Source organism: Macaca mulatta, chromosome 1, assembly GCF_049350105.2.
Source record: "Macaca mulatta isolate MMU2019108-1 chromosome 1, T2T-MMU8v2.0, whole genome shotgun sequence".
Classification (NCBI taxonomy): Eukaryota; Metazoa; Chordata; class Mammalia; order Primates; family Cercopithecidae; genus Macaca; species Macaca mulatta.
Genome location: NC_133406.1, coordinates 79,571,155 through 79,643,243, shown reverse-complemented (window position 1 = coordinate 79,643,243; position 72,089 = coordinate 79,571,155). Strand labels below are relative to the sequence as shown.

Genomic DNA, 72,089 nt, shown 5'->3' with positions numbered 1-72,089 from the left:
CCCAAGATTTCTTAGGGGCATGTGATCTATTCTTGCCCTACTTGACTCCCCAACAGAATATTTTTTTTCCCAAAGCTTAGTTCCAGGTACTAGTCCCTGAACACTTGAAGCCTCTTTTCTTTTACCTAAGTTACAGATTCATTAACCCAGACTTTTAGAAAATGTTATTATTAGAAGTTTAATCACCCATGTCCTCCTTTTAAGTTCTTTCTAAAATTACTTTCTGGCAATAATAATTATGTCAATCAGGGGCCAGCCGAATATAGCTGTGGCCCTTGGGCCAAATCAAGACGGGAGTTTCCAGCCATAATCTATTATTTAGCTCCAAATGGTTGTGCTAGTTTCCCCACCCCCACTCCCTCTCTGTCCTACCTACCATTCTTTTGGCATAAAGTGACAATCTAGCAGGTGAAGTCCTAAAGACCAGGATAGAATGTCAGAACTGGGGCTGTTTTACTATCTTTGCTACATTGGTGTCTGTGGCCAAATTTTGCAAGTTGTATCTTATAGGAATGCAAAGACAAAAATTAAATGGTAAGTCAAGGACAGAAGCCAAAATGGTGATGGTGTCTGTGGTGATGGGGAAGGGGAATGGTAATATTAGGGTTGGAAGAGAGAGAAGCCAGGGAAACCTAGAAATGAAGAGTAGCAGACAAAGTGCATGGATGGTAAGATTCTCATTTTGAAAGATGATCTCAGGCACAGCTGATTTTGATGTAATCCAGGAACGCTTTCATGAATGTACCAGATTCAGTGAAGGAAGCCACAACCAATAGATGCATTTCAGTAGTGGCTTTCCTATCTTTCAGCCTCCACAGCACTCCACATCCATTGTTGGGGTTCTATGACTTTCTCTATTGGCTCTGGGATCTGAAACCAGCTTGACCATAATCAAGAAGCATTTAATGACACCACTGAGCTCTGCTCAGTATGAAATCAATTGTTATTCCTTGGCTTCATTTATTCATTCAACAAACATGTACTGGATGCCTACTATTTTCCAGGCACTGTTCTGGGTGTTTGGAATAACCAAATGTCTATTCTTAGTGTTAAGGAACTAAGAGGCAACAGAAATATAGGCCAAAAATCTTACGTGAAGGAAACAACGTGCATAAAAACTCAGAGATCAAAGAAAGGACAGATTCCAGTATTTTGAAATGCCAGGCTTATGGAGAGTTAACTGAGCCATGCCTGGTGTTTACATGGGCTATAAGGAAGCAGCGGAGGGTCAACCAGTGGAATAAAGTGTTAAGATTTGGACTTTTGACAGCTCACTGGAGCAGCAGTGTACAGAAAGCCTTGCTTGGATTTGCCTGGCAATATCCAAGCAAAATTTCAAGGTGGCCTAGGCTAGATTGGTGGTAATAAGGATAGAGAGAAGAGGGTGGATTTGAGAGCTATGTAGGGGAGAATATCAACTAGGCTGGTGAATGATTAGTCAAGGCAGGTAAAGAGGAATACTCCTCCATATTTCTGGCTTGATGCCTTGGCGATGGAAGGCACCAACTCACGAGGAAGAGTAAACAAACAGAAGAAAGTATAGGAAGTAAGGTGATGAGTTCAGGTTGGTTAGAGACATCTCTGAAGTATTGAAATTGATATGTCAGTAGGAAATTGTGTGGATCAGTGTTTCCCAAAAGTACCTGCTCTGGACACTGTGATAAGAAACAGAGTGCTGCCAGAAGTTAAATTAATGCTGTGCTTCTTTCAAAGAGAAGAAGAAAATCAGTTGTTTACTTGCATTCCAACACAAGCTTCTTTGAATTTGAGCCAGAAACAAACAATCTGTAGTCCCGCACTGGCCCAAGGGACCCCGACTTTGAGAAGCTCAGGTCTAGGTTAGGAGTTCAGGAGAGTGGGGACTAGATATTCAGGTAGACCATCCACATATGATGCTGTCTTCACTCTCCATAGCTGGTCTTTTCTCCTTCTTCACCTCTTCAACTGCCCTTCTCTCCTCTCAACATATAGCTAAATGTTTATCCATATTTCCATTTCATCTCAGAAGCAAAGGTGCCTCCTCACTTTTGAAGGCTATCAAATGCCCCTGGCCGGGTGTGGTGGCTTATGCCTCTAATCCCAGCACTTTGAGAAGCCAAAGCAGGTGGATCACTTGAGATCAGGAGTTTGAGACCAGCCTGGCCAACACGGTGAAACCCATATCCACTGAAAATACACAATTAGCCAGGTATAGTGGCATGCACCTGTAATCCCAACTACTTGGGAGACTGAGGCAGGAGAATCACTTGAACCCGGGAGGCAAAGGTTGCAGTGAGCTGAGATTGAGTCACTGCACTCCAGCCTGGGTGACAGAGCAAGACTCCATCTCAAAAAAATAAAAATAAAAAATACAATAATTGCCCCCGATCCTGCTGACCTATTCATTCATTCTCCTTCATTCAGGACATGGTGCTGACAATGATCTCCCCCTTGTACTTTCCATGTATTGAAAGGAGTTCATTTCCATGAACTCCTCAACACAGTCTCCAATACACTTAAGTCCTCCATTCCGAAAAAAAATAAACAGGAAATCTCCTGGGTACCCCTGGCTACTGCGTCTAGCTCCTTAGCTCTCTCTTCTCCTTTATCACACACTGTCTTGAAAGAGGAGTTTTTGTCTGTCTGTCTCTACGTCCTCACCTCCACTGTCCCTCAGGGGACAACTCCCTCCCTCTCTGCAACCTGTTTTTGGTGAGATTCTCAGTTGTTATGGCCACGTCTTTTTCCATCTTCTACCTACTAAAATTCTCTACAATGTTAGTCAAACATCAGTTACTCTTCTTGAAACTTGCTCATTTCTAAGATCCTCATTCTCCCAGTTTTTCCCTCAATTCTCTGACCACTTGGCCACAAATTCTTCTCCTTCCACAAATGCCTAGCAGATATGACTAATTTCTGAAATAGTTTTCAAAACTACCAAAAATAGTTTTTGAAAGTAGTTCGAAAATAGTTTCTTTTGAAGAGTTTCTTTTCTGAAACTATTATTGAAAGTACATTCCTGCATAAGTTTCTTATGAACATAGAAACTTTTAATGAAAGTAAGTTCCTGGTATAGTTTCTTTTGAAAATAGTTTCTTTTCTGAAACTACTATTGAAAGTATGTTTCTGGGTAAGTCACTCCAACTTTGCCTTTTTTCTTCCACAAAATGAGCAGGGTTGTGTTGTGACACTTCCAAAGTCTATTCCAGGTATAGTTTGATTCAAGAAACACTTATTGCATGTTTTATATGTGCCAAGAATAGATTTAGAAAATATACTCAAGAAGTGTGAGTTACATCAGGAGTCAAAATTCACCTACAATCTGCCATGCAACAATAACCTAACCAGCTACTGAAAACACTTTGTAGAATGAGGCAGCATGTAAATAAAAAACTAAATATGGTTAGGGTGCTTCGTTGTTTTAGCCATCCAAAAACCATTCATTGAGCACCTACTCTCTGTGTCAGACATGATGCTAAGTACACAAATAGAATCATTATTTCTAATCCTCACAATACTCAGGTAGGCAGTGTTATTATTCCCATTTTACCAAAAAATAAACTGAGGCTCAGAAACAGTAAGGAATTTTTATACAAGAAAAAAGGTAAGTTGGGGTTGTGTTTTTTAATTACATATTTATTAATGTGCCTTCTGGTTTAATGTCTACTTTCTCTTTTAAACAGTAGGTTCTTTAAAGCAGAGAAAGTGTTCACTTTGTTCGTTACTGAATCGCTAGCACTTAAGAGGTAGGTACAGAGTAGGCTACTGAACAATCTAATCAATCAGTTGATCAAATTAAACTCCAGGGTCTCTTGATTCTAAAGCCCATGCCCTGTTTCCTAGGAGACTTGGTCCTTTATAAATGCAACGTTTGTGTCACAAATTTTTTTGGGAACACAAAGGAGAGCCCCATTAATGAATTTTTGAGAGATCTTTCATGTCATTTTTGGCTATATCTTGCTAGAAGGTGTATATCCTGTTAGATAGCATCCTAGATGGCCAAGTAGTGTTGGGAACAACCATGAAGGGGCCTAGAGGAGGAATGCAGAAATAAATAGTTCCACAGCAGCTCCAAGGAGCGGAGGAGATAGATTAAGAGATGGATCGAGTACCTGGTGAAAAGTGACCAAAGGAGCAGAGAAGTTACTCTCCCTCACAGTCTCTCCAAGTCCAGCTCTGTTGATCTAGAGGAGCACTATCCAAAAGAAATATAATGTAACCAGCAATTGCAAACAACATAAGTAATTTGAAATCTTCTAGTAACTACATGTTTAAACATAACAAGAAACAGGTGAAATAAATTTTAGTAATATGTTTTATTTAACCTAATATATCTAAAATGTTATTTCAGCATGTGATCAATAAAAAGTTATCAATGAAATATTTTGTTCATTTTTTTCCTACTGAATCTTGGAAATCTGGTATGCATTTTATACTTAGATTAGATCTTAATTCAGACAAGCCACAATTCAAGGACTCAAAGAGCCACATGTGGCTAGTGGCTACTATATTGGAGGGTGTGGATTTAGACAAGCATAGTGTGGTACGTGGTCCAGTTGCTTCAGAATTGATGGAAAGCATGCAAGGAAATGTAGAATTTCCAGTCCTATCCCAAATTGACTGAACCAAGCCCCCAGGGATCTGTGTGCCTTTAGAGTTGGAGCAATGCTGGTCTGGCTAACAGGCAGGGAGTTTTCAGTCTATTAGAAATGAGGGAGAATGACATGTAGAACCACATATTCACAGTCAAGCACTCTACATATCTCTGATAAAGAGCCAGGGAAACCAAAAACATAAGGCAGCTGCAAAAATGGCATGCATTTTTATCTCTGATTTGCTTTTGTGAACTGTGAACCCTTCTTGAGAAATCCACTCCTTAGGCTCTTAGCCGAGATTTTATAATTCAACTATATGTCAATTAACTTGGGAAAGCAGAAGTAACAAATAAATAACCTCAACAAGATGTCAACATTGATACTGAGATTTAAAATGGTTTTCTTAATACAGGCTATAAAATTGGGAAAGCAATCTATTCTTACTATGAAAACTCCTGACAGTCTCAAAATTCAGGATGTTTAGAAAAAGATTAAATATGCATTGAGAGAAAGTAAAAATATTCATATATTTCTTCCTTCAGGCTGAGTGGACACAAATCAGAGGCCCAGAAACTGTATCTTAGGTTTATTTTTATCATTCCAATCTCTAGATTTCTTTAGAATCCCAAAGCCAGAAATTTCAACTGGGATTTTCTATTTTTCCTTAATAAATTGTAGGGAGGAAATTTGTTTTTCTTTGGCATCAATAATTCTATCTTAGATCTATTAAGTGTATCCTCATCACCTTTTTAGGGTAGTTTTAAACTCATGGCAATTATGTTACTCAAAGATGAAGATGAACTCAATTCAGTACATTTTTAGTAATACAGGAAAGGATTGCAGGACACTTGGTACAATGCTCATCTTCTAGGCTATGCTTTGCTCTGTCCGCCAAAGAGGAAGAAGGGTGTATTAGGATTCTCTAGAGAAACAGAACCAATAGGATGTGTATGTGTATATATGGAGATTTATTCTAAGGAATTGGCTCATGCAATATGGAGGCTGGCAAGTTCAAAATCTGCAGAGTAGGCAAATGCACTGGTGAGCCAGGAAAGAACAAACGTTGCAGTTCAAGTCTGAAGGCCAACTGGCAGAATTCCCCTTGCTCAGGAGAAGTCAGTTGTTTGTTCCATTCAGGCCTTTCACTGACTAGATGAGGCCCACCCAAATTATGGAGGGTAATCTGCTTTACTCAAAGTCCACCCCTTTACATGTTAATCTCATTCAAAAACACCCTAACAGAAACAAACACCTTCACAGAAACAAGCAGAATAACACTTGACCACATATGCCATGATCCATTCAAGTTGGCCACAGAATCAACCATCAGAAAGGAAGACTGCACTAGCTTAAACATACAAAGGGAAAAGTTCTGCATCCACACAGTGAGAGGCACAAACTACTCCTCATACCATGAGACTTGCGGAACTTGTCTTTGAGGTTCTCCTGGGTTTAAAGAGAGGGGCCCCAGGTGTGTGCTTGACATCCCTCAACTGTACAAAAGCAGTTGGCTCCTGTCTAAGCTAGTGCAGCGTTCCTTAACATGCACCAAAAGGGACAGCCCTATTCGTTCTTTCTTATCCTGGGTGGTGGGGCCCAGTGTCTGCTGAAGTCAATCAGAATGAGTTTTAGTAATATCAATTTTTTTTTTTGCCAGCAAACATTCAACAACCCATCTGTAACCAGATCCTGTTCTATTTAATAGCTTGTGAAATTGTAAATTTCTGGAAATAGCAAAATTCCCTCTACTTGTCCACTCCTTGTCTTCTCTTTGCCCAGAGTCACCCTTCCCAATCCTGGAGTCAAAATACAAACTAAATTTTAAAACAAAAGCAAAAACAAAACAAAACAAAACAAAACAAAAAACCCAACCAGCCCACTGTTCTTTTTGCCTGCCTACCTTACTTCTTTCAGTCCTCCTTTAATATGCTGGGCAATCTTGATGAGTTAAAACGTCTAAGTCTTTAACTCCTCTAATCCATATTCGGGAGGACTCATGTATTACATGAAGATTAGGACTGTGTTGAAAAGGGAGTCCAAATCTATTGGCATTTCTATTCTGTAGATTATAGAAAAGACACTTCATTGGACTGTTTGCTATTATTAATCCAATTTAAGGTTTAGAATGGTGGTTCATAGAGTTACATCAGTTTTCCTAGTTACTGGGAATAGGAATTGCAAACTGAAGCATGAAGGGGGCTAAGAATCCTTGTAGTTATACATCTTAGTTTACTACTGTAGAAAAATGACAGTTTTTCTGTCACCGTACCTGTGATGGTGAGCGCTGGTAGATGAATGAAGCACAGTGCCAGCTCTCTGTTTAGCTACTTTCTGATCCAATCTATTTATCTTCCTTACATTCTAAATTTTTGTGAGCTGCAAGTTAATGGCAAAAATAACACTTCCTTCTTTTCTAACATTTCCAACTGAACTAAAATTTTAGCCAATTCCAATTTATTCAATTTTACCTGTTGAATAACTTGAATTGACTAGACCTGACCTGATTTGGATTAATTTGTCTGAGTGGTACTGTGGGCTCAGTACTTAGCATAGCATAGATGCTTACATTCACCCAAAAAGGACTTCATCCATCATGTTCATACATTCGTGGCCCTTGCTGGTCGTAAGTATAATTACAAAGTGTTTGCTTTATTTACCACGTAAACCAGGGAAAACACTGAACCCTCCTCTGGGTGGGAAATCCAGGTGGACCTGGGCCTGTTCACAGAGCATTAGAAACAGGACTTCTCGGGGTGCTGCTCCCCACCTAACCCAGAATCAATAGTGTCATTTCCTTTCAGAGCACATCCATGAGGAACACGAACTCATTGATGTCCAGGCTCAGGTCCTTGATTAAATGCCTTTCTGAAGAAAGCTATTTATTGGCATCAGTCACGTGCTAGAAAATAAACACTGGACAATCCATCTGTCAGGGAGATAAAACTGGGAAATGGAAAATGCATGCTTTTGAGAATTACAAGAAGGATGGTGTTGAATGAGAAAAGGAAGATACCATCATCTTGCTGAAATTCAGTGAACAAGAAGAGGAATTTTTTCTAAGCATTAAAGACAATTATAACTGCAAAGAGCACTGACCTAACAAAAATCAGGTATGGTATGGAGTATAATGAGAAGGATTATAACGAGAAAGATGTTGATATTTTCTAAATTCTATGGGGGAAAAATGGAGTTAAACTATAAAGAGGGAAATATGGTCACAACAAAACAAAACGAGTGATGTGTAATCAGTGTATCTCCCCAGAGATAGACACTTGGCTAATATCTGCATAAATTATTCAAAAGAGGATTGAATTTAGGGAGTTTGGAGGTTTCTAAGTTTCCAGCTATTACAGAAGGCCAAATCAGTAGCTGGAAAGCTATCATCAGATGGACCAGGGTATGCCTCTAGAAAAAAGAATAATTCAAAGATATGTTCGTGCTACAGCCTGAATATTTGTGTCCCCCCCGAATTCATATGTTGAAATCCTAAGGCCCAAGGTGATAATGGGGGCAGAACCCTTACAAATGGGATTTGTAAGAGGCCCTAGAGAGACCCCTCGCACCTTCCACCATGCAAGGACACAGCCAGAAGTTAATAGTCTGTAACCTGCAAGAGAGTCCTTACCAGAACCCGATCATGCTGGCACCTTGATCTTGGACTTTCAGCCTCCAAACTGTGAGAAATAAATTTCTGTTGTTTGTAAGCCATTCAGTTTGTGATATTTTGTTATAGCAGCCTGAATGGACAAAGACAGTATGTTTAAAAAACATTCTCAGTTCATTCATTCATTCAGTCACTCACTCACTGAACCGAAGCTTAATGAGTTCAAACTATGTGCTAGCTCCTGGGCCACCTGCTAGGGATGGGATGGCAAATAAGACATGGTTTTGCTAATAGAGGTGTCATAGACTCTTCCTTGAATTTACCAGTCCAATCTGCAGTAGCAACCATGCCTTTGACACGATTTAGGGCAATATTTGAGACTATTCTGGAAATAAAGTGCAGGTTTGGATCCATTTCCCAATGTGGAGGCTACAGTTGTAAGATTGAGATCACATGGAGATACACATCATAATGGACTGAGAAAAGTTTGGAAGAAAACAAAAGAAAAAAACAGCAAATTCTTATGAAGAGGCAATTAAAAATATACTGCAGTCTGGAGACTGAGGGGGACACGATAGAAACTTATAAAATCACAACAAGAGTGAATGAAACAACACACAATGGTTAAAAGCAGATGCTCTGGTGCCAGATTGTCTGGGTTTAAATGTTGACTCTGCTGCTTTCTAGTTTTGTGACCTTGGGCAAATTACTTACCCCATCTGTATTTCTGTTTTCTCATCTTTAAATTAAGCTAATAAAAATGTACTTACTTACAGATCGATGTGACTGTGAAGATTTAAGTGAGTTAATGCATGTAAACCACTTACAGCAATGCTTAGCACACAGCAAAACACTTAGTAAATGTTACCTATGATTATTTTTCCCCAAATTCTAGATCTTTAAAATCAGTTCAGTTAACATTCAATTATAAAGATAAAGTACATTATGATGCACTTTGTCATCTAAAGGAACTTCTTACATGTAGAAGTGGTACAGTGTGAACCTACTAGGAGATGCTGAGAACGTTAGATTAATTCCTTAGTGTTAGACCTGAAACAACTCTTGAGGGGGTTTAGGAATGCTTTGCGTGCATGTTTACCTTATAACTTTTCATCCCTCAGTAACACAGTCAGACCCAGCCTCCTGGGGTTGAGAAACTGGCGCTGACAGCATATCGTAATGATAAAACATGATGGCTCAGTTTAGTGAGGAGGAAAATGTTAACAGACTTTGATGTAGCAACACATAATAATAACAGGCCATCCGCCACTGAGGAGGGCATTGTTGGAGACCCAAGGCCAGTGAATGTTTTATGTGTGTTATAAAGAAAATAAGTTTACATCCATGGTCCACACACTTGGGCTGAGGCAGAATCCTCTTCTGAGAAAGAGCAGCAGATGTTTGTGGGGTTACAAATAGGGGACCAGTGAAGCGGAAGAGAAAACTGAAAGGGATCCACTTGCCTAAATGAAGATAGGGAGCATATTAATTCTCCTAACCAGCCAGTCACCTCTGTGTGATCAGTAGAGGCCAGGATGAACCTTGAAAAGGGGTCTGAGGTCACCCATGCTTTGGCCATGCCATCCAGTGAAATTACTTTACAAAAAAAAAAAAAGGAACAGGATTAAAAAACAAAACAGAGGATGGGCGTGGTGGTTCACGCCTATAATCCCAGCACTTTGGGAGGCTGAGGTGGAGGTGGGTGGATCATGGGGTCAGGAGTTTGAGACTAGCCTGACCAACATGGTGAAACCCCATCCCTACTAAAAGTACAAAAATTAGCCAGGCATGGTAGTGTGTGCCTGTAGTCCCAGCTACTCAGGAGGCTGAAGCAGGAGAATCGCTTGATCTTGGGAGGCGTGGGTTGCAGTGAGCCAAGACTGTGCCACTGCACTCCAGCCTGGGTGGCAGAGCAAGACTCCATCTCAAAAACAAAAAAACAAAAATCAAACAAACAAAAAAACCAGAACCACCACAACAAAAAAATCCCAACCAGGATCCTTCCTTTAACTGAAATTTTACTTCAGAACCCCACAAATAAGACATACATCTATCCATACCTATATCTACATCTGTCAAGTGTGGAGGTGTGGAGAACAAGATTGTGGTCACAGAGGCTCTATCAGTTCACCTCTGCCCCCATTTCTATTGCCCCCACTTGTATTTTAAGCTTATGGCACACCTCAATTCAGACTAGGCACACTTCGAGTGGCCAACACATGTGTCAAATGACCACCACACTGGAAAATACAGATATAGAGCCTTAAATGCCTCAGAGTCTTTTCCTGAGTCACAAACACACCTGCCCATGAATTTTGTAGGAAAGAACTGCAGGCCTCTTGTGTCCAAACATGTGGATAGTGGGACAAGCACATGGCCCTGCCTCTGTTTCCATCATTGCAGTAGCCACTGTCTTAGTCCAGTTGTGCTGCTATAACAAAATAGCTGAGACTGGGGAAGTTGTAAGGAACAGAAATTTATTGCTCACATGAGTTCTGGAGGCTGGGAAGTCCAAGATCAAGGTGCCACCTGCAGGTTCACTGCCTGGTGAGGGTCCAGTCTCTGCTTTCAAGATAGCACCTTGTTGCTGTGTCCTCCAGAGAGGATGAAAGTTGTGTCCCTACAGGGGAATGGAAGAAAACTCACTCACTCCCTGAAGCCCTTGTGTAATGGCCCTAATCCCTTCCATGAGGCCTCTGCCCTCACGAGTTAACCACCTCCTAAAGGCCTCACCTCTTAATACTGTCACACTGGCAATTAGGTTTCAACATATAATTTTCGGGGAACACATTCAAACCACAGAAGCTCCTTCCTTCAGGGACTCCTTTTAATCAGCCCTTCCCTAGGACTGGAGAGTATTGTTGGATGTTTTGCCAGACTGGCCTCAATGACCTCAAACACTTACCATGCCACTTTCCTATTCTTCAGCTTATTCCCTACTCCTTCTAGTATGATATCATCTTTAGCCTGGATTATTTTTTAAGTTTTCTCCAAGCCATTCTTTGCCTTAATTCTAGTACCTCCAGAAATCTACCTTGACCTTGAGGATTATTTTGAAGGCCACACCTTCTGTCATTACCCCACACACTTAACCATTTGAGTGCACAAAAAAGAAGTAATTTAATTAATACATTTGCTTAATACTATCCATATTATATCTTACATGTTGGCCTAAGTTATCTTCAGTTTTTGTCTTTAATACACAGCACTTTGCACTGAAACAGTCAATATTTTTCTTATGATGTTTGTGGGAACAAAGATATGACTCAATACAATCACGTTACAACATCCAAATTGAACGAAGATGCTTCACTGTTTCTTTGGGACTGAAACTAACATTAAGGCTCTGCTGCTGGTTATTGACATACAGATCAGGTTTGTAGCCATTGGCTGACTAGCATTATGAATTTAAGTCTCAGGGCAGTATATTTCGGTGTAGTATTTTCACATTTATGACTCAAAAACAGGAACAAAATCACCTCTTCTTGTCCAAAAGATGTTTTGAAGAGTAGTGAATGGAAAAAAATTCCATCTATAATCTGATTTTGTTCACCAGTCTTATGACTTGAATATAAGCTTAGAGAAGCCTAACTTAAAAAATAACTACAGCTTTGCTTATATTCACAATCTGTTAATTATTCCATGTTTCAGTAATTATTCATGTTTCAGGTGTGATACATGATAAGGAATTTTGCCATCTTTCCCAATGTTTCAGCCTGGATGGCTTAGATTCTTAGTCAACTAAATTATAATAATCTACTAGTTTGAAACTGTAATAAAACAATCATCTCATTACAAGAGTTGCCTTTCTTTTTGAAATTACTTTTCTTTTTAGGGCCTTGTGGGAAAAGCTGTTAAGAGCTCTTCTGCAATTATATAAATCTATACTTTGGGCTTAGATATCAAGGCAGTAGCAATTACTTCATCATTTATAGATTACACATACCTTTAAAGATAGGCACCTTATTTCCTAAAGCAAGTAAATTAATTTTTTTTTCCACTGAATACCTTTTATCAGCAAGGGATCTTTTTTCCCCCTAAGCACTTGAATGAGTTCCCTTTTTCTTCTAAGTTGGGGTATTACCATTTTATGGATAAATGAAGACAGAGACTGGATGAACAGATATAACAGATAGAGTCAGAATCAGAACGTAGAACTCTCAAACTCTGAGTTAATGAAAAATTTTCCAATAATTGTCTACGATTAGGGAAAGGTAAGCTTGCAGCCTTTCAGCTCCAGATATATCAAGGGTAGAACCTCTGGGAAGTTCTTTTCTGATTTGTATAGAAATTACCCAGCATCCAAGTTTCCTGACCATAACCTGTTGATCTTCAAACATTTAAGAACCAAATGGTGTGCCCTAAGCAATCTGCTGTTATCAGGAGCATGAATGGATGTGTGTGTTGGTGTGTGGATGAAGAGAGGTGTAAACCAAAAATAAAATTCTAAGCTCCTCACCCCCCTTCCCAGGCAACCATCTGAATGGACTAATTTCTGAACCAGGACTCTTGGAAAATTTATTCTGAAAGACTGGTCCAGGCCATGAGGGGAAGTGAGGGTGGGATGCGCCCCATTATATATCAACATGGACTTTAAGTCTGAAAGAAACATTTTACAACCTATTCTCTCTGAACCTGCTGCCTGGAGACTTCATCCGCATAATAAAACTTTGGTCCCCACAAGCTCTTATCTTAACCCAGTCATTCCTTTCTTTAATATCAAGTCTTTAGACAAACTCAACCAACTGTCAACCAGAAAATGTTTAAATTTACGTATAGCCAGAAAGCCCACCCCCTCCTTAGAGTTATCCAGCCTTTCTGGACCAAACCAATGTATTTCTTAAATGTATTTGATTGATGTCTCATACTTCCCTAAAATGTATAAAACCAAGCTGGACGCCAACCACCTTGAGCACGTTCTGAGGACCTCCTGAGGGCTGTGTCACAGGCCGTAGTTACTCATATTTGGCTCAGAATAAATCTCTTCAAATATTTTACAGAGTTTGACTCTTTCCATCGACAGATGTTACAGAAAATCCTCTCCTATATAAGACTATCAGATGTACGTGATGCCAGTTGTAACACTGGTGTGAAAAGCTGGACTGGGGGGGTATGTGCCTGCATGTAAGTGGAAGCGCCCAAAGATATTTCTCTTCACAGCTCATTGAGCATAGCTGACCTGCCAGCTAGGGTCTGACACCTGGTGATTTCAGATCTGCCCTGAAAACAATTACATGAATATGCCCCTGCTACTTAGTATACTATTAGGCCTGGAGTCTGAAGTAGACCTCCAAACCCCATTCAATCAAGTAAGGGAGAAAAATGATAGCCCAACATTCCCTAGTGCTCATAATGTATTATTCCATTATAATTATTTCACTTTTTATCTCTCCTCTCACAGATAAGAAAAGAAAAAGCTCTACTTCTTTAGGGTTCTTGGACGTAGACTCTCCACAGTTCATCTGGGGTTGTTCATCTCCACTTCTTTTTGTATCCCAAGGCAACTTTCCTGCAGTTTCCCTAACACGAATATTCTCCGGACTAGGCGCGGGGCGGCTTGCCCCGCCCCCCAGTCGTCTCCCGGGATGCGCGCTATGGCCAGCTACCTGGTGCCGGCCAAAGTTAGGGGAGCCAGGAGAGGCGGCGTCGCCTCCTCCACGCTCCTCCGGCCCCATTCAATCTAGCTATTTGCACTCGGCTCTGGCTCTTTTCCGCCCAGCTGCGGCTGTTCCAGAAGCGCCGGGCTGGCAGTCCTGGCCTCGGCAGGGGCCGTGAGGGACTGGGGGGGGGAGGGTCGGCCGAGGCATGTGGGGCGGGTGGGCTGCGCGCGGCTGGCACGGCGCGGGGACCCAGCGCGCCAGGTGGGAAAGGGGGAGGTGGCGGGGGGGACCAAGCCCCGGAGGGGCGGCGGGCGCGTAGCGGGCCCCAGGACGCCCGGCCAGGGGATTGGCCTCTGCACCGCTGCTCAGGGCGCGTCCCTTGCCTCTGGCGTCGACTCAGGCCTCTTCCTCCTAGCAGCCCTCAGTGGCGCCGCCTTAGTGCTCCGGGTCGAGCCCCGGGAGAGTTAGTCTGGGGACGACAGGGGCGTGACCAGGGCGCGGAAGTAGGTGAGCAGGAGGGCGGCGCGCGGCGGTCAGGCCGGGACAGCCGGAGGGGCAGCGACATCTGCGGGCCGGCGGGAGGCGGACGCTTCCCGGGCGGAGCAGGGCTGTCCGGAGGACGCGGGCCGCGTCGAGGCTGAAGGGCCTCCCTGTCCGGTACTGTCAGCTGCCAAGCTCTGGCCCCAAGCGCGTGGCCCCGGACCTCGGCTCGGAGCGGAAGCGTCGCCCCTGCCTGCGCGCTCACGTTGGTCCTAGCGCAGAAGACCCGGCGAGGTCCGCGAGTTTTGGCTTAGGGTTTGTCAAGTCACCTCGAGCGACGCGGAGAGAACCTGGCTTTCCCACTAGGGACGGTGATCGCAGTCTCTTTCCTTTAGAAAGTTACTCCGACACTTTTGATCATCCGTCCATATTAAGGAGGAAAAACAGCGTGGTTTGCCCCCGGGTGAGGGAGTGTTGGAGGATCCCGTCCAGTGGGAAGAGCCAGTTTTAGCGGAGCGGCGCGTCCAGTCCGCTGACGCTTCAGCCTGGTAAAGGGTTAACTGCATCCTGCCGGTTCGGTTTACAAGTAAATAGAGAGCAGCTGCTCAGCGCGGCCCCGGCTGGCTCTTTTTAAGTTTTTGATTGGTTGCCAATGACATCACCGCCCGTGTTATAACACCGAGGACCCAGAGCAGCGTCGGATAAACCCTCCTTAGAGAGATGAGGCCACGCCTTCTTCCCCGCCCCCTAGGCTGCCCATTGGTCGCGGGGCTTTGTGAGGTAGCGGTCGGCTTTGTCCGGATTCTTATTGGTCCAACGCGCCGTCGGTCGGTGACGAGTCCGCCCCCTCAGAACCTTACATTTACAGTGTAGCAAAAGAGAAAGTAACTATGTTGCTGCTGGAGATCAATGAAGCCAAGTGAATGGGGGTTGAATGTGAGAGTCCATAGCTGAAGCGGAGCGCCAGATGGTGGAGGACTACACTTATTTATGAAGTAAGTGGAAGTCACCGCGACTACTGAGAGCCCGGGACTGGAGGTGGAGGATTGTAAGGCGGTGCTTGCGTGAGTGTGAGTGTGTGTGTTTGTGTGTGTGTGTGTATGTGTGTGAGAAACAGAGACAGACAGAAAAAGAGAGATGCGATGCTGACGGAGGAGCTACAGCAGGTAGGGTTATAAGGTTCCGGCTGTTGGCTCCTGCTACCCTGTGCATTTACTCTCTCTGCAGTCTACTTGGATTTGGGGCGAAGAAAAAATGAGGTTTGTTGGGATGCTTTGCGGCAGTTTTAAATGCCCGGGGTTCATTAGTGCGCTGTGTGCCGAGGAGTGAAGGGGGGTGGCGGAGGGACGGGGGGATGTTAAGTGCTCCAGGAGTGGGGAAGAAGCATTCTCTAACCACTTAATTTTCTCTCCAGCTCTTGCCTAGTGGTGGAAGGAGAGGGGATAGCTCAGTATTTCTCCGGGAGATTTTCTGGGCCAGACTGAATGGTTTCACGGGCAGTATATACGCCCGACCCTCTACTGCAGGGATGCAGATCTCTCTATACACTCCGTGCGTGCGTGTGTGAGCCGCGCACTCTGTGTGGAGGTGTGGGTCCCAGCGTGTGTCTCTGTGAACACGCTTATGCGTCCCTCTCAAAATAAATGGTCTGTTGATCCTGGACGTGTCCTACCAGGTAACACCATAGCGAAGACTTTTTCAGCGCTTGGTCCAACCGGGAAACAGTTATAGCTTCTGGAATAGTACTCGCTCTTCAGAAAAAAATACTACGCAAGGGAAGGGGGTTGGCTTCTTCGCTCCCATCCAAAGGTGGGTGAGAGAAACCCGAGTCGTTGGAGATCTGCCGACGTGATGGGTGCATGCCCCCGTGTGCGCGCGTGAGTGTGGATTCCGCCTGTGACACTTTGGTTCTGTGTCAGAGAATGGTGACGGTCGTGTGTAGACGGATGAGAATGGTGACGGTCGTGTGTAGACGGATGATGATATTTTTCCAGACAGCTCTTAAAGTTCGTTTAGGTGAGCGACTCTTGGCGTGGGGTTTGGTGTCTTTGCTGTGTGCATGTCTAATAGAAGAAGAACAGTTAGCAAGCCTGGGTTGTAGAGTGTCCCTGTGCCTACAAGAGGAAGGAGCCGTCTTTTTGCAGACAATATTTGAAATCAGAGATAGATCCAGTGGGCAACAATTCACTGCCCCTTTCAGCGGGTACAGGCTAATTGGGAGGTCCTCTTTATGGAGTCGGTACTCTTGAAGGGGGGATATCTGTATGGGATTGGAACCTTATACAACGTGGCTGCCTCCCATTGAGAGAAGCTCTGGGATGCACAGTCTGTGCCAGCCAGGGAGATGAAGAGGGGAGGTGAGCTCAAGTTGTCCTTTCCAGGCAGGAATGAGGGTAGGGGTAGGTGGGAGAGCAAAGGGTGATGGATCTGCCAGGGTTGGGGTTTCCAGGTTTCCAGATCTGGCTCCATGGCTTGAGATTTCGTTTTAGGACACCAGTTAGTAGTGAAAAGGGGAAATGCAGATTAATTTATAAGAGGCCAAAAGACAACATGTGAGGTTTTAATATGACTATGTTGTGCGTTTCAAAGGACCCCAATAGGATGGAAGGCAAGAATAGCTCCAAGTTAAAGAGATTCACTTAAGGGGATTTGCAGAAAGTTGACATCCACTCTGATGTATATTTAGCTGCTGTACATTTCTGTGAACCATGCCAGTGCTCTTGGTTGCCCCTTTGCCTTTGCAGCGAGTGAGGGAATTAACTGGCAAGCATGCAAGGGTGGACAAATGGGTCTTTCTCAGATGTTTGCAGTGTACTTCTGCGCAAGAGCTGAGGTTCAGAATAGATGCCTCTTAAGAGCCTCCCTTCTGTCTTCAGCTTTTCTAATTATTTGTGCTTATACCTTTTCTACAGCTGAACTTTTATGTAGGTCCAGGAAATATTCATTAACATTTACAACTTTACATCCAAATTTAACCTTAGATTTAGCAACCAAATTGATTGGGGCCCTCAGGTTTGCATCCTCTTTGAATACATAAAAATGAGTTTCAAGTTTTGATTATGGTATGATAGAGGGCAATTAGGAAGACTGCTCAGAGGGATGCAAAGGCCTTTCCTAGGGATTGGATGAGACTGCCTTTTGTGTCACGTGACTTTATCCTTTCTTTCTCCCTTCCCGTTCTTTACAGACTGTCTTGAGTTCTTCTTGAATTGCCAGTTTTCAGCCTCCTCATGCCTCCATCTCCTTTAGACGACAGGGTAGTAGTGGCACTATCTAGGCCCGTCCGACCTCAGGATCTCAACCTTTGTTTAGACTCTAGCTACCTTGGTTCTGCCACCCCAGGCAGTAACAGCCACCCTTCTGTCATCGCCACCACCGTTGTGTCCCTCAAGGCTGCGAATCTGACGTATATGCCCTCATCCAGCGGCTCTGCCCGCTCCCTGAATTGTGGATGCAGCAGTGCCAGCTGCTGCACTGTGGCAACCTACGACAAGGACAATCAGGCCCAAACCCAAGCCATTGCTGCTGGCACCACCACCACTGCCATCGGAACCTCTACCACCTGCCCTGCTAACCAGATGGTCAACAATAATGAGAATACAGGCTCTTTAAGTCCATCAGGTGGGGTGGGCAGCCCTGTGTCAGGGACCCCCAAGCAGCTAGCCAGCATCAAAATAATCTACCCCAATGACTTGGCAAAGAAGATGACCAAATGCAACAAGAGTCACCTGCCGAGTCAGGGCCCTGTCATCATTGACTGCAGGCCCTTCATGGAGTACAACAAGAGTCACATCCAAGGAGCTGTCCACATTAACTGCGCCGATAAGATCAGCCGGCGGAGACTGCAGCAGGGCAAGATCACTGTCCTAGACTTGATTTCCTGTAGGGAAGGCAAGGACTCTTTCAAGAGGATCTTTTCCAAAGAAATTATAGTTTATGATGAGAATACCAATGAGCCAAGCCGAGTGATGCCCTCCCAGCCACTTCACATAGTCCTCGAGTCCCTGAAGAGAGAAGGCAAAGAACCTCTGGTGTTGAAAGGTAATGCCCCTGCTCCCTTCCCAAGCACAGTCCTGATTAGCCGGGTTCACTTTGGGTTTTCTCGTAGAAGTGACAGCATTCTCCTTACCCTGGCTACCAAAGACCAAAATAGACTTTATTCTTGTCTTCCCTTCTATGCTCTTTATTGTGTTGGTTTAGTAAGAAAAACCCAGCAGTACTGAACTGGAAGCCAGAAGATCTGGGTTCTACCCTTAATTCGGCTTCTAATTTGCATTGTGCAAGTCATTTCACCTCTCTGGGACTGTTTTCTCATCTTTCTAAAAAGGGGCTTTATATACACCAGATGGTATCTCAAGTCATGCCTGGTCTGCTAGCTCTATTCCAGTCAATCACTAGTTGGAAAGTTATTGTCTCTCAGACTTAACCAATGTTGATGGAACAGAGGAAGGAGCAACTATGGTGAACTACAAGTAAACCTACAGGTACCAGTTCTTTTTGTGGGAAATTCTTTCTCTTTTTCACCTTTCTGACCAGCTTGACTTTTATATGGTTTATAAAGTGACCTTGAAGAAGGGCAGAGCTTCTTATTCTAAGGTTCCATATAAGGTATAAGTTCACCAATTACATCCATTCCTCTGCCAAGGCTCCAAGGGAACAGAGACGTTTTTATGAAACACTCCCCAATCCATTGTTTTTTTCTGGCCTCACCTGACAACAGTTGGCATCATGGCTCCTACCAAGATGGAGTAGTGGGTCACTTGCCCCAGTATACTGAATGCAGAATAACTGAGATTAGTGGAACTAAGCTCCAGCAGAAGGAAGTATTCACCCAGTCTTCTTGGAGCACCGTCCATACCGTGTTGCCTAACCTTCCCAAGTAGCCTGCATCCTGTGTCCAGCCTAGTTGCACCTCTTTGCCCTCAGATACTGACTTTTGGGGCACCGTACATCACTCTCAATCGGCATCTTTTACCTGGTGGTGGTAGTGAGAGATAGTCATCTTCTTCTCTCCTTTTGTGTTGTGAGCCAAGGTACACAGTTTCTGGGTCACATCTCCAACCAGTCTCCTAAAGTGTGTTGACCAAAGGTGTTGCTGAGTTTGAACACATTGCATGTTTAAATTGCAATAGGCCATGTGGGTGAGCAAGTTAGTTATTTTGTCTCTACGGGACAGCTTTGCCATTCTCCTTCTTGTCTTCCCAGTGAGGCATTCTGCCTTTTGTTAAGCAGCGTTCTGGGAACTATAGTTCTGAATTCCATTGACACAATCTCCTTTTCCCAACCTCCACTCTCCTCAAACTTGTCCTCATGGGGCTCCCCTACCACAAAGGCACATCTGTCCTTAGAGCTGGTGGGCTTTGCTGGGAAGGAGAACATGATGGAATTGTATGTAGAGAGTTCCAGAAGCTTCTAGGCATTTCCTGGTGGTGGTGGTGGTTGTGGTGGTGGGTTTTCTTGAGGTCACAAATATGTTCAGATTTCCTCTGCGTAGCTCTGTATTTTATTGTTTCTGTATTCTTGTTTGGTTGACTTTGAGTGATTCCCAGGATATTTACCCTGCTATTGTCTTACTATAATCTTGGTGTGTCTGGCCTCTTACAAATGAGAAAATCCTACCTGGGAATTTCCCATTTGTAATAGTTTGTCTTGGGGAGCAAAGAGGAGGATAGCTAATGATCTTGATGATCTCCTCTTTGCTCATGCAGAGCAGGTGTTCACAATTAAAAGCAAGTCTTTTGTGTCTGCATGATTTGAGGAGAGGAAAAAACACGGATCAAGATGACCCTAGACCTCCTAATCATGACCCTAGACCTAGACCTAATCATGAGGATGATTAGAAGGAGTTGCAGACTCTACTCTCTATTTTGCAGCGGGTGAAGTTGTGGATAGGGGTGACCCATCAGTCACTGAAAAGTGAATCTCCTGGGTGCTACTGGTGGAAGTGGGGTGCCTCTCTCCCTTTCCTGTGGATGCAGCTGAGATTCCAGACAGCCTGGGCTTGTTCTTCAGTGTCAGAGAGTAAGATTGCCTCAATGGGGCGGGGCCGGACACACTGCTGACCTCACCACTGGGCGCCCTGGGCAGCCACTGCGAGGCCTCGTCATTTTTGAGTTGGTGAGACACCGCGTTGGTCGACTTGGAAGACGCTCTGGTGGTAGAGGTTAGATTATTTGTAGTTTTGGGGGCCTTTTCTTCAAATATCTGGGAATTTCATTGAAAATATGTAGTTCAGGAGTGAAGGGGTCTATATTCTACTTTATAATTATCATTGTCATTTTGATATCTTTTGGGAGAACGGCCTAAAATTGGGACCAAGATGGAAAAGAAGGGAAAGGAATGGGTCAGTATTAGAATGTCCTTCATAATCCTTTCAACTTGGTAAACCAGTGATTAATACCATAGCACCATTGTGGTGAAAGACGGGGTGGGCATTCCCCAAAGGCATGACCAGCAGACTTCTCCCAAATTCTTGAGTGGGTCAAGCAACAATTCTGGTCTGGCTTCTCCTCTCAGATTTATTTGAGTAATCCCCTCCCTTGGTGATAAGATTGTATTTCAGCAACAGGGGTAGTGGTACCATTTTGGAAAGAGTAATTTTTGTAGGGAAGCTGGTGGGAAGGGGGCATAGTTAGAACATAAGGAGGAAACTTCTAAGGGCCTGTTAATTTATTTTCAGAGATTTCAGTACAATCTTGGGTAATTTATGGCTGGCCCATCTGATGCTCTGGTTTATGTTTGTAAACATTGGTTGCTACCCTCCCTGTCCAAGCTCCTTGTCCCCCTGTCTCCATGCCATGCTCTCCATTTTTGGTGCTGTCTGTCAAGTAGAGCGGCTGCTAACTTGCCATTTTAGTAATGCTGTGTCAGGCTGGGAAGAAACCGATCAGAGGCATGGCAGCCCCTGGGATTAAGTTACTGTTCTAATTTACGGTGCCCTCCCTGTTGTGACCTATGTTAGAATCCATGTTTTAGTCTCATCTTCTGAAGAATAAATGGCATCAGACCTGTGCTTCCCTTCAACTTGGTGAAAATGATCCAAATGAATAAATATTTAGGGATTTGTGAGGTCTTTGAAAGAATTATATTCTGTTTTACTCAAAGCTGATTTTTAATCAACTAAAACTTGCTTTCTAGTCAAACTGAATAAGAAAGCTAAACTATTCTTAAAATTCTTTTAACAATTTTAAACAATTCTTAAAAATAAGAAAGCTAGACCATCCATAATGAGAGCTATCGTTTTTGCTATCAAGATTTTTGGGCTCCCTTTCTTTTTAGTAAAGCTGGATCCAGAGAAATAATTTGTCATTTACTTAGGTAGGAAAAAATAGTCTACTGCCCCTTTTTCTTAAAGACAATACATGCCTCCAAAAATGTTATTATAAACATTTTCAAGCATATAGAAAAGCAGAAAAGTGTGTAATGAACACCCATATACCTGTCAACCAGATTAAACAATTTTATTTTTCCTATTTGCTTTCTCTTTTCTGTTGAAATATTTAAAAATATAGATAACGTTTTAATGTATTTAAGTATGTTTAATGTTTAAACTTAATGTTTCCAATTCAAGAAAGCTAGAAATATAGTATACTAAGAACAACATTTTCACTCCTAAACACTTGAGTGTCATGTACCCATTTTTAAGTGCTTTTCAACCTAGAATCCCTCTGTGACTGATCGGCAGTCTGGTCTACAGAGGAGCTTCCATCCCTGGGAGTGGGAGGGCTCCAGGTGCCTCCTTGGGGTCTGTGTCTCCCCCTTCCTCCCCTGTTATGTCAGAGCCCATGCCTGTACTTGCTCTATGCTATTGTAAAACAAATAATGACCAACTGCTACAATCTTTATAGGACTGCTCTGTACCAAAGGCCTTTACTGGGGAATGAGAGAAGAAGAGGGAAATGGTTTAAGAGGATGATCCATGGGGTGGATTTGACCATGCAGTGAGTTAGGCCTTTATACTGTAAAATTTCACTTCTTAGAATTGAGCATCATAGATTGCACACTTTTCCCTAGTTGAAAAGGATTCTGAAATATACTCTTGTTAGCAATGTAGAGTTCTATGACAAAGTGGATGGCTAGGCTCAGAAATCAGAGACCCTGTGAAAAATATTCTGTTTCTGCCTTTTCTGGGGGATGGGGAAGGGAATAAAAGTCTCCCTTTGTCTCTCAGAGATGTTATAAGGATTCTTAAAAAGGTATCTGAAATAAAGACATATCTGCATTCACAAACGTGCTGCTGTTATTCTGTGCCTCTGGTTAACATCCAAGACTAAAATGTCAAACATTAGCTTTGTAGCAAATGATGGGGAAATCAAGGCAGAACTTTGGATCTAGTCAGTCTGAATGCTAGTCTTGGCTCCCCTCTTACTAGGTATGTGCCCTTGGGCAAGTTGCCGAATCCCTCAGTTCCTTAGTTACCTCATTAACAAAAAGAGATTATAACAATCGCTGTCTCAAAGTGTTAGTTTCTGAAATAAATGAATTAATGTGTGCAAAGTGTTCAGAACTTTACACACATACATGGTAAGCACTCCATAAATATGGTAAAATGTTGTTGATATTGATTGAAAGGAAATGATAGTGCCAGTAAAAAGGCAAATTTTGCTCCTAAGGAGTACAAACAACAAGCTAGGTATAGTAGAGTGTGTGTTGCTATGGCCTAAAAATAACTTAATGACTGTTAACTAATTTAAGTAGCATAGAGTTGGAGTGCCAAAGTAATTGCAAAAACATACTGGGCCAGGAGGCTGGAGTAATTTGGTATATCCCATAATTATTTGTTTTAGGAAAATTTGTAAAAACATAATCTGTCCAACTAAAGTCCCATAACAAAAGTATAAAACTTTCTAGCTTTGCTTTTTGTTACTTCTCATCATCTCATCAGGAAGATTTATTTTTGGAATAAGGATTGTGGACTGACTATAAAAGGGTAGATAGAAGGAGGGGTGAGCTGGTTCCTGAGCCTGGGGTTGTGAAGGGTTGGAATGTGAAGGAAAAAGGAGGGAAGGAGTTGAATGGCCTGCTCCTGTCTTTCAAGAAGTCCTGAAACCTCTTTCTGAACTGCTACACTGTTAGTTGGCTGTCCTCTCTCTGAGCTTTCAGGTACACTCTCCTGCTTCCTAATTTAAGTGTAGGTGAACAGATAATAGAAATGAACTCTCTCTCCCAGCCGTGTTCTTGCTTCATCTGTTCCTCATTCACGATGTGCTCAGCAGAGTGAAATTTTGCTCACTCACACCTGGGTTCAAATCTAGGCATTTCCATTGACCAACTGTATGCCTTTAGGCAAATCAGGGGATCTCTCAGGGGCCAAGTTTTCTTCATTGTAAAACAGGGACAGCTCCAGCATCCTAGGATGAAATGAGGTGACATAAAGTACCTGGCATTTGATGGCCCTCAATAAATCAAGCCTCTGGACCCTGCTCTCCTACTCTCATGCCCTAATGTAAGAACCGCTTACATTTCAGGGGCCGGGGGTGTTGGGGAGGATGGGCAAGTCATTCTAAGCACAGTACTGTGGGAGCATGTTAAGTATGAATACTCTTGCCCTTACCAATTCAGAACATTCAGCTTGTCATGGACAAGTTCAAGAAACTCTTCTCCTGGCAATAGTAGATATTATTTCAGATTAGAAAAAGCAAAGCAGGGGAAGGAAACTGAATAGGTAAAGCACTTTGCCTAATTCTGTTTTCAAAACGTGTGTATGGGAGAAAGCAGAAGGGAGAATGGTGAATATGTACACTTTCCTACTTGGTTCTTTGGGCAAACCCATCTGGAAGTCTGACAAAATTACAAGAGCAGAAAAACTTTCCGTCACATATTCCTGGTGCATACACCCTCAGGGACTAGGTGGGAGCTTTTGACCAGTAGCAAAATCTAGCTCCTTAAACCCAGCATTATCAGAAGCCAGAACCTCCAAGCCCCAGCATTGCTGAAGAGCAGTTTGGGCATGAATGTGTGATATATTGGAGTGCTTAGGCAATTTAATCCAAGTTGGTTGAAAAAGATAGACTACATACTAAGCAGAGAAATTCTAGTTCCAGGAGAGGTCATCTCACCTTTGCGGAATCAAAGAATCCCAGCTTTGAGAAGAGCAAGGAACTTTAGAGGGCCCCTAATCCAGTAGTTTTCACTGCAGGCTGTTCGTTGGTATCACCTGAAGGTGATTTATAACCTGTGATGCCCAGTTCCTGCATCCAGAAAGCCTGATTAAATTGGTCTGGGGTGCAGCCTGCACATCAAGATTTTTTTAAAGCTCCCGAAGTGATTCTAACAGGCAGCAAAGTTTGAGAACCATTGATCTAGTCCAGTATTCTCACTATGCCACTACAGGAAAGGGGCCTGGAGCAGTTTATGACCTGTCACATGCATGACCTTAATTTTGGAGATTTGGTCCTTAATGTTAAAGTAGGTCTTGCCAGGTTCAATAGATTCAACAGATATCAACAGATTGATGTATTTGTATGTATTATTATTTAATAACAGCATAATCTAATATATAGCATAAAATATAAGATAATTAACATTTTTTAGTACTGATGCCTTTTTTCTTGAATTTTGAGATTTCAATTCAGAACTAAAAAGACCGAAGTCTGAGGACTTTCAAAACCAGCAGTTCATGGTCTATATATTTACCTGGATATTATAATATGGACCAAATATTAATGTTGATTTAATCTCTTCATCTAGGGAACCTAGTGGTTTAAGCTGTTAATCTAGTGGTTTAAGCTGTTAACAGCTATCAAAACTGATTTCGAAACAGGTATCAAAGAAGCCCAACCATCTTAGGCTTCTAGGGACTTTTTGGTAGGTGGTCTCCACAGATGTACAAACTTGTGGGTAGAGGAGATTCATTTGTTTGTTCAATAAATATTGTTGAATGCCTTTGGTGTGCTAGGCACTAATCCGCAGGCTGGGGAATTTGCATCACAATGCTTATTCAAATACAAGAAAGACAACATATATGGATGGGACCAGGCTTCCAGATCCTTTCCGTCTTGAAAATCATGTTCATGTTTGTATTCTTCATCCTCTTCCATCACACAATCTTATTTAGGGAGTGTTCATCTTCAGGAAATTTTGTTCTGTGAGGCACATGTTTGTACTTTTTTTTTCCTTTTCCTTTTTTAAGAAATAGCCAGCTGGGCGTGGTGGCTCACGCCTGTAATCCCAGCACTTTGGGAGGTCAAGGCAGATGGATCACGAGGTCAAGAGATCGAGACCATCCTGGCCAACATGGTGAAACCCTGTCTGTACTAAAAATACAAAAATTATCTGGGTGTGGTAGTGCGTGCCTGTAGTCCCAGCTACTTGGGAGGCTGAGGCAGGAGAATTGCTTGAACCTGGGAGGTGGAGGTTGCAGTGAGCCGAGATTGTGCCACTGCACTCCAACCTGGCAACGGAGCGAGACTCCATATCAAAAAAAAAAAAAGAAAAAAAGAAATAGCCTGGCCTTTTCTAAATACGTAATGGGCCAATAGGATTTCTTTCCAATGTCTTGATCTGGAAAGAAATGATTTGCTGGTTTTTAATGAAAAAATAAATATATGTGCCCTCTCTGCCTCAAAAACTCAGGGCTGACAAGTCTCCTCTGTGTGGGAGGGTGAAACTTTGTAATTTTGACCCCCCATATTTTGTACATGTTGCTGATAGGAATAAGGGCTTTGTTTATTTTCACTACATACTCTCTATGGAAAGAGGATGTGCTAAGCAAACAAGCATTGTAAACAATATTTCAGAGGCAAGGTTTTGGCCTGCTTTAAAAAAAAAATGTTTACAAGTACAATTAAAAACCAGTATAAGGGACAGGGGTGGGATGAAAACATATCTCCAAGATTTCAAACCTGTGCTGTTTCCCCTAAATCCCCTTCGAGGAAGATTTGAATCCCTCTTCAACAAATTTTCATTGATTATGTTTCTATTATATATACTGTAGACTCTGTATTCACGAGTGTAATCATACTAATTCAGAAAAATATAGGAAGAGAAAATGAGTATGACCTGTAGCCTGAATTTCATTATAAAAGATTTTAAAATGTACATTTTATGTTAAAATTGATGTAATCTTTTAATTATGAAGTCTTCGATTCTTTAGATGTTTTCATCCATAACCCCAGAATGAGATCTTGGCATCAGTTTTTTCCAGGTTATGTGTACATCATCTATTATTACTTAAAAGTTGGAGTTACATGTACATATATAGAGAGATACAGATATATATAATTTTTATTCATTCCAGTCCCCCACCCAAGCAAGACCCATATTTTATGTAACTTAAAAGAAAACTTGAGCATCTGTTTTTGGATAAGGAAATGAGCTGTTCGGGCCTAGTGCTTTCATATAAGATAAAGGCTATTACCCTACGCTCTGCCTCTGGCAAAGTAGAGAATCACTTACAGAAAGAAAAGGATTTGTGGATGCATCAAATTACCTGCATTGCCCTTAATGTTTTATGTGTGGTAAAGGCCTACCCAGGCCACTGTCCCCAGCCCTGGATCCCTGACTTGAATTTCATGGAACGCAAAACAAAGCACAACTCTTCCTGAGTGCTTCCACAACGGGATTTTGCTTTCTTGCTTACCACTTCAGATAGGACCACCGTCAGGCATCTGTTGTCCATTGCACATATCAAGTAAACAGATTAAACTGCCTGAGCCAAGGGGTAGCATCAGGCCTGTCCTCCTTTTGAGGAGTTTAAACCTCTCGTGTTACAATGTGAACTCGACTGATCTTATTTTATGTGCTGAGGTAAGAAGGCAGTCACCATTTTGCATCAGAACATCACTATCTGGTTCCTTAATATCTTATATTTATTTTATGGAATAAATAATCTCACATTCTTTGTATCACAGCCCTAAGCTTCACTACCATTGAGCTAAATATTACCAGCTGTTGCTACTGGCAAGAGAGAAGCAAAACATGAAAGGAGAAAGAGGAGGAGTGGGGGAGTAGATAGAAAAGAATAACATGAGGGTAGAGGGTCTCAGGGTGACAGCAGCACGTCTTCTAGCTCCCAGACCTGAGTTCTGGGCTCCAGTATTGAAGACTGTGAGTCATTTTCTTCAATCATTACAGTATTTCTTCCTGGCTTACAATAATAAGACTAGACACAAACTTCTAAGAGGGCCTTCCTTGAAGAGACAGGGGACATTTTCAATTTTTTCTTTCAATTTACATTCTTATTGAAATGCTGTGTTTTTATGATAAGACTTTAAAGGAACGGATCTTATGGTTCTCATGAGGTGGTATTTTAATCTGCCAGCAGAACATCAGTTAATCACATAGAACTACTCTGGCTCTGACTAACCTATCATCCCTCAAATTAGAAAATTACTCTCCAGATAGTCTGGAAGAAAAAAAAGTTAAAAGCTCTTGCATGCTTTCTAGATGCTGAGCATTGGGCTGTCATATATATGTGTCTTATTTAGTTCTCAGAGAAGCTCTGTGAACGTCATTTTATATCCTGAGTTTTATAGGTTAAGGAATCTGAGGAACAGATTAAATATTTTCTCCCTTCTTATTACTAGCAAATGAGAGAATAAGAATTGAAATCCAGTTCTTATGATTTCAAAGCCCAAGTTCTTTTCGGGCTGGCCATATCTATTTGCAAGTCTCATTCCTTATGGTGGCTTTAATTGTGCTTTACCTCTGCAGTGCCTTAGTTATAATGCCATCTTTCTTTCCCCATTTTTCTTGTATATCCTCAAATAAAAATTCCAGTGCTAAGGTGAGTAGCCTATGCTGTGTCCTTAGAGTAGACTGGCTTCCCAGTAACCTTGCCTCAAATTATATCCCAGTTTTTGGATACTTTAAATTTTGGTGATGACAGTTTTTTAAGGAATAACAATTTGAGCAAAACAAACCTTTGAAAACTATGATAATTCTCTCTAACGTATGTGAAGTATTTCTTACATACCACACTCAGTGCTACAAGTGTTATGTCTCGTGATCACATTCCAATTTACATATGAGGGACTGAAACTCAGAGAGGTTCAGACACCTGTTCAGAGTCACTCAGCTGGTGCCTAGTGGATCCTGGGTGTAGCTCTGGTATACTTCTGCTCAGTGTGCTTTTGATGTCTGGAACCTTAGAATTCATTCTCCTAGTAGCCTGTGGATAGAAGGATGATATTTCCTGCTTTTGCACACATTAATAAACCCACTTTCTAGAGTAGGAAGTAGATGAGTGAATGTAAAGAAAAGTACAGGTACAAAGTTAGGTATAACGAGCAAGAAAGAATCTGTGATGAGTATGATGACTACATCCTAAAGATTCTAATGCCAAAGGTGTTTGATTGTTCATGCTTTATATTCATTATCTGTCCTATTAGTGTGGATGATAATGAAAACTATAGATTGTTTTCCCTCAAGTGTGTGAAGAAAGAATCTCTAGCAGGTTATGATTGCCCTTTGGGAAGGTTAATTCTCAGGGATAAGTGAACAGATCCTATCAAACCATTTACTGTTTAGTTTCTCTCCTCTCCTTTCCTAATCTTTCTTATCTCTGTTCTTCCCTTCTACAGTCTAAGCCTACAAATATAGCTCAGGTAATCTGGAGGTGTGGCAAGGACAGACTCTGGGAAAAATAATAATGAACACATTTAAGGGACAGCAGGATGGACCCCTTGGAATCCTGTATTGGGGCAGCATTCATGGAGGCAGAATCTGTCTTCTGACAGAGCACCCAGCTTCACACAGTGGAAGTATCTGCCTGTCCTCTCAGATATCAACTATAAAGTTTCGTCACTGTCTAAGTTCATTTTATGCTGCTAAAACAGAACACCTGAGATTAAGTAATTTATAAAGAACCAAAGTTTATTTGGCTTATGGTTCTGGAAGCTGTGAAGTACAAGAGCAGGGTGCCAACATCTGGCAAGGGTCAGCCCATGGTGGAAGGCATCACATGATGAGCAAGTGTGCAAGACAGTGAGAAAATGGAGGCTAAGAGTTCATCCTTTTTCTTAGGACCCACCCCTGTGATAACCCACTCCGTGGAATGGCCATGTGATTATGGCCTTAATCCACTCTTGAGAGTGAAGCCCTCATGACCTAATCACTTCTTAAAGGCCCCATCTTTTAATACTGCTACAGTGACAATTAAGTTTCCAATACATGACCTTTGGGGGACATATTCAAACCATAGCAATCAGGCCACCCCAAATGTTCAGGTCCTCCAGTGAGAGGGGAAGGGTGGGGGATATGGGTGATCAAGGTGATAGAATGAGTGAATGGAGAACAAAATTCTGAGCATTTTTTATTCTGAAATGTAAAAGTAATCAATTTTAAGAAAGCTTAAATTCAAGGAGATTGACTTCACTGATCATAAGTTCTCACATTTACATGGCAAGGTGAGTTTTCTGAACCACAACAACCCCAGGATGACTTTAGAAATGTTGAAAAAACCACAGAATTATAGTCCATTGCACAGCAAGCATTCACTTACTCGATGTTGAATTAAAAAAGAAAGGAAGGACATTTTTCAAGGAACATGGTGTTGCAGAATTGTGAGAGATGTTATCAAGCATTTGATCTAACCATTCCATTTTACAGACATGGAAACTGATTACTTATCCAAGAGAATTTAAGTAGCTAGTAGCAGTACTGGCATAGGATTCATGTTTCCTAACTCTCAGTTTAGAACGTTTAAAAGCCCACCCAGTATATAATTCTTTGGATTAGTATCTGAGTTGTTGTTAAATAAGCAAATCTTGTGGGTTCAAGTATTTAGCCAGGTCATTCCATAATTTTTCTCATTACCTTTCTTACGAGCGTATTTAGTGACTGATTGAATGAGCCGGCTGAGGCTCCCTTATATTTGTATTCAGCCTTCCTATAAGGAGTTTATGTATTTTCTAGTGAAGGGAGTATAGTTTGGAGGTTAAGAGCACAGATTCTGGAACCAGGCTGCTGAGTTTGAATTCTGATTTTGCCAATTATTATAATTTTGAACTTGGACAAATTCACTTTTCTGTGCCTCCGTTTGCTTTTCTATAAAAGGGGGAGGGTAATGGCTCTTTTCTCATGTGCTCAATTGAGAATTAGATAAGATATGTATAAGTGCTTCAGACAATAACTAATGCATACTAGCTAACATTTATTAAAAATTAGCCATAATATTGAATATCTACAATAATAATTCATAATCTGCTTATATTCAACTGACATATGAGTGGTATAGTTCAGTAAAATGCTTTGATGTCACCACTAATGCAGTACAAGTAGGAAATACTTTTCTGATGCATGGTAGATCTTTTTGTTTAAAAGTTTGGAAAAACCCAATGTTTCTTGTGGGGTGGATAGAGAACTACGTAGGTTTTTTTTTTTTTTCCCCCTGAAATAGTGCTGTGCTGAAAAATTATATACTATTTCTATGTAAGGAAATCTTATAAAAGTCTTAGCAGAAACACTTTATGTATACTTATTGTTAAGATATTAAGAACATTTTAGAAAGAAAAACATAATATTACTAATCCCGCCCTGACTGGCCTAGTTTCATTTTTATGTTTCTTTTTGTTCTTTACCCATATATGTGCATGTTTTGCAGGCTTTCTCATATAGAAACTGAAATTCATTTTCACTTTACATTGCATGTACTTCTGCTTCCTGTGTTGTCATCATAGATTTTCTTCTTTAATGCTGTAACCTGTCTTATTACCACATTTTACTTACTTGCCTATTAATATAAATTAAGATTGTTTCCAACGTTTTGATATGACAAGAGAAACCTCTTGCAGGAAACCCTTGTTTGGAATTTTCTCCACCTTCCCACCCAACTGCACTCCCCATTTAGAGAAATGGGTACTAGCTGCCATTTTGGATGCTAGTGCCGGTTTGAGTTTATTTTTCCTCCCAATTCTCTTTCACTTTTTAACTTCTGCTTTACTTTCTTGAATGTAAGATTCAACTACCTATCAAAGTTGTGAGTTTGTAGGGACATCTTTATCCTTGACTACAGGTCTTGATACTGATCCTGAATTTGTGTGTTTACCACATGTCCTGTAAGGCACATATTGCAGATCTTGGACCTCTTTGGTGGGCAGAGTGAGGGCATGTGGAGGCACTACTCAGCGCCATTAAAAATCAGAAGCTACTGTGGAAGTGAATGATCTGGCAAGACTAACAACGGCTCCTTGTTTCACAAATATGAGTCACTCCTAGTTTTACACTGTAGATAAAATACCCTTAAAGGGACAATAAAAACCGCAAGAGGTAGACTTAGTGAGATGTTGAGTAGATGTGTTTGTGTCTCCCTCCTTCCCAACTTTTCTAAATCCTGAGGTTTTTGTGTAGTGCTGAGGTCTTCTGGGGGCTTAAGCAAACACAGGCAGTAAAAACACATCAGAATGGAAAGATAGTCCCCATTAGTTCTTTTTGCCAAATTGAGGTAAAGTGCCCTTTAAATAGGAGATAATTCTTTGACAGATAATTAGCTTGTCTTCCGTGATAAAATACATGAATTAGTTGAGTTTATTATAATTAATTTTGCATATTATGTAAAAATCTATTCATGTACACTTATTAGGTGAATCTCTTCATTCCTACTTTGAGGGTGGCTAGAAAGCCCCATTTCTGCTCCAGTGATAATAGAAAGAACTGGATGAATGCTGTGGTGATGGCATGCATGAAGCCCTCTCTTACAAAGATTGGGAGGAGCTGAATGTGGGATATCACTATTAAAAGACACAGAGATTTCATATTAATGTATGCATTTATTAAAACAAACTTTGAGAATACTTTTAGGTCTGAGAATGAGATGCTACAAAGTTGCCTAAATAATTACCTTGAAATCAATCTCTTGCTAGTGACATTCTTCTGGCTTCCCAATGTGGAGCTTTTTCCAGGGAGTGGCGTGAGTGATTGGCTGGGTGCAGCTAGCTGTTGGCTGGGCAGTGGCTGTGGAGGTAGCCTGAGAGGGCATGGAACAATTGCTCAATGACTCAATGAGTCAAAGCTCCTCTCTGCAGTTTTTCTTTCCTCCACTCCTTAAGCCATTCTGAGTTTCTTCAGGCATCCCCATGTATCTACGCACTGCTTTTGGGGTGTCTTTTCTCATTCAAAGCTATTGTCATGGCTACTTGATTTGGCTCATATTAAAACATGTGCTGGGAGATGTGGGAGTGCTGAAATAAAAGAGCATGCTACGGTTAATCCATCAGAGAGCGTCTCTTCCCCAAGTTGAAGTGTTTCTTTTCCTGAAAAGAGTGGCTATTTGATGATGTTCCATGGGAACCGCATGACTTCTGGTGTAGTGTGGCTTATAGCACCTTAGGTTTTAGTCATTGGTCACTACCTCTCCACATGCATGCACACACATTCACATGCAAACAAATGCATATTTTAGTTAACATTTGTAGAATGGGAACAATTATGACACTGAGCATTAACTCATTTAATGGGGATAGCAATAGTATTATTAAATCTACCTGTAGTGTCCAATATAGTAGCCTTGCCGCAAGCCAAACGTGGCCATTGAGCACTTGAAATGGGACCAGTCCAAATGGAGATGTGCTGTAGATGTAAAATATATAGTAGATTTCAAGACTTTATATAGAAAATAATGTAAAATATTTCATTAGTAATTTTTTGATATTGACTCTTGAAATAATATTTGGACATGTTAAGAAAAATATGTTAGCAATATTTTACCTGTTTGTTTTTACTTTCTTGAATGCAGCTACTGGAAAAAAATTCTTGTTATTATAGTAGCCTGAATCACTTGTCTATCAAATGTTGCCAGTCTCAATGTGGTAATAACTGTTATTATCCCCACTTTTTAGATGAGGCAGTTGAGGCTGAGAGAGGTTAGGTAAGTTGCCCAAGGTCTCACAGCAGAATGCCAAATTCAGACCTGCCTGATTCCAGAGCCCACACTCTTCATCATTAAGAAACTGTTGTATAATAGAGAATTTGTCTGGCTGTTGTCCTCAGTTCCTGGGAAATAATTTCTAAACCTTTGGGACTCCCCGAATGTTAGGAGTGTCTTTGTTGTGCATGATGAGCCCCTTGGATCACACCTGTGTTTATGTTAATGAGATGACTCAGGACAAGAGTTTGTCATCAGAAAGACATCCACATGATTAGAAGGTCAGGGCTTTGTATTAGTTCATCTTCCTCAGCAGAGGAGAGTGGGACTGAAGATTGAGTTCAATCACAATGCCAATAATTTAATTAATTATGCCTAAGTAATGGAATCCCAGTAAAAACTCTGGACACCAAAGCTCAATTAAACTTCCTAGTTAGTGAACACATTGCTGTGTCAGCAGGGTAACGTGTCCTGATCCCACAGGGAGAGGGCCTAGAAGTCCCATATACAGGACCTTCCCAGATACTGCCCTGTATGTGTCTTCATCTGGTCTTCCTGATTTGTAGCTTTTATAATAAAGCTATCATAAGGATAGGGCTTGCGTTCTGTGAGTCATTCTAGTGAATTATCAAACCTGAAGCATTGTAGAAGCCACAGAATTTATAACCAGCTGGTTAGAAATGTAGGTGGCCTGGGAACCCCTGAACCTGTGGCTAGCGTCTGGAAGTGAGAGCATTCTTACTGAGACTGTGGCCTTAACTTGTGGAGTCTGCATTGACTCTGCTTAGTCAGTTTCAGAATTATATTGCAGTATTGCAAGAATAGACTGCCTTTTATTTGGATGTATGTATTAGGAAAACAGCAGCTGAAAGAGCTAAGTGCTGCAGCTTAACTTGCTTATCTCTGTAACACCATTTCCTTGGTGACAATGGCCATTTGCATTCTAGACTTGGAAAATGACTCAGTCTTTGAGCAACTGCTTTTGACCACTAGGATCAGTTGGGAGGCAGGCAGGCCTCTGAGACCTTCATACTCAAAACCCTTCAGGCTATAGTCTCTTGGGCCTCTCTATTTCATCTCCCAGTTAGCATCATGTTAGTGGTGGTAACAGAGATATGTGTTGGCCCCTCTTTGATACCAGGGATTTTTAAATGTTGGTTTTGGGATTGAGATCTTCATGGGAAGCTGACACAGGGTGATACTATGGGTAAGGAATATTTTGATTTTTTTGTTGTGTTTTTTAATCATTTGCCTTGTCTGGAATTACTCTTTTGTGGTATGTCCTATTACATTTCATAAACAAGGTATTTAATTCAATTGTTGCTTTTTCTTTTGGGGCTTTTGTTTGAATTTTTAAGCCAAGATCCATGTGTTTTATTTATTTTGGTTTAGTTCCTTCATTCCTGCTTAAAATAGACACTGCCTCTTGTCTGTGGTCCTGGTAACCACTACTCTTCTGTTTCCTGCTCAGGTCCGGCCCATGTTCTGCAAGGCCCTCTTAGGTCACCAGCTCCTAGAAAGTTGACTCCTATGAGTACCTCTTGGGGCCACCTTAGAATGCAGATTTCTAGGAAAAGTCCAACATGAACTCTGCAGTTATTGGGAGGAAAGTTTCCTTCACCAGTGAAAACCAGGAATAAAACAAGATTTTGGAATGTATAAAACAGGCCTCTTTCGAAAAGAAATCCATATGACTTGTTTTTTCTAACACGGGCCAGCCCTGGGCACTTTTCATCTGCCACCACACCAGACCTGCTCTTCAGAGGTGTTCAGCTTTGAGACTATGAACAGTTCACACCAGATAACTATGAGGCAGTGTTCTCTGCCACTGAATGACTGTGGAAGTCTCAGTCCCAGTTTCTGACAGGGGGAGAGCAAATTCATCAGGACCAACTGAAGAGGGACAGAACATGAGGCATTCACTTCTCACACAGTCCCTGAGCATCTCACCTTCCAGAAGACCAGAGGCTTCAAGGCCCTTTTTCTACCTTTCAAGAGCATTATAGTGTGCTATTGCTCTTGGAGAGATCTAGGGCTGTAACAGCCCTTATTTTTAGAAAAGAGAGAACTAACTCCTGTGTTTGAAGAAATAGCTCTTATGATATGATCGTGTGGTTTCACATGGTCTTAAGGTCAAGTAACTTGCCCAAAGGTGCACAGTTAGTAAGAGGGATAAGAGGAACCCCAAATTACTGATTTCAGATCCAGAGTTGTATCCCTTCAAAAGGAGATAGAAGAAACAGGGCCACCCGGGGGTGGTGAAGAAAGATACTGTCAGAATCATCTGTTACTGCTTACCACATCTAAGTGAGAGGGCCAGCAAGCTCTTGGGAGGGCCCACCTAGATCTTAGCTTGTGTATACCCTATACTGAGTACTGTGCCCCCATTTCATATTTAGTGCTTAATAAATGCACATTAAACTGAATTGATGGCCCTTCCTACTGCCTAGTGACATCCCTCAGGGTGAGTTTCCCTCCTGAGTCGTCTTCTCTCTTTCGTGACTACCTTCCATCCATCTCCACCATTCATCACTCATATAGAATGTCCAAGGAGTAGGGGCGAGGAGAGACGAGAAGGGGTAAGAGGCCACCAAGTGTGATTTGCCTTGGATCTGAGCCCTCCCTGGAAAGTGCCCATTTATCACATTTAAGGGAGGCCCAGCACCCCTGTAAATTGCCTCTTCCTCATAACCCTAGTCAGCCCTCCTTCCCAGCCTTGGAATGCCAGGATTTATAAATCCTTGTGCTGAATTCACCCGGCCAGTCCTGCACCTGCCTGTGTGAGTTACAGCTGGATGGCATTGTTCAGATCAATCTTCAGTGTGTTCTGAAAATGTTTCTTCTGCCAGTCCTGTCACTGAATTTCCCTAATGTTCTTTCCTCTTTTCCCTCATTAGATTTATCTTTGGGGGTAATTTTTTCAATCAAATCTTGCAAATACATAGCATAGTGCTGAACAGCATATAACAGATGCTTTACAATAAATTGGTCCTCTCTCATCTCATTCCAATGTTCACTGAATCTAAAAATATTTAATGAGCACTTACTATATACAATTCAGATGCTAAACAGTGAATACTTAGAATTTCTATTAATAACTACAATGTAGTAGCTGATTTAATTCTTGCAATAACTATTGTTGCCTGTTAGTACTATTATTAGCTCCATTTCAGGGTACAAAGAGGTTAAACAGCTTTGTCAAGATCATACTGGAAAGTTGTGGAGACAGTCTGGCCCTAGTGCACCAAACCATTATACTCTATTTCCTCTAAGACAAAGAACATCTTGATTTTCTTGGGGTCGACATTTTAATAAGAACAATAAACAGGGAAGAAATAAATAGGTAACTTCAGATAGTGATAAGTGTTCTGAAGACAATGAAACTCTTAAAAACTTCATGATATGAAAAAAGAGATTTGGGCCGGGCGCGGTGGCTCGCGCTTGTAATCCCAGCACTTTGGGAGGCCAAGGTGGGCAGATCACAAGGTCAGGAGATCGAGACCACGGTGAAACCCCATCTCTACTAAAAACACAAAAAATTAGCCGGGCGCGGTGGCAGGCGCCTGTAGTCTCAGCTACTCAGGAGGCTGAGGCAGGAGAATGGCGTGAACCCGTGAACCCGGGAGGCGAAGCTTGCAGTGAGCCCAGGTGGCGCCGCACTCCAGCCTGGGGAACAGAGTAAGACTCCGTCTCCAAAAAAAACCAAAAAACAAACAAACAAAAAAAAACAGTGCCTAAAAAATGTGGTCAATGAAAAAAGAGATTCGGAAGGGTGGCTGTAAATTGAATGTCAGGGAAGACTTTTCTGAGAACACATCTGGTCTGAGGTCTGAATCACCTATGTGAGTCTAAAGAAAAATAAATTTTTCTCCTACCATACTTTCAGAACACCTCTGTGGATTTTTCCCCCCTACACACAGAGCAGTTCTCTAGCAGACACCAGCAGAATGTCTTACAACTTAATTTTGACTCTACCTGGTGTTAGCCTCAGACCCCACAGGTTGAGGGCTCAGTCCTACAAGATTACCCCACCTTTCCAACACTGGTTATAAGTCAGTATTTCTGCAGCTCCCTCCCTGGGTCCCATTAATTTTCTAGGACAGTTCACAGAACTCAGGGAAATGTGTTTACACATTTATTATAAAAGATATTACAAAGAATATAGATGGATAGTCAGATGAAGAAGATGGATGGGGTTTATGGAGGCTTCATTACATAGGCAAGATTAATTACGTCATTGGTCATTGGTGATCAACCCAACCTTCAGTCCCTGTTTCCTCCCTGGAGGTTTGGGGGATGGGGCTGAATGTCCCAACCCTTTAATTACACTGTTTTCTTTCTGGTGACCAGCTCCCTTCCTGGAGCCATTTAGGGACCCCCAGCCACTAGTCATCTCATTGGCATTCAAAAAACACTCATAACTTCAGAGATTCCAAGAGTTTTAGAAGCTATGCTACAGGAACCAGGGGCAGAGATCAAATATATATTTTTTCATATCACACTGTCACAGTGAGGATCTACAGGAAGGGAGTTCCCAGAAGAGGGAACAGCAAATGCAAAGGCCTGGAAGTGGGAAGCAGAGCACCCAGACTTTATACACCCTCTGACAGCTGATTTTGTTCTTGCCATTGTTCATTCATGTCATATCATACCATATCATATCATATATATCATATATCATATGCTTTATCAAGGCTATACTGAAGTTATAGAACACCAGAGTTGGGAAAAACTTAAAGATTACCCTAAGTCCTGATTGTATAGGGGTGGCAAAAGAGGTCATAGAGCTAGAACCCAGTGTCTCTTTAGTGTGGAAGGAAGGGCTGCCCTCTGAGTCCTTGCAGTCAGGGCTTCTGTTACCTTGCGCAAAGTTAGACATGGCTTCAGGAAAAATGGTCGAAAGTCTGATGGTGCCAGATATGGGGTGCATCCCAGGTCAGCGCTTCATTCCACATGCCCCAGGTTGAACTGACCATTACTTGGCTGGTCCTCCACTTAGCCTCAAGTCCACATTGACAATATGTAATTCCAGCCCACCTCCTCAGAGACAAGCAGTGTTTTTAATTGTTTTGTTTTGCCCCTAATCTCAGAAGGTAGTCACCCAGGCAAGGACATGCTAGTCTTTTTTTTTTTTTTTTTTTTTTTAACCCAATGTAACTTTGTATGTCTCTTAGTGCATGGAGACCTCACCTTCCTTCGGGTGGACCTGTCGAAGCTCAGCCCTCATGGTATGGTGTGATCATTGGACATGGCTGAATCCATGTTTAAGGACAGCCCATGCCTTTTCTTTCTGGAAGTTGATCCTTTAGTACTCAACCTTGCTCATTATATTCACCAAATATAGAATCCAGCTCAGTGACTTGAGGAAGTTGTTGCTATGTCTTTTGTGAAGTGGAAACATGGGTTCAGGAAAACAATTCAAATTTCGATACTGACATTTGATCCTTTCCCCTACCACTTCCTGAATTCCCTAAGCCACAACTCCTTGACCTCCAGATCCTACTGAAATACACAGTTATAAATGCCGTTTGTTGGACATGGGGGTTTCATTCAAAGCAAACTCAGATGCAGCATTTTTGGCTGGGCACTTCCATACATGATTTTAGCAATGGAACCCTATCCAGGCTTCACTTGTGTAACTTTGCTAGCTTCCTGCTTTCCCCCACCCCTCCTGTCACGGATGTATCTAGAGGACCTTTTGTGAATGCAACTTCCAATGGGAATGTTTCACAGTAGAAATATGCTCTCCCGTGAGGCTCGTGCGTGACATTTCTGAAGATTTATTTAATTGGACTTTACTTAAATCCCATTGGGAAACATACTTTTGCTGTGAAGCTGTGATGTGTTTAATTTGGGGTCTAGGATAAATGTTGGTCCTCGGGGTGGATGGTTGAGCAACAGTTTTCCTTTTGTACAGTGGGCTTGTTTAATGAATAGCTTTACTAGGCTTTCCTCTGTTTGTTTGTTTAGCAGTGCTCCATTATTTAAACTTCTGCACTGAAAGGCAAGAATGTTTTCTCTCTCTTTAGAGAATTAAACAATAATGCAGAATATCTGGTTGAGCTCTTGGGAGAAATATGGTTTTGTGTTTTATAGCACTCTCCTCCTGTTAACATTCCTCTCTCTGCAGCCTCCCAGGATGATCTCATGGATTTTTCCCCCTCCTTTAATCCGTCTTGATGGATTAACCAGTATTAAGTTTGAGACCAGTGAGCAAAAAAGGTGGAGCCCTAACATGGTATAGAGTAGCCTCCGCAGTACGCAGAATGTCTCCAGCTAAAATATTCTTCTGCCCGGAAGGATGCCACATGGATGTCATGTGCCAGTGCTGATCTGAAAGGGGGTATATCTAATGAGGAGGGAAGTGTCTTTGGGAGCAGAGTGGGCTTCTGTGCATGCATGCAGCTGGTTCATGGAACTAAGGTTCTGCAAGGCTTACTGGGCTTGCCTTTTATAGGCATGCTGGTCCTTTCAGCACACCCCCACCCCCTGCAGCCCCCGCCCCCACCACCCTGCCAGCCCCATTCTGACCTTGGACCATTTCTGGCTTGGCTTTAGGGTATGATACCAAGTTGGGCTGGCTCTCAGGGGCTTTGTTCTCAGGCAGCCCACAAGTTTTGGTGTGGCTCTTCAAAAGTAAGTATTATACGTTATATTTCTAAAAGTAAGCTACACTGGGAATTACAAGTGGAACTATATTCATTTGGGCTGCTTTAACCAAATGCCATAGACTGGATGGCTTAAACAACAGAAAGTTATTTTCTTACAGTTCTAGAGGCTGCAAGTTCAAGATTGGGGTGCCAGCATGGTTGGGTTCTGGTGAAGGCTTCCTTCTTGGCGTGCAGACAGCTGTCTTCTTGCTGTGCCCTCACAAGGCAGAGAGAGAGACAGCAAGCTCTGTGTTGTCTCTTATAAAGGCACTACTGCCATCACAGGAGCCCTCCACTCATGACCCCACACTGGGGATTAGGGCTTCAGCATACGAATTTGTGTGTGTGTTTGAATGTGGGGAAGAGAGATACAATCAGTCCATAGCGGCCACAAAAAATGCATTCAGAAAAGGAAAGGGTATGAATTTTGCCCAGGATTTGGAGTGTAGGTAAGTTGCACCATTTGGTAAATCAGTGCGTTCTCTCTCTCTCTGTTTCTTTTCCCCTCCCCCCTCCCTTTTCTTTTCAAACACATATTGATCACCTGTTGTGGACTTTGGAACACTCACGAGCTTCCCACTGAACTCAGAATAAAACCTGCCTAGGATGCCCCGTGAGGAGGGTCCCTGCCTCCCTACCTCCCCGTCTCCTAGACCTTCCCCCCGCCCACCTCTTGCCCAGTCATTGTGCCTCCCCACATTTGGCTCCCTTGAGTCACTCAGAGACCCCCTGAGTTCTCTGCCTTTCCCAGTGTGGTGTTCCCTCTCCCTCTGTTCTCCTGGATTCTGTCTCCTCTCATACCTCAGAAGGGCTGTCCATGAACCCCAATCTAATTAGTCCCCTCTCATAGCACCCAGGAACTGGAGAGCAGCTTCCATTATGACTTACCCTAATTTGTGACTGCCTTCTGGAATCTGTGTTTATGATTTTCATCTGTCTCCTCCTGAGGGAGTGGGGAGGGGCGGGGAAGGGGCCTCTGCAGCATGTCACTTACCTCCTCAACTCCCAGAATGTTTGGGGAGGGTTTGATCTTAAATACAAGAGATTATAACAGTGAAAAATGTGTTAATGTAACTGGCATGTCTGTTAACAAATCCCAGACTTGATATGAGTGTTTATGGTGTGCCTTTCTCCCTGGGAACTGGTTGGTCTGTGCTAACATAGGTAAAGTTTAGACATGTACAGTTAGAGAAACCAGAAAAAAAAAATGAACTTGCAAGTTTTCAGGAACATGGGGGCTGGAACTTGGCTGTCTTTCTGTCAGCCCCTGACCCCTCACCCCCAGACTGGATCTTGGTAGGTACCCTTCTTAGCCATTCACTTGATTGAAGCCCAAAACCCTTTCCTGGAAAGCAAAAATGCTTACTCTTATTTTCTTTAGTTGGCATTTTTGTCAGTGAGAATGGAGCTCAATAGAAGTAGATAAAATCCTGGTGAAAAAAAAAAAAGGGGACTACACAGGCTGGGAGGAGGGTGTGTGGATGGAGGGGACAACTGGATCCACCAGAAACATCTGTTCTGACCCTTCCATTCCAGACTAGGCTTAAGGGAAAGCAGAAGGCACTTCCCTGCCCCTCTGGCAGAGGGACTGACTTGAAGTCAACCATGCCCGCACAGTGTCTTCAGATGGTTCTTACGGAAACCTTTGTGAGACAGAATGGGGAGGGTGAGTTAAAGATGGTATTCTCTGCATTAGCAGAGCCTTACTGTGTGTTTGGCTGGCAGGAATGAGTGCTCAATCACTCTTCCCAGCCCACCTTTGACTTTTTAAAAATAGGTCTAACAAATATTCTGTGGATTCGTTTGAAATTCAAGCATCAAAATGTATTCCAGGTAGAATGCCTCTCTTTCATGTTTTCTTCCCATCTACTGCTGATGGATTTATGAGAGACAGAGAAGGTGGAGGGAGAGGGAGAGAAGGGTAGAAGAAGGGAGATGTCAGGGAAGGGAGGGAGAAGACGCAGAGGGGAGGGGAGGGAGGAGGGATCAGGGTAGAGGAGCAAGAGCCTGGGAGAAGAGGTGAGGGAGAGAAGAGAGGAGAAGTGGGCAAGAGGGATAGAGATAGAGACCAAACCCAAGGCCCCGGTGGGGAAGAAACCAGAGTCTTAGAGTCTCACTGACTTCTGCAAAACCTGAGGGGGTTCCTGGCTCTGGGAACTCTTGAGATCTTAACAGTTCAAATCTGGCTCACATAAAAGTCATCTGCTCATTAAAATAACACAAAGCTGTTTAATTGTTGTCTTTGTGGAAAATTACATGACTGTCATCAGCTGTTGCTTCTGGCAGTGCTTTCTGTTCTAATGTAAATAAATGAGGTAACAGATTTAAAGAAACAGGCTGTATTTACATACTTGGAGGTATCCTCTCAAAACAATCTTTACATACTTGGAGGTATCCTCTCAAAACAATCTGCCTATGTTATTCAAATACACACAAATTAAACTTGTGGTAGCTCAAACATTGGTTATTCATTAAAGCCTTAAAATTGAAATGGTAGGAGGGGGGCAAGAGAAGTGTACCTTTCTTCAGGGGGTAGGAACCAGAGGCTGACTTTTCTGTGTGGACTGAGCTACTCCAGGCTGCAGAAATATAATCCCCAGCTCTTTTCTATACCAATTCTGTCCTGAGGCAACTTCTGAGCCAGGAGGGGAGGGTGGTGGCAGCAGAGGGGAATCTTTAAAGCTCTGATAAAAACTTTCCAGGGTCAGCATTTCTTGGAAGGCCTCCAATTAAACTTTATTTTCAATTTTCATAAATCACAATTCCTAAATCATTGGATGTTTCTGACTCAGTTCACTTTTTTGAGGTAAATATGTGTGTAAGAATTTTTTTAAAATTATTCCTATTGAGGGCATGGCAAAGGTTTTTATCAAACAAGGAAGGGAACAGTATATTCGAAAATATAAAAAAAAAAAAAAAAACCACAAGACCCTTCCGATAAACAAGTTAATGACTGGAAAAAGTAGAAGTATATGGAACAAAAAATCGAGAAGAAAGCACATTGCTAATTATACAAAGATTAGGAAGGAGCAAAAGTGACTGTTTTAGTTCTTGGTAAGTGTCATCATCAAGTATTAGCTTATTTCTGGAATGCTGGATTTTTTAATGTTGGGGTGGGAGGGAGGGGACATGATCTGAGAGAAACAACAGTAACTGTTGAAGTGGTTACCTTGTCTGGGTTAAATAACTGGGGTTTGTTGTCTCACACCAAGAAAATTTAGGACATGGACACACAGGAGTTTAGGAGCAGAGGCTTAATAGGCAAAAGAAAGAGAAAGGAAAACAGCTCACTCTTTAGTGAGAGAGAGGGGACTTCCCAGAGGAAAAAGGCCGGCTGGTGGTGGATGCACCAGATTTTATAGTCTGGCTTGTGGAGGCGGTGTCTGATTTATGTAGGGCTCACAGATTGGTTTGACCAGGTGTGAGGTTTACACAGCACTCTGGGGAGGGTGGTCAACCCACCCTAAACTTATTATGCAAATGAACTCTCCCCTTGCCTGGCGCCATCTTGTCTGCTCCTTACCTTACATGTGGCTGGCAGAGAAGGGAAGATGGAGCCTCCATTTTGAACATGCCTAGTCCCAGGTAATTCTTTCCTGCTGGCATCCACCCGTGCAAGCTACCAGTTTGCTTGTCTGTGTCTGCAGCTCGACTTTACAGGCTACTCTTTGTTAGAAAATGATTTGGGGCTTCTCTTCATTAAAAGGAAAACCTTAGGACTTCTTTACCCTCACTATCTGCCTAAGTAATTTCTTCTTAACTCCTGTATCACTATGATACCAAAGTTATTATATGACAACAACAGAAGCAATGTCTATTTCATGGAAGCATCAGTATTCTATATTATGCTGTTTTGTCCAGACAATCCAAAGAAAAGACTACTATTAACTCAAAATTCAGGCAAATTCTGGTATCAACTTTTCAGATTTTTTTTTTCTCTTAAAACATTACTAAATACTACTTGGTTAGATGAACTAAGTAAAAATGAACAACTTTTATTATTGGAAGGTTGTTTTGGGAGGGCTATTCTGGAAGTGATTTCAGCCTATTGTTTATCACTAGGAAAACACCAGGAAGATCTCTTTATTGTTAAGTTTTTGTAAATTATTTCCAGAAAGAAATTGACCACCTATCTCAACACCTCTTTCCCTATAGCTCCTGTTGGTATCTAACACATCAGCAGTCACCTGTCTTCATGTGACTTGGGGCTAATTCCTGTGTACAAAGGGATTTAAATAAGACTAGTCCTGCTCTCCAAGAACCTAAATTCTATTAAAGCTCTTAATTTGGAAATACACAGAGAAAAGTATATTTTAAAAGAATATGTATTAATAATGCTATTATAGTTGTAGAGTGAGGCTGCATGTATATGTATAATAAGTTGTTGAAACTAAGTTTTTATAGAATGACTAAGAAAAACTGTAAACACCTCAACTTATTGAGAAAATTGAGGTATGAAAAAGTTGTGTGTGTGATAACTTTTCTATATGTCCATTTCTAAAATTTCTAGAAATATACATATATTTTTAGAAAATATACCAGAAATGTATTTTTGGCTATTTGATATGCCTAAAAAAAGTCTTTTTTTTTTTTTCAAGGCTTCTAAAAATCAGAGACATAAAGAACTAAATATAATGAGGTTTTCAAGGGCGACCACACTAACCACCAGCGCCAACCCCCATTCTGCATGCCACTTCCTCCAGCAGTGATGGAGTGTAGACTAGGCTAACAACACTAAGTACACTTTTAGCAGAGCAGAGCCACAGTGGGCTGTCCCGATGGCTCCTGCTTTGTTCTCTCTCTGGTGATGCCCTTTGTTTGGGGTTGCCTCTGCAGGATGGTCTCCTTTTCCCCACTGCTCTGAAGCAACTGTACCAGCGTCAAAAGTTCATCTCTAGCAACACTGACATTGACCACTGTAGTCTCTGGTCATCTTCCTGCATCGGACTATCTCCAGTGCTAGTTAGCTTTGCTGCTCCATTTGATAATCATTCAAATAGCTGCAGGGTTTGAATGCCTTCTTAAAATACCAGGATGGCTATTGTGCACACAAAATCATTGAATCATTACGACAGACCTAAGTAGTAGTATCCTATTTTATAGTTAGGGAAAGATAGACCAGAAGACTTCAATAGCTTTCAAAAAGTCACACACTTGGCATGTGGTAGACCCACTATTCTAAATCTAAGGCAAAGCTCTTTTTTTTTTTTTTTTTTTTTTTTTTTGCTGCTTTATATATCATCCACTGTCTTTTCTAGAGCTGGCTGTTAAGATATATCTGTAGATAACTGTGCTTCCTTCACACAGGAAAAAACCCATGAGTGGGGGGACTAAAATATTTTTAGATATATCTTCCTAAAAGACTTAATAATATAGCAAGCCAAATAATGTGGATGGATACTCAATGGGATTCAAGATGCCAGTATGTTGTATGTATATATCTGAAGTTTTATGTATATGTGTGTGTATTTTAAGCTTGTGATACCTCCTTGTTTATGTCTTTTCACACATAAGGCATTTCACATGTAAGCCAGACCACACTGGTTTGAGGGAAGCAGTCAAATGACGTGATCATAAGAAGACTTCTCTCTGACTCATAGCCTCCTAAATCTCTCTCTTCCCGTGAGTAAGAGAAACACTTCTTTATCTCTTGTTTCATACCTTATACCTAGTGAGACAACACTCCCATTCAACTCTCTCTGCCTCTGTTTGATAGGGCCTCCCTTCACTCTTCTTGGGAAAGAAATACAAGTTCCCTGGGGGTAAGATCATAAGACAATTTAAGTAACACTTCCTTGGGTATTTTACAGTAGCAATGATTTCAAGTGAACTTGAAAATACCCTACTGTAAAATACCCAATTCCTACTGTAAAATACCCAATCACATCTATGGAGTATAAAGAACATTTCATAGAAAACAAGAAGTAGAAATAATCTTTGTGGATGGAGCTGGTACTGCCCCCCCACTGCCTGCCGCCACATGTTTCTCCTGTTAGGTGATATTCTGCCCTGAAACTTATGAAGTGACTCTGACCCTGTCTTTGAAGAAGATTTCAGCCTTGGCAGCCTGACATCAGCTCCAGTTTATCCAGGCTTTGTTCTTCCACAAGATTCTTGTGCTTATAGAATCTTTAGTGGCTCTGATGTTCTACTGTTTCTGTGGAGTATATCATAGCATCCATCTGTTCTTGGTATAAACAAAATAGCATCCAACTTACACCAATGTCTCTCCCACTTACAATAAAACACCTAACTCTCATGTAGCATTGTATCCATATTGAGAACTCTGTGAGATAGATATTATTATATACAAGTCACAGATATGTAAACTGAAATGCAGAGACATCAATAACTTGTTACAAGGTAAGTGATAGGAGATATGTAAACTGAAATGCAGAGACATCAATAACTTGTTACAAGGTAAGTGATAGGAGTCAGGATTTTTAACTCAAGCAGTCTGGCTCCAGTCTATGATCTTAACCGCTATCATCAAGGTACTGTTTTACTTTAAAAGACTAGTTACTCAGTAAGAAAAACTAGGCAACAGAGAGAGGTGATCAATATGCTTATAGCAAACTGTGGAAGAGTCCAATTTTAGCCTACACCCCTCGCCCTGGTCTTTGGACATTACTTCTGTTTGCTGACCTTCAGTGACAGTGTTCCTTAAATTTCTGGAAACAACTCACTTTCTAGCTTAGCGTAAGACCAGAAAGTGCTGTCCACCTTTAGAATATAAAAATCTCTTGCTTATAGATTCTGCATTTGGATGTGGTTTCTTTAACTCACCACCTCGTGCATTGCTTCTGAATCACATTACAGAGGACTCTTCTGTTTCCAGGACTGCAGTAGCCAAAACAGCAACAGGAGCTGAAATGCATCTGTCAAGAGAAGTTTCCCACTAAAACTAGAATCCATTGCTTCAGTAGGACTGTCACTGAACTAAGCCTGTGTTAGCAGAAACTGGCAGGCAGTATTTCCACATACAGTTCTTTAGGGATGCTAGGTATTCTTTGTTGCTGCCATTTAGAATCAGTGTACTGACCATACTCATTTTGGCAGAGAACCTACTTTTGAGATAAGCTTTGAAAATGTTTGCTGCCCACCCCCACCTTGCCCTGCCTCACCCCACCCCAGCATTGTTGCTCATGGCTACAATATGTTTGCACTAATAACTGCAGGCTCTTGTGCACATAGAGAAGTTAGCCACCTTGGTAGAAATTAGAGGAAGGGAAGAAAGAGGGAAGAACGGTTTTATTTTCAAAATCCAATCCTGTGGAAAAACCAGAAATGCAAAGACATAGTCTTTATTAGGAAAGCTAGCACCAACAAAGTAAAATCAGATATATTTGTTTAGGAAAAATAGGGAGCTGCTGCTTTCTTTATGTTAAAAGGATGTTATGCAGACTTTCAAACTGCTCAGATACCTTGGTTCCTAATTCTTTTTTGTTAAATCAAATTTTAAAAGTAAAAACTCAGGAACATTAGCTTACTTATATAGAGTCTTTATAGCAAGCAGATTTTTTTTTTTTTTTAGAACTTTAAAATGGTAGTTTCCCAAAGTGATGGAAAGAAAAAGCACTTACAATGTGCTGGACATTGTTTTAAAATACTGTATTAACCACTTTAATCATTACAACAGTACAGTGAGGTAAGTACTGTTATTATCCCTATTTTGTATACAGGGAAACAGAGGAATAGACAGGTGAGAAACCTGCCCAGGGTCTCATAGCTAGTGTTTGGCTGTGCTGGGGATTCAAACCCAGTAAGTCCAGACTCAGTACCCCTGCGCTGAATGACTGCACTGCACATAGGGCTCTCATGGACCAGATGTTTGCATAGATCAGTTGGAATTTACGACAAAGGTGATAATGTTGGGGGTAATAAGACATTATTTATCGAATACCTGGTTGTGTATCAAAACCTTTACATAGCCTTCCTGAACTATGACCCTGTTGGGTAGATGATATTACATCCACTTAATAGATTGGTAAACTGAGGCTTAATGAGGGAACCTGACCTGCACAGGGTCTCACAGCCGCTAGGAGGCAGAATCATAACTGCAGCTAGGTGTGTTTGTCTCTGACCTTTGCTCTTAACCTCCATACTACACTGCTCCTGCTTTGTTTGTTAATTATCATGTTCTAATATTCTTAAATAGTAATAAATATAACATCATCAAGGTTCCTCATTAAGTGATCAGTCACTTTGGCCTCTGGTGATATTTGATGGGGTAGGGTCGGGGGAAAGTAACTGGAAAAGAAAAACCAGATTAGCTTTACTCTTCCCCCTCCCCTCCAGCTTTCAATTTCAACCCTTCCCCAAGAGAAGAAAACAATCCTTCCTGCCGACTTCTCTGGAAAAAGCCACCACTGTGAGCTTCCACTGTTTTGTTTTACTTTAAGCACCGTCCACAGAGAGAGTTTTTAACTGCAATACGTAGCTGTGCATAAGCCTTATGGAGAACTGATGCCCAAGCTGATTAGCATACTGGCAGTTGAACAGGAGACTATTTCTTCAGACCCCTCAAGGAGAATTTCCTTGTTTACCTTATATGTTTAAATTGTAATATCTCCTTTTTCTCTCCACCCCTCCCACCTCCAAATATTATATGAACAGAGTTCCTACATGGCTTAAACATACGATACACACATACTTTTGCACATAAGCATGCTCTGTGATTTGGAGCATTCTGCATGTCTGTCTCAAATTCCCTCCTCCCCCCACTCCCCATGGTTTTTTCCCCCCATTAGGCAAATGGAAGGCCATGCCACCTGTTAGCATTACATCATTGGCTCCCCAGAACACAGTTGCACCAAAGGCCTTAAACAAAGTAGTTCTTCTTGTATTGTTTGCACTCAAAGAGCTGATATCATGCCAACTGATGTCATTGTATGTCTTTGTGTAACTGCTATGGCAACTGGGCAGGTGGGGAGCCTCCAGCTGATGTCATTGAGAAAGGAGGTGTAGAGGCAGAATTTTAAAAAGCTGGACGCTGCTTTTTTCTGTGTGTGGGGTTTTCTAGCATTTTTTTTTAAACTAGCTGCTTTTAAGACAAATTACAGCTTGAGTACCCTAAATAAGAACAGAGAGGTTTTTCCCCTGCTTTTAGAGACTTCTTTTGAATTTGTTTTGTTGTTCTTTCCTCTCATCTTATATGGAAAAATGTAACAACTGCCGCCTTTGAAGAAAAAAGTGAATTAGGTTCCCATCACAGAATCTGTGTGGAATTTGGGTTTCTGTGGAGGCAAAGCTGAGCAGATTTTAACTCTTCAGAATCCCTTTTGTGGAGGCTGTGATGATGACAATGGGTAGTTTTTATCTTATTTATTTTTTAAGTCTTCACTGGTGAAGTTATTTTCAATATTTTCTTTCTTTCTACTTCAGAATTCTCTCTTCAGGTTCAAAGTTTATTATCATAACTGCCTAGCAGAATGAACTGTCATACGTAAGGGCAGAGGTTAATTCTAGAAATCAGCTGAAATTTGTATACAGCTCTTGTTTTTCTTTTCAAAAAGCTGAGGTAGGTTTTGACTTTTTACTTTCGATGAGTAAAGTGAACATTGTATTGCCCTTTGAGTTTTCTTTGGATCATAACCATACCTTAAGGAGAATATGATTTCTCTCTTTTACGCAGCCAGCTCCGGCTCCATTGGTTATGAAAAGTCATGAGACTCGGTCTAGGTTATGGTCTGGAGTTTCCCACTGTGGTTTGTCAAAGATGAGACTTGAAATGGAGAAGAACATATGCTAGGCTCAGAGGCTAGTGGACAGATAGACTTCCTGTCCTTATTGCAACATAACCGTCTCTTGTTCATGCTTTGGGTTTTCTGCCTTATCTCCTGGAACTATCAAGACAGCCACAAGCCATCTGTCTTTGAGGGTAGTAGATGTTGTGTTCTGGTGGCTTTCAGCTAATAGGAGTTTTCTACTTCCCCCTCTTTTCAAAGGGAAAGCCAGAGTGTATCTAGTTCTGTTTGATTTGAATTAGAGTTCAGTTGGCACTAATAATGTCAATCCAGATTTTATAGCACTTACATGTATATTATATAATTTGAGCTTTGTAATAATCCTTTGGGTTTATCTGTGCATGTCATTGTGTGTAAAAATATTAGCAGAAAATTTAAACAATAAACTGTGATCCATAAATTCCCTAACTTAAACAATTGTTCATTTTTTGTACAGTCCTTCAGCTTTTGTTGAATGTTTTTTACTTAGCTTTTTAAAAATTTAATATTAAACCAAAATATTTTATTTATTTTCACGTCGTTTTTGCAACTACTCTTTTAAAGGCCACATAATACTCCATGGAATGAATGTAATAACTTTTTTTTCTTTTAATTTGTTTTTGTGTTTTACTTGGCCTTTTAAAAATATATATAAAACAGATAATATTGTAGTGACCATCTCCATGTATCTAGCTAACTGTCTTTGGTTAGATGATTTCCCTAAGATCCATTCCCAAAATGAGATTGCACTTGTTCAGGGGAAGATTTGCATTTTAAAAATGGAGAAACAAGCACAGTTTATAAGCTTTTTATGCTAGATGCATAACTCTTAGGAGGCAGAGCAGAGCCGTAAGCTCAAAAGTATGCATTCACACTTCCACAAGAGGTTTCTTGATGGGTTTATGTGCCCATAAGCCTTGGAAAGTCGAGGAGTAAGCAACTGCGCTGCTCTCACATTCTGTTCTACTGAAAGTCAGGGTTGACAAATGTCAGGGACCTACATGGAGAATATGAAAAAAGATTATAAGAGCAATCCATCCCACCCCACCCTGGCTTGTCTTTTCCAAGTACTTCTCTGCTGATTTCACCTGTGGGCAATCATATAAATAATATAAATTAAAATAGTGACTACTTGCTGAGCTCTACTGTGTGCCAGGAGATGTGTTAAGTATTTTACACATACTCATTTATCTGAGGCTCACAGTTGCACTCAAAGGGAGACGCCATCACCCTCAGCTTACAGATGGTGGAACTGAAGCACAGAGGTAAATGAACTTAAGTCATAGTGTCAGGAAATGATGGTACCCAGAGTATAATCAAGGTAACCTGTCTCTTCCACGTTCTTGCTTGTAACCACTCTGCTGTATTGGGAGCACACTTGGCCCTCTGGGTGAGGTGAGCTATGAAGGGTGCAAGACGTGCTCCTGTGGTGCTGAGATTACACCCGAGGAGGTCATCTGTGCCTTTCTTGGCTCCCAAAGCACAGGGTTCTATGTAGGCCACTGAGCATATGGCTCTTTGAGGCAGGTCACATTTGCAGCTGAGGAAATTGCCTGACGCTGCGTGGAACTCTTTCTAGGGGAACATGCCCTCATTTGTAGAAAGAGCACATTTCCAAAGTGCTCCATGCAGTGATACTCCCCGAAGCTTGTCTTGGGTCTCTAAATGGACTTTTATTTTTTGTTTTATTTTTATTTTTATTTTGTTTAAATACATATTTATGTGTGTATTTAAAATATGCTTGAGCTACAATGCAAACTCATTCTAATGGGGAGGTAGCATTTTCTGCCAGCTCTGAAATCTCAGTCACTCTCACTTTCTGTGTTTGTGTTCCAGGTGGACTTAGTAGTTTTAAGCAGAACCATGAAAACCTCTGTGACAACTCCCTCCAGCTCCAAGAGTGCCGGGAGGTGGGGGGCGGCGCATCCGCGGCCTCGAGCTTGCTACCTCAGCCTATCCCCACCACCCCTGACATCGAGAACGCTGAGCTCACCCCCATCTTGCCCTTCCTGTTCCTTGGCAATGAGCAGGATGCTCAGGACCTGGACACCATGCAGCGGCTGAACATCGGCTACGTCATCAACGTCACCACTCATCTTCCCCTCTACCACTATGAGAAAGGCCTGTTCAACTACAAGCGGCTGCCGGCCACTGACAGCAACAAGCAGAACCTGCGGCAGTACTTTGAAGAGGCTTTTGAGTTCATTGGTAACTGTCTCCCATAGGGAATTTTCATCCTCTGCCTTCCTTTTCCCTCCGGCTCTTGCTTTGATATCAAGTTCAAGGTTTATTCCTATGTTGCAAAAAAAAAAAAAAAAAAAGCTGCCCTGGAGTTTCGAAGGGCTCTGCTAACTGAAACAGCCTAAGCATTCTCCTAAGTCATAGCCTGTCAAGTGTATCCAAGCCATCAAGATGGATATAAAAGGGCAGTAATTGAATTTGTTGGGATCCGTTCAACTAGAAATCCTCATCCCTCAAGTTCTCAGTGAAATAGTGGTAGGAGTTAGCATTTATGTGCTCTATAACCAGAAAAATGGATGGAAAGTAAGGAATTGGAGGTCAGAGCTGGTGCTACTGCTACTGGATCTACTAGCGCCCTTCAGCACCTTGGAAGCAACATCTAGTGAATATGACACCCCTTCCAAACACACCCATGCCTTCCGGTCACCCTACTAATCCTTATTCATCGAGCATAAGAGGAGATGGTACTAGCTTTCCTTTGACAGTGTGCCCCAAACTCATTGAACTAGGAAAGGTCAGGTTGTGTAGACAGAGTAGTTCCCAAGGAGGAAGTTTTAGCAACAGCAGGCTTTAATCCCCAGAAGGAAGCAACTATCAGCCTAATCCTAATCCTAATTTCTGCAACTTCTATAGCCCCAAACTGCTATAAGACTCAAAATATCATTTTAGGAACACCTGCAATATAGCAAAACTCAACATTTGTTTTTGTTTTGTTTTGTTTTGTTTTTAAGTAACTTCAACTTTTATCACCATAAAGGGGTGGTCTAGTACTTTTCCTAAATATTACAGCAGGTTGTTATTCCAGGAAGAATACAGTTAAGTGGAGTGGGGTGTTCCTTCGCCAGAGAAAAAAAACAGCCTTAGGTTTAACAGCCACTGGGGTCTGGTGGATTTGCTGTAGTGTTGACATCTGCGGCCATGTTGCCAAGCTGTTTTCCTTGCTAATTATGCCGTCAGCACAGGACCATGGAATATTGAGTCTGAAAGGAAATTCAGGGTGATCACTGAACTTAGAGAAGGAAAGTGACTTCTCTGAGGTCATAAGAATTCTAGTGTCCAAGAAGGGGCCAGAATCCAGGGTTTTTGACCCAAGCCTGAGGCCTTTTCACAACATACTAAGGTGATGTTTCTGATGCCCTATTAAGTAATTCCCAACTGGCAACACTGAGGATGCAGAGATACTGCAGATTCTTTATTAATAAAATCTGAGCCAAACCTGGAACTCTGAGGAAGAAAAATTTCTCAACAAGCAGATGAGGGACTTCTGGTTGATACATGGTGTTATGACTGAGATTCCATCTGACTTAATTCCAGTTGGAGGAAGTTAGGAAATTGTTTTCTATTTAATGACTAGGGTAAGATATACTTGTTCTAAGAGGATTTCAACCAAAGCTCTCACATTCCTTATAGATTACTCAGGCTTACCTGCCTTTTTTTTTTTTTTAAAGGAAAACGAGACCAATAACAAATAGCATTCAGCCCGAAGAACAACTCCAAATCACAACCTGCATAGGCGCAATTTTATTTTCATCGTTATGTTATTGGATAAACTGAAATCTTACAGTCTTGCGTTAGGAAAAACACAGCAGGTTTTATAAACATAATAGCTTTCACTGAGAGTCTAATATAAATTAAGCAGCATCTAAGTTTAGTGTTTATGCCAGTTTGTTTATTCCTGAATCAAGTGTGTGTAGTGGAACCAGTGGTCCAGCCAGGCACTTGGAAGCTCATTCTCTCATCACCATGCTTTCTGGTCTTGATTTGGAGCTCAATACTGTGCACTGAAGGGAAAAGGTTGGAAAAAGAGAGATGCTTACTTTTCTTGAAATACTGTTGACTATGAGAAGTAAACCTCATCTGTAAACTTTTAAGATGAAAATTTATATCAGGTTTTTTTTTTCCTTGGTCCACTGGTGGCTAGCCAGTAGATGTAGTTTAGGTGAAATCGCTATTCTCTCTACTCCTTCTCCTTCCCTACCTGTTTATCTAATTGGTGTTCCTTCAAGGAAGCTTGCTTAGAGATGCGTTAGAGTCTAGAAATGTCGTTAAGAATCTGTTCAGGCAGTGCCCACACGCTATTGTCCTGAGCTTTTAATATATCCGAAAACTTAGCAAGTCTTCCTCTTTCAATTGCTCTGGATTTTGAACCATTGCTGGGATTCCTCCATCTTCTGCATTATTGCCACATTGGAATGTCATACGTGGATGCAAATGGGGTTGAACGCTTGAGAGGTGACACCCTGGGCCTGTATGCTACTGGCCTTTAGTTAACTTTGCAACAACTGGATTTTCTGGGGAGAAGCTGAACATAGCATGTTTCTAGTTTAGCTTTATTCCTTTAACCTTAATCAGGGTTTAGTAAGACTAAAACTCTTATCCATTTAATTCCCGTTCCTGTACAGAGCAATTCTATAGAATAAAGAAAGTGTTTTTTCTCTATTACAAGTGAGAGAGTTGTTGTTACTAGCTTTAGGTTTGTTAAGTCACACAACCAAAAATTGGAATTAACATCCTTAATCCAAAGAGGAACTGTTATATATATATATATATATAACATATATATATACACACACACACATACACATACACATACATATATATATGTGTGTGTGAGTGTATATTTTCATGTGTTGGTATAATTTTTCCCTCCCTCTCTCCTTTTCCTTCATTCTTTTTTTTTCAGTAGTATAATTCCAGAAAATAAGAGAACAAGACATTTAAGAGAGAGGTTCAATGACTGTTAGAGTTGACTTAATCAGTAGCTTGTTCAGCGTGAAAGTTAACTGTGTTATAGGTCTGGCTTCAGGCCACTGTCACCTGTGAAGCAAACTGTTCCCTCTCTTTAAATGTAGATGTATAGCTTCTTGTTCATGCTGCTATCAACTTTAGCCAGTTCTGGAAGTTGTGACATAAATATATATAATGAACTAGTAGATTATACTTGGCTTTAAAACAGTTTTAATTCATTATTTCTCTACAAAATAAGGCATTGCAAAATTTAGATAAAAGTTTCTCTCTCCGTGCCTCTCCCTTCCGTCTGCCCTTCATCTCTTGTCTTTCTCCCTTTTTTCAGAGGAAGCTCACCAGTGTGGGAAGGGGCTTCTCATCCACTGCCAGGCTGGGGTGTCCCGCTCTGCCACCATCGTCATCGCTTACTTGATGAAGCACACTCGGATGACCATGACTGATGCTTATAAATTTGTCAAAGGCAAACGACCAATTATCTCCCCAAACCTTAACTTCATGGGGCAGTTGCTAGAATTTGAGGAAGACCTAAACAACGGTGTGACACCGAGAATCCTTACACCAAAGCTGATGGGTGTGGAGACGGTTGTGTGACAATGGTCTGGATGGAAAGGATTGCTGCTCTCCGTTAGGAGACAATGAGGAAGGAGGATGGATTCTGGGTTTTTTTCTTCTTCTTTTTTTTTTTTAGTTGGGAGTAAAGTTTGTGAATGGAAACAAACTTGTTTAAACACTTTATTTTTAACAAGTGTGAGAAGACTATAACTTTTGATGCCATTGAGATTCACCTCCCACAAACTGACAAATTCAGGAGGTTAAAGAAGTAATTTTTTTAAGCCAACAATAAAAATATAATACAACTTGTTGCTCCCCCTTTTCCTTTTAAGCTATTTGTAGAGTTTATGACTAAATAGTCTGTGCAGGTTCATAGACCGAAAATACTACACACTTTAAACCAATTAAAAAGAACCAAAAGTAAATAGAAAAGACATTGAATCACCAAGGCCTGGGACCCGCCTGGGCTGTCCACATAGAAAACAAAAACCCAACCAAACCAAGCCCTGTTGTGCTCACTGGTGCAAAGAGAAGATCAGGGCAGCTTAAGTGGTCTAAGAATCCTTCAGGCATTCTTTAAAAAGACAAAGGATACCTTTGATTTTGTGTGTTTCATGCTCTGCATTTTTTTTTTTTTCCTTCTCTGGGTTTAAGAGATTTTTTTTGAAATAGTGAGGAACTGACCATTATACCATATGCCTTCACTGGCTTCTTGTGCAATAATATGATGTTTTAAGTGTGCAAACAAGTTAGAGCTGGCAGCTGAATGGTAGACAAATAGTGCAAATTTGCCAGGTTGGAGATAGAAAGGAATTCAACAATATATCAATTACTTTCCTTCCCACCTTTTTCCTTTTTTTTTTTTTTTTTTTCTGATTTGATTCTGGTTACAGTGCCATAAACCTTGTTACATATGTATATCAGAATGTAAGAAAAAAAGAAAAATTTATTTAAAAATATTTTTCGCAAAAAAAATCTTGGTGTGTTTCTGTTGATTGTGTAAAAATTTATTTTCATTACATAAATGAAACTGGTTTGGGATGTGTCTTTTTTCCCCCCTCTTTTACCTTAACTCAGGTTCAAGCCTTTCTTAGCTCTGGTAATTTGCATATAAAAGTTGAAATAAAACACAGATTTTTATATAGGGAAAGAGAGATGAGGAAGGAAACATATCCAGTTTTCTCACTGTGAAACAGAATTAGCAAGGAAGTGAAACAGCTCCAGTATTGATCTGCCCAGTCACTATCCCTTCTATTCTCACAATGCTGTCATCCTCTCCTGCAAATATAATTCCTTTTGCATTGGGGAAGCCTTGCATAAAGTGAACTTAAGGGGATCCCATCTGCCTTTGCGCCTTGGTGTCCAAATCACTGCCAGATTGATTGGTGAGAATTCAGTGATCTCCCTAGTGGGTATTTGATAAAAACTTAGGACAATCTTCCACTTAGGGATCTTGCTATTCCTCTCCCCCTCTTCTGCCCCAACTGCCCCATTGTCACTTGCTCACTTGACATCTTTGGTGACATTAACCATGGAATGCATTGCAGCAAATTGCTATTGCCTACTCTTCCCAGCAAACTGAAACTGAGCTCCATACATATGTACAGCTTCCTTATAACTCTGGGTTAATGCATAGCTGGGTTCCCAATTCACTGTTGATGGAGGGTTGGGAGTATGGGAAAAACACAATGCAAATATTTTCAATGTTTAATTAAATTAAAAGTCTAGTGGGACTTGGCCATAAGGAAGATTTATGGCAAACTGAAATTTGCCTGGGGTGAATAAAAGAGTTGAAGAATCTGGCATGTTGGATTCTATGTGACAATATTTGACATAAATAATTTTGTGTATGTTGGCTTGAAAATGTTATAAGGAAATATTTTTGACATTAAAAAATAGCTTTTCTACCAAAAATAATTTAAATTTTTCTTTTATAGAAAAGTGGAGACTGAATTTAACAGGAATTAACAGCTATTTTGGATTATTTTAATATAAAGTGTTAATCAGGTAAAAAGTAAATCTCTGTGCTTTCTATTCTTCAGGCTAACAATTTCCTTGGTTTAAGGAGTCAGGTTGATATATAATTAGTGATTTAAAATACATGGTAATTTATCAGACTTTTTCTTTTGTTATTTTAAGTCTAAATATTAAATTTCTGATAGCATGTAAGGTATATTGCCTCCCTCTCTCCCTTCCTTCTTTCCTTCTGCTTTTTCTTTGTTCCCCTCCCTCCTTTTCTTCCCTCCCTCTTCCCTTCCCTCTCCTTTCCCTTCCCTTCCCTTTCCCACTTTCCCACTTTCCCACTTTCCCTCTTTCCCTCTCTTTTTTCTTTCTAACAAAACAGAAAAATCAATACAATTTCTCATCTTTATCCACATGGAAGTGATTTATGTTTTTGGAAATTTATGATTTTGAGAGAAAAGCCTATCCTGAGGCAAACAGTAATCCTGCCAACCAGAATACCAAGGATTCTGAGAGGGACTCAGGACTTTTCTACTAATCTGCTGTGAGTCACTTAGCCTCCATTTCTTCATAAGGAATGTTAACCACTTCATGAAAATAATACAGATTAACCAAGCCATAGCTCCAGAAGCCAGACTCCACAGGTTGCTGGGCCTCACTAGCTGTCTGGGAGCTATCGGGCTGCCCTAGGAAATAATTGTGTCACCCCAAGAAAGCTGAGTCCCTGACCAATGCATGAACCATTCTCAGAATCCAGCAAGGGTTGTTTTATACTAAATGAATCTAATTACTTAGTAGAATGAATCTGCAATTAATTTTTAAAAATATAGCAAACATTGTTAGATTGAATAAAACAGCAGCTTCAGCTTTATATATTACATTTATTTCAATAGTTAATACTTTTCTAATCAATGCATGTGAACCAGGATAGGGAGTTTTCATTTCTTGAAAGAGTTTGTGCCAGTTTCTTCTGGATAAGAAAAGGCATCATGGGAGGTAGGGCAAGGAAGCTGACAAAAAACATGTACAAGGGGAAATATGCAAGAAGAAACGTGTACAACCCCACAAGCACGTGCTGGCAGTAAAGGGGAAAGACGGCCTTTTGTAATATGAGAAACAGGAGAAACTGGGAGGCTAAAATGAAAAGAAAAAAACCTGTGTCAGAGTAAAGAACTAGGATCTGAATGACACTCCAGAAGCTGACTAAGATAGAATGCTAATAAATTGCTCAGCTAGATATTCTGATGGTAAGAAGTCCAATGAGCCAAGTTAAATAGAGACCAATCAATGATGGCCTTCACCTTATTTGGGGACAGGCTCTTGTAAATAGGCCACAACACATTTTATTTTGTGCTTTTTTCCCCAAACATGAAACATGCAATCTCACGAAATATAGGTTGCTGTTTGGTTTCAAGCTCTGATTGGAGACAGTTGTGGCATATGGATGGAGGTCAGATGAAGGGTGGTAGAAAATGACTATTTAGCACTGGCACCCAGAAGGATGGGTCATAATTCAGAAGTGCGCCAAATCACACCTATCTGTAGAAGACTTCCCACCTTTTTGAGGTGGTGGAATATGAACACCAGTGCTTTCCGTGGTTCCTGATTTCTTCCTTCGTGACAACCTTTGTCAGTGTTGATAGAAGGTACATGTATTGGGGTTTAATAAGAAGCAGAAACAGTGACATAGAATGAGGGGTTTATTCCAGGGATTAGACCTCAGGCAAGTGTGAGATCTGTTGAATAAGTCAATGGGAGTCTGTTGCATCTGTCTGATAATGGGCTGAACTCTCCGGGTCAGCACAGCCATCAGTAACAAAAGCTGGGCATGAAGTAGAGGAGAACAAAGAAGAATAGGAATTAGGAGGAAAAACTGGAACCCATATCAGCCTTTTACCAACCTCAATGGGAGTGACTTCCGGAGGGATCTAGTGCCCTCTGCCATGGAGCTGAACATGTTCCTAGCATAGGACTTGGCAAAGCTGAAGACAGAGCTTTGGGAGCTTCAACTACAGCTGCTGCGCTAAGTCCAGGTAAATCACCACATCAGGGAAAATGTGTACTTTGCCATCATAGAGTTTGGTGCCCCCTTCATGTGCTTGCGGCTTCAGTTCTGCTTTTCCAACCTCATGCAAATTTCCCTTAAGACTAACCTTAACTCAGTGTGAATCAGGAGAGGAAATTCTGGAAAATATAGCTCCTGATTTAGCTAAGTTGATACCGTAGGATGCTACCAAAATCCATCCCTTGCCAACTTGGCATCCATGTCCACTTCTCTTAACTAAATATAACTTCCAAATGAAGACATTAGCAAAATGATGCTTCTATCTAGTATGATGCAACTCTCAGTTCTACAGATGAAAACACACTTAAAAGACGACTGGGCGCGGTGGCTCACACCAGTAATCCCAACACTTTAGGAGGCTGAGGTGGGTGGATGACTTGAGGTCAGGAGTTCGAGACCAGCCTGGCCAACATGGTGAAACCTGTCTCTACCAAAAGTACAAAAATTAGCCAGGCATGGTGTTACATGCCTGTAATCCCAGCTACTCTTGAACCCAGGAGGCAGAGGTTGCAGTGAACCGAGATGGCACCATGGCACCAGCCTGGGCTATAGAGTGAGACGATGCCCCCCCCCCCAAAAAAAAAAAAAAAAAAAAAAAAAACAGGATACCTAGCCTCATAGGTTGCTTTGTCCATTTTGGAATGATATTCAGTCCTTTTTTAGCCGAGATCCACTTTCCCTCCGATGTCATGTCATATAAATATACTGAGATACAAGGATATTACGGGTTGAATTGTGTCTGTCAAAAAGCCATGTTGAAGTACTAACCCCTGGACCTTGTAAAGATGATCTTATTTGGAAATAGGATCTTTGCAGATATAATCAAGAAAAGGTTATATTGGATTAAGGTGGGTTCTAATTCAGTGACTGGTGTACTTATAAGAGGAGGGGAATTTGAACACAGACACAAAGAATGTCATGTAACAATGGAGGCAGAGATTGGACAAAGGAACACCAAAGATTACCAGCAACCATCAGAGCCTACAAGAGACTCATTGGACAGGTTATCCCTCAGAGCCTCTAAAAAGGAAGTGACCCCACTGTCACCTTGATTTAGGACTTTTCACATACAGACTGCAGTAAAATAAATTTCTGTTGTTCTAAGCCACCCAATTTGTGGTACTTTGTTATAGCAGCCCTAGGGAACTAATACAAAGACTATTATTACCCCATTTTATTTTAGATGGTAGATGGGGGAGAAAAAAGAATTGGTTAATATACAACCAAATATATTTATATCAAAAAATAAGTATTCCTAATTCTTACCATCCTAATTTCTATAACTGATCTTGTGGTCATAACTGGTATTTATAACGTCCTTCTTTCACTACCCATTCCATATACTTGTGTTCTCAGCAAGCACATCACCTAGTCATGGTTTCTTGCCTGGGGTGATGTCAATTTTCATTTTTGAGGGATCCAACTTTTGCAATTGAGCCTGTATTGGGTTATTTTCCACTTACTTTGTTCGTTACAGCAACAAAAGTAATTACAAGACTTGAGAGTATAAGATATGATCTTGAATTCCAGGCACACTTTTTCTTACTTCTATAGTGTAGTAGTAATCCCATTTCCCCAGTCATCCCAGCCAATACACCAATAACCTATTCTGTTTGTTGATTCTTTAGCATGAGGAGCCCAAAGTCGGCAGCAGGGAGTATCAACTTCTATCTTAATGGAATCATTGCTGTATATCCTAGTAGAAGCATCTCTCCCTTGGGGACCAGAACTTCTAGACCAGCAGAGTCTAAAGTTGAGAATAGAAAGAATAAATTTTGCTGTGGATCACTATGGGTAACAGTAAGAGGAGCCCTTTCCATTTTTCTCCCTTGATTCCTGAATCTATGAAATCTGGATAAGAGAGAAACAGCAACATGCCTTGATTGATCGTTTAGAGAATTTACTGCATCTTTCAGGACATTATTCTAGCCCTGCAAAGTGTTTCCAACCATCTAGCACAGTAAATAGTTAAAAGAAGAATTCCACCTATCTATTGCTTTAGAGTGATGGATAACAAGTTAAGACTAATGAATTCCATAAGCATGAATCTCTTATTCTTCATTTGTTGCAAAGTAAGTTGCTTGGTCAAAAGCAAAGCATCGTGGAATAACATGAAGGGAAATAAGACGTAAGAATTCTTTAAGTCCACAGATACTGATTTTGGCAAAGGTATTACAGGCAGGGAAGACAAATCCCTATGAAGAGTAAGTTTCTATGGAGCAAGAACAAAATACTGTCCTTTCATGCCTTGTGAGTAGAAGTTCGTGTTGCCAAATTCATGCATACCCTCCATGTCTACCATCACGGCTATTTTGTTCATGAGCTCATTGGTCAAGAACAGAAGAAACTGGAAAGAAAAATCTGATAGAGGTCTGCAGAATGTGTCCTCTTGTCCATTATTAAAATTCTTATCAGCTGAGATTGAGCTTTGATGAGCATTCATATGGGCCCATTTAGGAAGGTCTATCCATTTACCTCTTCCCCAGATTTTCCTGTCACTAATTTTCTAGTCATGTTTCTTCTAAGTCCCTCATTATCCATCTAAACTGTTAGCTACTGCCCATGAAGCAATGTAGATTTATACCTCTGGCTGTCTTTCCATTGAGGCAAAATGAACAATTAGGTACACTGCTGGAAGTTCTTACTGGGAAAATTTTTCTTCCCCACACCACTAGTATAGGGCCACAACGATGTAATCATTCGCTTTTGGATGATACCAGAATATTATGCAAAAATTTCTGTAAACAAGGCCAAATATTTTTCAGTCCACTGGTCACTGAGTGCTTCCCATGAGGCCATGGGTGTAAGATTCTGAAGCTGTTGTTGCACAAATAGACACCATGAGTAACTGGGTCACTTGCTTATTCAATGTACTTGTGCTTGATCTCATATATTCTACTTCCATTTGATCACTGAATGCTATCATTCATGCACAACTTAGAGGCTTGATGGATCAACAACTCTTAGTTCATCATGGGCAGTTCAGGTTGCATTATAATTTGATGGCCCATGATCAAACTTCCAGTTTCAAACTGGTATTCTAAAGAAGAATTTTGAAAAGAGGAATTTCTGAATTAAAAGAAGAATTTTTCTGAAGAAGTTGTTATAGTTTTACTCCAGAATTCTAAATGTCTGCTCTATGATTCATCTATCAGGTTAATGACTTCATTCAGGATTCCTGCCTAACAGAGACATTTTGAGCACCATGGAATCTACTGGATCTAGATGTAAGAGCAGTTTGTATGGCAGTCTTGAACTATTGGAGAGGCTTTTCTTGTTCTGGACCCCACACAGAACTAATGACCTTACATCTTACTTGGTAAATGGATTATAGTAGCATGCCCAATGAAATATATATTCTCTTCAAAATCCACAAAGGCCCATTAGACATTATCCCTCTTTCTTCATAGTAGGAGAGGTCAGATATAGCAACTTGTCATCATGTTCATGAAAGGAATATCTTGGCATGCTCGAAACAAGTAGATCACTACAAATTTCAATAACATTCAGTTGGATATAAACTGAATTTTGTGGAATTTATCACTCTCTGGTATGCAAGTATCTTAACGTCATATCTAGAACTAGTTACTTCACCCTATTTATCAGGTACAGTAATCATGATATAAGATCATTAATATAATGTGCCTGCATGTTATCTGATGGAATGGGTAGACAATTAAGGTCCCTGTGGACTACATTATAACACAGGGCTGTAAAGTTGAAAGAGCCCTGAAGTAGTACAGTGGAGGCATATCACTAACCCTGTTGGCTGGAAGCAAATTGCTTCAGATGGTATTTACCAGAGGTTAGCAAACATTTTCGGTAAAAAGCTAGAAAATAAATATTTTAGAATTTGGAGGACAGATGGACTCTGCCATAATTACTGAAATCTGCTGTTGTACCACAAGAGCAGCCATACCTAATATGTAAATAGATGAATGTAACTGTGTTCTAATAAAACTTTATTTATAAAAATCCAGTAGTCAGAATTTGGCCCATGAGCTAGAATTTGCTAATTTCTGGACTTTATTAACAGGTATAGAGAAATAAGCATTTGCCAGCTCAATGGCTCCTGACCAGGTGCCAGGAGGCCTATTGATTTGTTCCATCAAACTACATTTGGAACAACAGCCGCAATTGGAGCCAACATCTGATTGAGATATTAAAAATTCACTGTCATTCTTCAAAATTCATCTGTGTTCTGCATGGGATAGATCAGCAAAATAAATGGGGAATTTAGTAGGAATCACCATCCTCGCATTTTGTTTCAGTTACTGTTGGTAGCTCTAATTAATCTTCATACTCCTTTAAGAATTCAGTATTCCTTTTGTTTACTATTTTGGCATGTTTCTTATTGCTGCATAATACACTCCTACACAACTTAGGGACTTAAAACAATAACAATGTTTTGTTCACTAATCTGTTTTAGGCAGGTTCAATAGGGACAGTTCATCTCTGATAAACTCATGCAGATAAAAAATGTCATCTGGGAAGGCTTGACTGGGGCTGGAGAACCTACTTCCAAGATAGCTTGCTCAAATGACTGGCAAGTGCTTCTTATAGTTGACTTGGAACTCATCCAGGGTTATCTACTGGATATCTTGGATCCTCTCCACATGGACCTCTCCATAGGAATGCTTGGGCTTCCTGAAAACATGGCAGCTAGTTTCCAAGAACACGTATTCCAAAAGGCATGGATGAGAGTTGTAAGTCTTCTGAATCACTTAAATTCTGAAGTTCTGGATCACTTCTGCCAAATTCTATATATTAAATGAATCAGTAATGCAAGCCTAGATCCAAGGGCTGGGTAATTAGACTTCACTTCTCAATGCATAGAGCAGCAAAGAACTTGTGGCCATCTTTAATCCACGATAGTTCACTTCGCGCAACAAAGCCAAAACTAGGAGACTGACTAAGGTTACTATCCCCAGAGGAGAGGTTTTGTAAGAAAATAATATCGAATTTCGCAGATCTACTAAACCACTGGGGTTCCACTGAGCAGTATTTCAAATGGATTACGGTCTACCAAGTCAGGAAGAGAAGTTAGAGAGGTAGAGAAAAAGGCCCAAAGAACAGAACAGTACACAAGTATTTACTCATTAGTTCTTATTCCTTATATATGTCACTTTCAGGAAAGTCATCAGAAAGACATTTCCTTTGTCCTAATCTGGGCATGAGTCTCTGGGATTCTCTTGAAAGTCATCTTCCCAATGCTAGGCAGCACTGCACCTTAGCATTTATCCATTTATTTGTTCATTCAACAAACATGTGTTTCATTTATATCTTTCAGTGGCCCAAACTATGGCAAGTGGTTATTAAGGAGACTCTACCCTTGAGGGGCCCATAGCCTCCCATGTATCTATTTAGACTATAGGTTAAAGACGTACTTGGTCTTCCCTATAACACTTAGGTCAGTGTCTTGCTTGTAGTATTGGTCAGTTTTTTTTTTTTGGGGGGGGGGGGGATGGAGTCTTGCTCTGTCGCCTAGGCTGGAGTGCAGTGGCACGATCTCTGCTCAGTGCAAGCTCTGCCTCCCAGATTCACGTCATTCTCCTGCCTCAGCCTCCCGAGCAGCTGGGACCACAGATGCCCGCCACCATGCCAGGCTAATTTTTTTTTCTTTTTGTATTTTTGATACAGACAGGGTTTCACTGTGTTAGCCAGGATGGTCTTGATTTCCTGACCTCGTGATCCGCTTGCCTCGACCTCCCAAAGAGCTGGGATTACAGGCGTGAGCCACCGTGCCCAGCCATTGCTCAGTATTTTATTACTGACTCATCAGAGCATTTTTATTCCATTAGTTTTTGATATCTAAAACAGTTGTCAGCTTATAAAACTCCAAGATATTTAACAATCAGCTCTCATAAGCTGGTATGTTGGATGGTATCAAAAAGCTCTCCTCTACCTCGTAAGGCTGTCACAGCAGATGGTACCTCAAGGATCTGTTTTTTGTTTTGTTTTGTTTTTTAGCTAATTTAAAGCTGTCTCTCCTTATTTTGGATGGGAGGGAGAAAATAGCTGATTGGAAGTAGAGGGAAAAATATGTCAGGGTCAGTGGTGGAAATAGCAGTAAAATAATTATTATTATAGTTGCAATGCTCCGCATTTACATGGGATTTTTTCCCAAAGGTCTCAGAACACTTTTCTGAATATCGGCTATAAATTCAAAAGCAATTATGAAGAAGTCAGAGTAAAGCATAATTATACTAGAATTTTACTCTGAAATATAATTCAATACTGTAATACAATTTTACTCTCAAATATAATTCAGTGAAAAGTAGACTTATCACAAACTTAATTATAGACATACATTTGGATTTTCATGGCATATTTTAACATAGGAAGTGCCAGGATACAGGTCTTCAAGGAAAGCACTAAATACAGGTGCTAACAAATTTCCATGTTAAGGATAGGGAAACAGGAGAAAGTTATCAGAGAGCAGGTTAAGATGAAAATCAACATTTCCTGACCACAGCCCAACACTCTTGCTGGAGGTATTTTAAATGACATGGCCCCAGGTCTTCAGTAAAAGATGAAATCTTCTGTTCCTGGAATAGCAAGAGAAACTTGCAAATTCCTTGTAAGATGGCAGAGAGCAAGAACTGAATCGAGAAAAGTATCTAAGATAGGAGGCAGGAGGCAAGCAGGAGGGGAAAATGCAGCCCACAGAGATTGCTTTTCTGCAATGTTTGGACTACTAAGGAGATTATAAATGGACTAGCGTATCCGTGAACCATCCAAAAAATATGTAAATTTGTGTATGTGTTTGAACACATTCATTACGATGAGGGTGTCTACATATTTCATCAGATTTTCCTATGGTCTCCTAACCAAATGGGTTAAGTAAGATCTGCTGGCCTGGAGAGCTGCCTTGAGAAATGAATTTGATATTGCCTGTAGAAGATAGTCATTTTACTAGATTTTGCATGGTTTGAGCCCTTGCTTACCATTTTCATTCTCAGCTGAAAGGCAGCACAAAGTGATAGCATGGCAGCCTCTAGAGAAAGATTGCCAAGGTTCAGATCCACATCCTACCACTTTACAGTTGTGTGACCTTGAGCTAGTTATTTGGTTATTCAGCCTGTCTGCAGCCCAGTTTCCTTAAAAATGAGGATAATTATAATAGTATCTATTTCATCTGGTTTGGAGGCACACTAAGCTTCCCCACATTGATCTTCTCCCATTACATAAAACACCATGTTCCTTCTTACCTCTTTTGTACAAGCTATTGTACAAGTTATTCCTTATGCATGTTATTCCTTATGCATTGTACAAGTTATTCCTTATGCATGAAAAGTCTTTTGCTCTCACTTCTTCCCTAGCAAATTACTGATGCTCCCTCAAGGCTCACTTTAAATTTCACTTCATCAGAAAAGCTCTGGCCCCCCCATAGCTCAGCTTAGTCCTTCTCTATAATATCTGATGTGACGCAGTGGTCTGCTGAAGTTGGCTCATGCTGGCTAACCAGAGCTGATTGTTGAATATTCTAGAACAGTGTGAGCTGGCAACTGCAACTGCCCATAGCTTGAAATTAACTGTGGATATATTTACACTGCAGAAATTGGCAGATGCTACAAATCAGGACTTCTTTTGAAAGCTCTTTTACCAACAACCACTGTATACAGCATCCTGTATGTTTTCTTTGTCACACTTGTTATAATTTTAATTACTCATTAATTCTCTGATTGCTGATTTAATGTCTGTGTATCTCACCAAGGAGTAAGTTTCATTAGGCAGAAGTATATCTGCCTGTTCACTGCTATACTTGTAATACTTACATAGTCTGGCCTGGGCATTTAAGTTTGTCAAAGAAACAAATCAAAAAGGAAGGTAATCTGCAAATGGCACTTCTGTTGCTTCCATGGGCAAGAGGAGAATTACTTAGGGATAAGGAAGTAGAACCAATGCGACATTCTTCTGAAACTCTCTCCCATGTGTCTTGAGATAGCTGGTGGTGTAATATATTATGTGGTTCTTAATATGGGGACATTAGAAGCTCCTGACAACCATAGAACTTGAGTTACCATGTGGGATGAAAATATGTTTCCTACTCAGGATTGGAGAAATGCAGCCTGTCACCTTATCATAACTGTCCTTCTTGGTCATCTGGGTAGCTTAGTACTCCTAGAGATGCCACCATCTGTGTGCTTCTTTGCTGCCCATACTAGTCCACTTGAGTCAACTTCAGATGGGGCTAAGTGGATGCAAAATTGCCTGTGAAATAGTGTCTCCAGGGTAGTGCTCTGTCCATCACCCCATGGTAGTTTGCAGCTGAAAGAGGATGTCATATGGGTGGCTGTGATTGCCTGAAGTCCATGAATTAGGAAAACATAAAGAACTCAAAAAAGACAGTCCAAATGGCTTGTCAGAGATGGAGAGTCTGGATCTGTCTCAACAACTGGGCTGAGTGTCTGCTTCCTGGGTCTTAGTGCCTTCAAACCCTGACAGCAACCTGCCTGGCCAGCAAGCCCCCCAAATACCTGGAAAAACAGCAATTTCCTTTTTTATCTGGGGAAGTTGACCTCTACTGGAGCCAGCTTCCACCAAACATTGATTCCAGTGGATCTTTTTAGGATACAATGGCCCCTGCTACCACCCAAGAAGTTTTGTAAGGCCAGGCAAACTTAGGGTGAATAAAAAATGGGCTCCGTGGAAACAAGGTATACAGCTACAGGAACACACCAAGCCACTTTCCCATCTTGAGGATGTTAGTCACTGAGCTATAGATCAGTGCAAGACAAGCCCCTATGACATTTGGTAACCATAAACACAACTGAATGTCCTAAGTCAATTAGGAGACAGGCCCTCCCAGTCTAAAACCTTTGACTCCTCATCCCTTATGAGATGGATGAAATGGAAAGGCTTAAGAATGAAGACTTGGCCTAAAATTTTACCTTAGGACCCTCAAATGCACCCATCCTGGAAGCCTGAGATGTTGTAAGACTTTCTAATCATCAGACATCAGGAAACACAAACCAACCAACCATAAACAAGCAAACAACAAATACCTGGGGCATTGCAACAAATGGCCTCACACCCTCTCCCAGATACAAGGCAATGGGCCTCCTGGAGAATATTTCTTAAACTTTAATATTTCTCTTAGTTCATATGGATCACCAAGGGACCTTGTTAAAAGGCAGGTTCTGACTGAGTACATGAGACCTGAGATTCTGCATTTCTACCACACTTTCAGTGGAGGCCAAAGCTGCCAATTCAAGGACCACACTTTGAGTAGCAGGTCCCAGAGGACGCATTTTGCAACGAGGTAATTACCATGAAGACTAGTGGCCACAGGAACTCAGGATGGCTCTCTCTGGGACTTACTGTGGGCTCTACCTATGGGTCTGAGTTTATTCTCTCCCCCAACAATTTCTAGAAAATAAAATCTGTAAAGTGGAGCTAATATATTCAGCACCACCTCTACCCCTGAGCAACATCATGAGAAAATAAAGACTGTGCAGTATTTTCCAATCTTGTGTGCTATGAGCTTATTACTTAGGAGTGTCTTTTCAGAAGGACAGAAAAGTGCTGCATTATGACCCAGTGTCCACACAACTGTTTGGAGTCAGAAAGTGTTGTAATTACATGCTATGGCATCCTTCCTTACCCACTGTTTTTGTTTTTTCAGTTGTTCTTCCTCAGATATAAGGTTTACAGACACACTGGACTCCCTCCATGCCTTCATCCTAAGCTAAACTGTCCTTTTTAAGAGTTGGTGGCAACCCTGTGGCTTGGCAAATAGGGCCCATAAATGTTAGGTGCTTTCCTGGGGCTGATGTGGTTTTCACTCCTGAATTTTATCTGACAGCCCATGTGGGGCTAAAAGGCCGGAGCATTTTTAGCTTGAGTTAAGCAACACCAAAATCCTCCAGGTTGAAGCTAAATCCCCCTTTCCTGCTGTTGGAGTGCTAGCTGAGGGCACAGTGTATCCTCAGAACCTAAGGCGCCAGCACAGATGGGGCTGTTCTGGGTTGATTCTCCTATATTTAACACGGCCCTAATTACCCACAGGTCTCTGAGTGAGGAGGGCTGATGAGCAGTTCAAGTTCCCTGCATAGAAATAGCCTCAGAACAGTTCCAGTGTTGTTTCTAATTGCAATGGATGAGCAGACTGTCTCATTAATCCTCCCCTATCAGCGTGCAAACTGGCTGCCCCAGAATAGCCCTGATCTCAGCCAGCCCACTTGGGCTTAGGGACTGGTGGTTTTGTACATATTTGGAGAAGGAAGAAACTTCTCCCCAGCGATGGGGGAGTGAGTGTGAGTGTGTGCATGGGTGGAGGGCGAGGGGGGCAGTCTATGGATTCTGGAATCTTAGATAAACACAGGAAAGAGATATGCAAAAGTTTAGGATACCACCTTGGGTCTGGGAAGGAATTGGTTCAGAAAAGTTAGGAAGTAGCTGAAACATGTCCTTCCAAAATCTTCAACCCATTCTTGTGCCTTTTTACCTTTCTACGTGAATATTTTATTACTCTGTTTAATTCTTGCTCCATTTTTTCTGTCATTACTCAGTGTAGGGTCTGATTTCAGCCATTTACACCTTAGTGTGAATGTGGCACTGGTAGGTTTTTATGTTTCTAGCTCTACAATTTACAAAAGTCATTTATACGCTCATTTTCTTTTTCTTTTTTTTTTTTTTATGAGAACCTCAAGATCATGCACTTAACAAATGATACATCTTGGACAGCAAACCAAATCTTTTCTCTGATAGTTCTGAGAGAGAGTTGGTTCCATGTTAGAAGAACATAATATTTTAATTATGGTCAGGATGATACTATGGAAAGAAAAGACTCGTTGGAATCAAATAGACTGGGATTTCAATCTCTGTGACTTTGGGCAAGTTTCTTAAACATTTCTGAGCCTCAGTTATGAGGATTAAATGAAATGATGTACATAGTGAACTGCTAGTGATTAAAGCAAACTAAGATATATGGCAACTAAATACAACGTGTAATACTGGATTTGATGCTTTATTAGGAAGAAATAGCAATAAAAAACATTTTGGGAGATAGTTGGCAAAATTTGATTATGGACCCTGGATAAGTTAACACTTTCATAATAATGTTAATTTTTTAAAAACATTGATAATTGCACTGTGACTATGTGTGAATGTTCTGAGGAAATACACATGGAAATATTCAGGAATAAAGAGGCATGATATATACAACTACTCCCAGAAGGATGGTTACCAGAGGCTAGGAAGGGTAATCATGGGCGGGAGTGGGAGACGGTTAATGGGTACAGTAAATAGTTAGAAAGAATAATTAAGACCTAGTATTTGCTAGTACAACAAGGTGACTACAATAAAAAATAATTTAATCCTTCATTTTAAAATAACTAAAATATTATAATTAAATTGACTGAAACACAAAGGATAAATGCTTGAGGTGACGGATATCCTATGTACCCTGACAGGATTATTATGGATTGCATCCTTGTATCAAAATATCTCAGGTAACCCATAAATATGGACACCTACTATGTACCCACAAAAATTAAAAATTAAAAAAAAATAAAGTTATATCTGGCAAATTAAAAGTAAAATATGTATTTATATTATATACATATGAAAGTACTCTCTAATGATTCAGAAAATAGTATGTATATAATTCAAGGCAATGACACAACAAATACGGGCAAAATTTTAATATATAAGGAGACTGAATAAGGAATATATGGAAGTATATGTGATTCTTCTGTACATTTGATACTATATCCCAATAAAGTTATAAAAACAAAAAATAAAGGGGTCTTCTGTAAGGCAGAAATCTGTATGTTTTCTGATAATTCAAAGTAGTGTCGGGGTTGGAGAGGGTGGTGCCCTGCCATGGTGATTATTTACCTCCACCCTCTTGTCACACCCCAGTTGACAGCTTTCGCCTGAGCCTTCTCCCACTGGGCTCTGGACACAGGCTCACTTGGCATGCTGCTTCACTCTGAACCTGAGCTGGGAAGCCCCATCCGTCCAGTCCATTCCCTTGAACCTTAGCTAAAACCCAAAATGTAATAAATGGCATGTTCAGGGAAACAAAGCACTTAGAAAAGTAGTGTTACCTCATCACACTTGTCTAGTGCCTATTGCCTCTACGATAGGTGAGCATTCCTGGGAAAGGCTGGGGAAACACCTTCAAACTCAGCTGGGAACACAGGGGCACATACCAGAGTCCAGGTCAGGACTTGACAAGTTCCCAAAGTGGTGGTCATTGTCGGAACCCTGATACCAACATTCATGGTCTGGTCCCTGATTCCCCTTCCTGATCGCCAGCTTCATCTCCTGTTCTCATCCTGTGATGGTTAATATTGAGTGTCAACTTGATTGGATTGAAGGATGCAACGTATTGTTCCTGGGTGTGTCTATGAGGGTGTTGCTAAAGGAGATTAACATTTGAGTCAGTGGACTGGGAGAGTCAGACCCACCCTCAGTCTGGGAGGGCACAGTCTAATCAGTTGCCAGTGCAGCCAGAAGGAAAGCAGGCAGGTGGCTAGAAAAAAAGCAGGCAGAAGAAGGTGGAAGGAGCAGACTTGCTGGGTCTTCTGGCCCTTCATCTTTCTCCTGTTCTGGATGCTTCCTGCCCTTGAACATCAGACTCCAGGTTCTTCAGTTTTTGGACTCTTGGACTTACAGCAGTGATTTACCAGGGGTTCTCGGGCCTTTGACCACAGACTGAAGGCAGCACTGTTGGTTTCCCTAGTTTTGAGGTTTTGGGACTCAGAATGACTTCCTTGCTCCTCAGCTTGCAGGTGGCCTACTGTGGGACTTCACCTTGTGATCCTGTGGTCAATTCTCCTTAATAAACCCCTGCAACAACCATATCCTTCAGTGCTTACCCTATACTAGCATGGAGTTCCTTGCTTTTACCCAAGCTGCTTCCCCCAGTTGGAACCCTCTTCTTCATTCTCTTCTTGCCTTTCAGTCTTCAACTTAGATGTCTCTTCCTCCAGAAAGCCTTCCCTGGTCTTCTGAAATCTGTATTATAGCCCCTGTAACATGCCCTGTGTACCCTATTCTTATTTTATTTGCCTTATTACTCTGCTTTCCAATAGCCTCTTTACTTGTCTGTATCCTCCAACAAATATAAGATCT

General features: G+C 41.2%; 1 protein-coding gene across 1 annotated transcript; it reads left to right on the top strand.

The window, feature by feature from the left end:
* The first annotated feature begins 15,159 nt into the window (after nucleotides 1-15,159).
* Nucleotides 15,160-55,110, top strand: DUSP10 (dual specificity phosphatase 10). Its single transcript, NM_001257695.2, is given in 4 exon segments — nucleotides 15,160-15,253; nucleotides 17,446-18,299; nucleotides 51,272-51,643; nucleotides 54,750-55,110. Coding segments are annotated over 3 exon segments (1,449 nt in total). The 5' UTR covers nucleotides 15,160-15,253; nucleotides 17,446-17,488; the 3' UTR covers nucleotides 55,016-55,110.
* Nucleotides 55,111-72,089: the final 16,979 nt, after the last annotated feature.